This window comes from Chenopodium album, chromosome 6, assembly GCF_948465745.1.
Source record: "Chenopodium album chromosome 6, dcCheAlbu1.1, whole genome shotgun sequence".
NCBI lineage: Eukaryota > Viridiplantae > Streptophyta > Magnoliopsida > Caryophyllales > Amaranthaceae > Chenopodium > Chenopodium album.
In genome coordinates this window covers 34,943,328-35,015,416 of record NC_137839.1, presented here as the reverse complement: position 1 = coordinate 35,015,416, position 72,089 = coordinate 34,943,328, and the positions used below count along the sequence as shown (strand labels likewise).

The 72,089-nt window shown below is 38.6% G+C and overlaps 1 protein-coding gene across 1 annotated transcript; it reads left to right on the top strand.

Moving 5' to 3' along the window:
- Positions 1-26,381: 26,381 nt before the first annotated feature.
- LOC145636021 (vacuolar sorting protein 3-like) lies at positions 26,382-68,503 on the top strand. Its single transcript, XM_081687460.1, has 14 exons — positions 26,382-27,819; positions 31,002-31,277; positions 38,578-38,774; positions 42,682-42,823; positions 45,777-46,049; positions 46,122-46,194; positions 47,889-47,937; positions 48,971-49,256; positions 49,825-49,880; positions 52,003-52,071; positions 52,183-52,294; positions 53,410-53,499; positions 55,302-55,472; positions 68,112-68,503. The coding sequence occupies exons 1-14, from the start codon at positions 26,590-26,592 to the stop codon at positions 68,202-68,204; spliced, it is 3,117 nt and encodes a 1,038-aa protein (XP_081543586.1). The 5' UTR covers positions 26,382-26,589; the 3' UTR covers positions 68,205-68,503.
- The last annotated feature ends 3,586 nt before the right edge of the window (positions 68,504-72,089 follow it).

Sequence of the window (72,089 nt, the reverse complement as noted above, 5' to 3'; positions counted from 1 at the left end):
ATATGCAAACCCCAATTATTTTGGGTAGACCATTCCTTAACACTACAGGAGCAGTCATAGATGTAAGAAGTGGTAAGTTAACATTATCAGTAGGGGATGATAAAGTTGTTTTTAATCTGAATAATGCCCCTAAAAGCTCCATGACTGAGGAGAAATGTTTCAGTGTTAATGTGGTTGTAAATTATTCTAACAAGCCCCAAGCTCTTGAAAAAGATCCCTTGGAGGCAGTATCTTGTGTTGCATCCTTTTCAGATGAGATAGACAAATGGCAGAAGGAAGTCGATGCAATAGAAAGAGCACTCTACAATGTTGGTCTTGGTTTCGAGGATGAACAAGGGGAACCGATCGAGCAAGCTGTGCGAATCGAACCTACGGTAAGTGTTTCGCCAGATCGAGTTGCAAGTGTTGAACACAATGACAATTTGGAGCAACCTTCGATCGAAGGAGGATTTTTAGTGCGTAGCATTGAAGATCCCCCAGTCCAAGTCAAGGAGGATCCGCCAGATAAGGAGATTTGGCGTCCCACAGGGTATGTCACGAAGCCGTATCGCAGCCTAAACACCGCTAGACCGGGTGAGAAACCACCCAATCAAGCGTTAGGCCAAGGGTCCTAGAAATTGTACTTGGTAAGAAGGTCGTGCGGGACCTAGATAAACCAGCGCTTTGCGGGAGGCAACCCGTATTTTTAATGCTTTTTAGTCTAGTTTTTCTTTTCTTTTTCTTATGAGAGGAGAGATGAGGGAATTTAATGAGTTTTATGAGTGTTTGTACAGGTTTGAAGGAAAAGAGTTAGCCAAATTTTGGAGAAAAGAAGAAAATTAATATGTCGTCGATTTAGTCTCGGGCCCGACCGGGCGAAGCTTGCCCGATCGGGCGCGAGAGCAATGATTTGAAAATAAGTAATTTCGCCCGACCGGGCGAGAGGTGCCCGACCGGGCATGAAATTCGTCGTATACGGACTAATTTATCTGCCCGATCGGGCAAGCCTCGCCCGACCGGGCGCGAGAAGGGCGAAATTTTGAACCTCAAGATCGCCCGATCGGGCGAAAAGGCGCCCGACCGGGCGCGAGACCAAGGGAAAATTGGTAATAAAGATTGCCCGACCGGGCGCGTGAATTGGTCAAAATCGGGTACCTTAGATCGCCCGACCGGGCGCGAGAGCTTAGCAATTTTAAAAAACAAGATCGCCCGACCGGGCGCGAGCGTATCCGCCCCTTTCTTCTTCTTTCTTTTCTTCTTTCTTTCTCCATTTCTTCTTTCCTCCATTACTTTCTCTCTCTAAAACTCACATTCTCTCTACCTTCTCTCTACGATTTCTCCTCCATTTCTTACCCAAATTCAAAACTCTTTACATATTTGTGATCCTCTCTTCATCCTCTTCACTTTCATATAAAAATTTTTCAGTTTTAATTCAATAAATTTTCAAACCCATTTCTTGAACATAGCTTCAAAGAGGGCTAGGTCCATTTTTGGTAGGAGCTCCAGTTTGAGGGAGGAATACGACCCGGACTTGTAACTCCCGTACTGGCCAACGATCCGGATTGTGAGCCGAGAACAAAAGGAACGGCTAGAGCATTTGATCGGTCGTGAGGTAATTCCTTCTCGGTGGTTACACCGCTCTACCCTAGAATCATTTGGTTTGTATGATTTTGTAAAACGATTTTTGAATGACATTGGCATGAGAAAATTTGTTGATATGCACTATCCTACATACCGAGAACTTACTTGTGAATTCTTGTCCACTTTTCATGTTGTTAGTAGTAGAAATGGGCCAAATTTATTTTTCAGGTTAAATAATAGAAATATTAGTTTAACTTTTGTAGAATTTTGTAAAATTTTTGAATTAAATTCTGAATTATCTCACCAGTGGCATGCGGACTATAAAATGGGTGACTTATATTATGCTTTGACTGGTTTGCCTACCCCCGACCCCCAACATGCTAGTACCAAACCTATTCACCACCCTGTCCCAAAAATCTGGCAAAGATTTGCGGGTTTGTGTTTTTTAGGTAGGGCCGAGCCTCATAACGCTCAATCTAACGAACTAGCTGTCATAGGACACTATGTGTATGGGTACGGGAAATTGAACATAGGTAGGTTTATAGTTCACCATTTGAGTAGGCATGCCACAGCCAGCACCACTTCCAAGACCCCTATCCGTTTAGGTGGCCTTATCACTCGAATAGCGGTGAAAAAGGCCAGTGTTGTAGTAGACGGACCCCACCAGCTGACCAACTGTGGACCAGATACCTACATGACTGCTAGGTATTTTGAGGATGTGGGGTGGGTTAGACCGATAGCGAGCAGACACCCTTTTGGTGTATTCGAACTGGGAACGAGCAACCTTTGCCCATTTTTCTCCTACCCAGTCCTGATTTGACCGCCTTTCCCCCAGGGCAACCTTCTTACACTTATGATGTTTTAGTTGCCAACGCTAGGGGGCAGGCACCACCACCACCACTTCCACCACCCCAGCCTCAGCCCGAGGTGGCTTTCTCTCCACCTCGTATGTCCCACTCCGTCCCTCATGTTGACTCTGACCCTGTTTGGGATCTTCAGAGTATAGGTCAGGCCCTAGGACGTATCGAGCACTCATATACTGACCTTAGGAGGATGGTAGGCTCCATAGACCAGAGGTTAGGGTACCTAGAGAGGAACCAGGCCGGGTAGAGCTCTCTACCCTATGTACGATGATTATGCTCGTCGGGGCAACATTCCCGACGACGCTATTGTTGATGTTTAAAGGTTTTGATGATGAGGAACTTAAGTTACAGCAAACTCATCTCATAAAGACTTTTCAAGTGTTTGTGCAGCCTAGGTGAAATTGATCTTGGAGATGGAAGAAGTAACTAAAGCTGAGAAGACTTGAAGGAGTTCTTTATCAAGAAAGTTATTCAATATAAAAGAAGAGTTCTCTAACAGGAACTGAGTTCCCTCACAGGAACTTGAAGATTGCTAGCTAAGATCTTCGGAGGAACTTAGTAAGCATGGAGTCCAAGTAAACCTACCAGAACAAGAGTACAGCGCAACAATGTTTTAGTTAAGATTTTATCTTCTAGATTCATTGTTAAATATGTTAAGTAGGATATGCATGAAACTTATTAGAAGCGTGACAGTTAGCTTGGCAAATAAATTAAAATCGGAAAAGATAAAAGATAGAAATCGGAAAAAGATTTTCTTTAAATATTTATCTTTTAAAATTAGTTTGTTAAAAAGATATTATGTTCAATATTTCTATCTTATTTTCTGAAAAGATTTTCTTCAAAGGATTTAATTAAAAAACCGTGTTTTAAGATAAGTTAATTTTTACTTATTTATCTTTATGTAAACCTACTGTTTATACAGGTAATACTCGTATAAATAGTAGAGAATAATATGAGCCTAGGTTTTTGTGAGTTTTATGCGTGAAGAATTTACAGAGCTATAGTTGCGTAAGTTTGCCAAGCTTATCATACTGTCATATTAGTTTCGAGTTTCATGCATAGCTTGCCGATCATATACTAGGTGTTAATTCTTGTATTTGGTTTCGGGTTTATTAGGGTGAGAGTATTTTTATCATTGCATACAGAGAGAGCTTCTGGTGAGAAGGGGGAAGATCTGTACTTAGGGAGTACGAGTGAGTTTGAGTGTGGGACTCAAACTGGGTAGAACAAGGTGTTGTTCTGTAGCAAGTTCATTCTGGAACTTGAGAGTAGTGGCTGAATTATAATAGGTTGTAACTTGGTGTTTGCCCTATTATAGTGGAATTATTTGTGTTTGAAATCCCTAAGGTAGGGTCGATGTTTTACTTCTAGTTGGGCACTAGAAGGTTTCCTCGTAAAATCTTATGCATCGCAAGTTCCTATTTTGTTCTGTTTTATATTTGCAAAATTATTATTTAGGAACTCAACTACAATTCACCCCCCCTCTTGTAGTGTTCATCTCAATTAACAATTGGTATCAGAGCACGGTTCTCACGTGCAAGCAGATAATTTTGCTGAGTAAGTTCCTGAAGAGACTAATTACAAGGAGAAACTTGAAGAAGGGTACTCTACCCAACGTCCACCTATGTTCAACGGTAAGTTTTATACCTACTGGAAGAACAGGATGGAGATATTCATCAAGGCCGAAAATTACCAGGTTTGGCGTGTAATTGAAACTGGTGATTTTGAAATAACTCAAACCAATGACAAGCATGAGGTAGTTTCTAAATCTATTTCTGATTATGATAAAGAAGATTATCAGAAACTTGAAATGAACGCTTTAGCTATAAAGTATCTGCACTGTGGACTTGGACCCCATGAACATAATCATATCATGGGATGCAAGTCTGCTAAACAGATTTGGGATTTATTACAGGTAACTCATGAAGGTACTAACGAGGTAAAACGTTCTAAAATAGATTTATTGATGTCTAGGTATGAAAGGTTTGAAATGCAATCCAAAGAAACCATAGAAGAGATGTTTACTAGATTCAATGATATTATTAATGAACTGAACTCCCTTGGCAGGCAAATTCCTATTGATGAACAGGCAAGGAAGATCTTAAGAAGCCTACCACAAGATGAACGCTGGAGATCCAAGGTTACTGCCATGCAGGAAGCTAAGGACTTTACTAAGTTCAATATGGAACAACTAGCTAGATCATTGATGACTCATGAACTTCATCTGAGTTCCAACACTGAAAGTTCCAGAAATAAAGGTTTGGCACTCAAGGCTGAAGACTCAGAAGGATCAGATGTTGATGAAGAAGAGAGGGCTATGCTAGTGAGGAAATTTAAGAAGATGATGAACAATAGGAAGTTTGACAGGAACAAGAAGTATACAAGTTCCAGAAACACAACGTGTTTCAAGTGTGGATCAAAGGATCATTTTATCAAAGATTGTCCTGTTCAGGATGGAGAGAAAGGAAAGACTAAAGGCAAGGAGCAATCCAAGGAGTCAAGAGTCTACAAGCCTTACTTCACCAAGGACAATGTTAAGAAAGCCATGCTTGCTGCTTGGGGAGATACAGATTCAGAAGAAGAAGAGGAGGATCAACCATCAGAAGAAACTGCTCATTTATGTTTAATGGCAAAAACTGATGAAGCTGCCAAGCTAAAGGAGCTTGAGTCTGAGGTATGGTTCTCTTACAACCAATTAAAACATCTGTCTAAAGAGAATCTAATAAATACTGTTTTGGAAATTCAAGAAGATTTAAAGGAATTTCATAGATCCAAACAGCAAAGTGATAAAACTTTAGTAACTTTCAAAGAGAACAGTGAATGGGTTGATAACATGAAGTTTGATATTCAATACAGGTTCTTCAGTCTGTTTGATGATAATAAAATTTTAAAAGACACCATTGAGAACCTCAAACAAAATAACATACTCTTGAATGTGGAATTGTCTTTGTTAAAACTTACTGTTGATACTCCTAACTCTGAAGTTCCTCCACCCACTGATTATCCGAATTTTGAAAAATTAAAACATGAGTTGGAAGAGTTAAAAACGGATAAGGCACGTCTTGAGGGGGAACTTGAGAGGGCTAGGAAAGGTAAGCAACCAATGGAGTATAGAGTTCCTGAAGGGATCACTAAGGCTCAAACTAAGAATACTGAAGGTTTAGGTTTTAAAAAGAAGTTCCAGAAAGAAAAGAAGTATGTCAACTTGCCCAGTAGCATTGTTTGTTATTTCTGTGGCAATACAGGGCATAAGCAAGCTAAGTGTCCTAAGAAAGAACAAAGTACTCAGAAGAATATCAAACATGTAAAACAAATCTGGGTAAAGAAAAATGAATCAACCCATGTTACACAGGAACCCAAGGAAACCTGGGTTCCTGACTCTAACGTTTAATTCTCCTTGCAGGTTCCAGTGAGGGGGAACAACACTTGGTACCTCGACAGTGGTTGTTCTAAGCACATGACTGGAGATAAAACTAGATTTCTCTCACTGGATGCCTACTATGGTGGAACTGTGACCTTTGGTGATAATATGAAAGGTGATATAATTGTTATTGGCAAGATAGGAAGGTCATGTTCCCATGCTATTGATAATGTATTTTTGGTCGAGGGCCTCAAGCACAATTTGTTAAGTATTTCACAGTTTTGTGACAAAGGTAACTCTGTTAGCTTTACTTCAAACAAGTATAGAATCATCCACAATGACACTGGGAACATAATTTTAGAAGGAACTCGTAAAGGGAACACATATGTTGTGGATCTTAACGAGGTTCCTAACAGCAGTTTAACATGTCTTAGTGTTATTGAGGATGATCCTCTGTTGTGGCACAAAAGATTTGGCCATGCAAGCTTTTCTTTACTTGATAAACTAAGATCTAAGAACTTAGTGGAAGGACTTCCTTGCATTAAGTTTCTGTATGATAAAGTGTGTGAAGCTTGTGCTAAAGGTAAATAGACCCAAATTTCCTTCAAGTCCAAAAAGATGGTAAGTACCAAAAGACCTTTGGAACTCATTCATATGGATCTTTGTGGTCCAATGAGAATCCAAAGCAGAAGTGGTAAGAAATATGTAATGGTTATTGTTGATGATTTTTCAAGGTTCACTTGGGTTTTCTTTCTTGTAAGCAAGGATGAAACGTTTGATGAGTTTATTGCTTTTGTTAAGAAAGAACAGAGAAGAACAGGTAATCATTTGATACATCTTAGATCTGACCATGGAACAGAATTTGAGAATTCAAAATTTGATGAATTTTGTGCTGAGTATGGTATGGATCACAATTTCTCTGCCCCAAGAACTCCACAACAAAATGGAGTAGTGGAACGCAAGAATAGGAGTCTTGAAGACATGGTAAGGACAATGCTGATATCAAGCAAGCTGCCTAGGAACTTCTGGGCTGAGGCAGTGAACACTGCATGTTATATACTCAACAGAGTATCTGTTAGGGCCATCACTAACAAAACTCCTTATGAACTTATGAAAGGGAGAAAACCTAATATTTCTTACTTTAGATCTTTTGGTTGTAAATGTTTTGTTCACAATAATGGTAAAAGGAACTTGGGAAAGTTTGATGAACGTAGTGATGAGGCAGTTTTCCTAGGATATGCCTCAAATAGTAAAGCTTATAGAGTTTATAATAAAAGAACAATGTGTGTTGAGGAGTCTGTACATATTATATTTGATGAGACTGAAAATTTGGTTGATGTACAGGATTGTGATGATGATTTCGAGATTGGACTTGTGCGTAAGCAAAATCCAGATGAGGAATCAGTATCACTGCAGAAGCAGCAAGTTGAAATTGCAGAAGTAACAAATCCTGAAGCAAATGTTGAACCAGAGTTGGAGAATGCACCAGGAACTCAACTTCAAGAACAGATTGAAAATCATAATGAAGGCCAAAATGTGGAAACTCCTGAAGAAGTTCAACCTGAGTTCCAGAATCAAGTTCCTACAGAAGAACCAGTCAACAATAATGAAGAGAGGATGTATCCAATCAAAGATTTCACTCCAAGGCCTTGGAAATATCAGAAATCTCATCCAGTTGACACAATCATGAGTGACATCACAAAAGGAACTCAAACCAGATCTCAGCTTAGGAACTTCTGTGCATTCAATGCATTCCTTTCTTCCATGGAACCTAAAAATTATGTTGAGGCTTTAACTGACGCAGACTGGATTAATGCTATGCAAGCTGAAATAAATGAATTTGAAAGAAATAAAGTTTGGCATCTGGAACCTAGACCTAAAGACAAGAAGTCCATTGGACTAAAATGGGTATTCAGAAACAAACTAGATGAACATGGTATTATTGTCAGGAACAAAGCTAGACTAGTTGTACAAGGTTTCAACCAGCAAGAAGGAATTGACTATGAAGAAACATTTGCACCTGTAGCCAGGTTAGAAGCTATTCGTTTACTTATTGCTTTTGCTGCTTATATGGGTTTTAGGCTGTACCAGATGGATGTCAAATGTGCATTCTTAAATGGATACTTAAATGAGGAAGTCTATGTGGAACAGCCTCCTGGATTTGAAAATCCAGAGTTCCCAAACCATGTCTATAAGCTTGACAAGGCTCTTTATGGGTTAAAGCAAGCTCCTAGAGCATGGTATGAAAGATTATCTAAGTTCCTTTTGGCTAATGGTTTTAAACGTGGCAAAATTGATAAAACATTGTTTTTAAAGTCAAATGGAACTGATATCTTAGTTGTACAAATTTATGTTGATGATATTTTGTTTGGTGCAACTAACGAATCTCTGTGCAAGTATTTTGCTGACCTTATGAGTGGAGAATTTGAAATGAGCATGACTGGAGAATTAAATTTCTTTCTTGGTTTGCAAATTAAGTAAACTGAAGAGGGAATTATGATTCATCAGCAAAAATATATTAAGGAACTGATCAAGAAATACAAGTTGGAAAATGCCAAAACCAACAATACTCCTATGGGAATTGCTACTAGATTGGATGAAGATCCATCTGAAACTAGCATTGATCAATCTATGTATCGAGGTATGATAGGCTCACTACTTTATCTAACAGCTAGTAGACCTGACATATCTTTTAGTGTAGGTCTGTGTGCCAGGTTCCAAGCAAATCCAAAGGAGTCTCACTTGACAGCAGTAAAAAGAATCCTTAGATACCTGAAAGGAACTAACGATTTGAGTCTCTTCTATCCTAGAAGTGATTCTTTTAATTTGAATAGTTTTACAAATGCTGACTATGCAGGTGACTTGGTAAACAGGAAAAGCACTTCAGGTATGGTACAGTTTTTAGGACCTTGTTTAGTTTCTTGGGGTTCCAAGAAGCAAAACACAGTTGCTTTATCTACAGCAGAAGCTGAGTATGTAGCTGCAGCAGCATGTTGCTCACAAGTCTTATGGATAAAACAACAGGTCAGAGATTTTGGTATTATTTTTTATTGTGTGCCTATTTATTGTGATAATACAAGTGCTATATGTATTTCTAAAGATCCAGTTCAACACTCAAAGGTAAAACATATCCACATTAGGCATCACTTTCTTAAAGATAATGTGGAGCAAGGGAATATTAAGTTAGAATTTTGCCAAACTGAAAATCAAATTGCTGATATTCTAACCAAGCCCTTGAATAGAGAAAGATTTGAGAAATTGAGACTGGAACATGGAATGATCAAGCTGAAGTACTAGCCTCTGAAGTTCCAAGATATGGCAAAGTCAAAAATATTGTAAATAGAGCAAAAAGAACTTCTACCACAAACTTGGTGTGATAAACATAGCTAAAGTGTCACCGTTGTTAACTGCCAAAGGTAAGTTCATTAAATTTCTCAACGGCTTAAGTTATTAAATTTGTACACTGCATACATGTTGAAAGCGTGTTCCAATTGTGTTTTTATAGAAACTTCATTCAAGATTAATTGAATTTGGAAATTTAAAATTTTTGAAAGATTCGTCCAGTGTTTAAATTTTGAAAAATTAATTGAATTTGTTCAATTAATAACTAAACAGTGAAAACTTCCTAAATTCCCTCACACCGCTTCATTTATTATAAAAGCAAATTTTCACCCACTTCTTTCACTTCACTGTCACATCAAATTTACTCCCTCTCAGTAAAACTTTGAAAACCCCTTTAAAACCCTTCCTTAAGCTTCAATGGTGATCATTGCTGAGTATGTCTCCTCTGAAGAATCCCAAAGTCCAGAAAACTCAATTCAGGAAGAATCATCTCCTTTAGCCATGGTAAACTACAAAGCATCTTCTACCTCTCAAACACCCTCTGAAAACCCTAAGCAATCTCCTCCAAAACCAAAAGAAGTAGAGAGTAAAATCGATCAAGGGGATTCCTCTGTCTCGAATGTTCTTCAAAAATTAAAGGAGTGGAAGGAAAGAAAACAAAGTGTGAAGTCTCTGGAAGAGCAAATTGAGGAAGTTGATGAATTTGCGAAAGAGAAGAACCCAGAAGAGACAACAGAGGAGAACAGAGAAGAAGAAGAAATAAGCGAGGGAGAAGAGGAAGAAAAAGAAGAGGAGAACAACTCAGAAAAGGAAGAATCGGAAAATGAAGATGAAGAAGAGGAGGTAACTAATCAAGAGAAACTTGAATCAATGGCAGGAAGATATGTAGTAGGTCATCGTCTTGACGCTGTGTGGTGTAGAAAAGCAAGATTTTTAGAGTTTCTTGATTTAATTAAATTTCAAGGTTGGGAATTTCTGTTGACTAGGGTTTCATCAAATTACTTGTATCCTGCTGCTATGAATGAATTTTGCCAGAATTTTCAGGCAAAATTGGGAATAATAACGAGCATGGTGAATGATGTAAAGATTGAATTGGACCTAGAAACTCTAGGTAAAATTCTAAAAGCTCCTACTGAAGGTTTTGATACTTACTTGAAGGGAAAGGGTAGTATCAATGTAGGAAATTTCATGGCTGGGGATATAGTAGAGGAATTAGGAGGACAGAGGGGTAAGAAGGTCATGAGTCATAATGATCTAAGCCCTCTAAATAAGCTGCTGTTTAATTTGGTGAAAAAGACTATTCTGCCTAGGACTGCTAAGAAGGGGGAGGCATGTTTACTGGATATGGTTGTAATCTTCTGCATTTCAAAGAAGATTAAGGTGAACTTTCCTTCTTTGATGTATCAGCATTTAGCTCATTGTGTTCCAAGTAGGACAAAAGTGGGGTATGGAGCCATTTTGTCTACTGTTTTTTAAAATGCAGGAGTGATTTTAAAAGGAAAATATGGGGCTTTGAATGAGAAGCCAGAAAATGTGATCAATGAGGAAACCCTTGCTGGGTTAAGTTTGGAAGTTGTAAAAGGAAAAATTCAGAAGTTAGAAAAAGGAGAGAAAAAGAAAGAAAAAGTGACAGGGAAGAGGAAGGAAAAGGCTATGTCAGAGCAGCCTGTAAGGAAGAGTAGGAGGATTTCTGCCAGTGGTGTTCCTCAAACTAGCATGGAACAACCATTGGAATTGGATGTCGAGGAGAATATCCTTGAAGGGCAAGTTGCTGAGTTGGCTGACAGAATGGAGAGGGTAGAGAGTCAAATGAAGGACTCTGCTGGTAAACTTCATGTGCTGACACTTGAAAAATTGGTCCAGGAGAAGGGGAAGGAGTTGAAGGAACTCAAGAGAATGATGCTCAAACAGACCAAGGACCTTCAAGAACAGAAGGAGTTCCAGGAGAAAGAACTTCACAAGGCTCTACAGGAACAGAAGGAGGAGTTCCTAGTGAAGCTCAAGGGGGTTGAAGAAAATTTGGAGGCCTCTGCAAAGCAAACAAAGGAGGACTTCAACAAGATTCTGGAGTTTCTTGAAACCTAGCCTACCCCATCTCAAATTCAGCCTACCCCATCTCAAAATCAGCCTAACTTTTTCTTTCACTGTCTTAGTTATGAACATATTTAATTTTCGTTTTTAAGTATTTGAACAATTGATTTTGATTGTAAATTTTTAAAATTGTTCATCCGGATGTTAAATATTTTTAATGAAAAGTTGGAACTCTTGCTTATACTTGTGTGTTGTGTATATTTCGAACACTTATGCTGAAGAGTAGATCTTACTTGAGGTTGTTTAGCAGCGCTGCCTTTAGTTTCCCACACTCGATGAATTGCTTGTGGGGCTGTTGGTGGATGTTTAATAAACTTGAAAATACAGGACTTTTTGATAATGCCAAAAGGGGGAAAAGAAGAAGCAAACATGGAGGTTGAAGTTGTTCTGGGTTCCAGTTGAGAAAGTATCATAACTTTCTCAGTTTAGTTTACTTTTAGTCTACTTAGCTTACTTTTTGTTTTTGTTTTATTTCTGTTGTGTGTTTATTTTCTGTCAATAAAATTAAAATACAAAAATACGACCTTTTATTTTGTTTTAACTTTCTCAAGAGTTTGCTTAAGTTTGTCATCATCAAAAAGGGGGAAATTGTTGATGTTTAAAGGTTTTGATGATGAGGAACTTAAGTTACAGCAAACTCGTCTCATAAAGACTTTTCAAGTGTTTGTGCAGCCTAGGTGAAATTGATCTTGGAGATGGAAGAAGTAACTAAATCTGAGAAGACTTGAAGGAGTTCTTTATCAAGAAAGTTATTCAATATAAAAGAAGAGTTCCGTAACAGGAACTGAGTTCCCTCACAGGAACTTGAAGATTGCTAGCTAAGATCTTTGGAGGAACTTAGTAAGCATGGAGTCCAAGTAAACCTACCAGAACAAGAGTACAGCGCAGCAATGTTTTAGTTAAGATTTTATCTTCTAGATTCATTGTTAAATATGTTAAGTAGGATATGCATGAAACTTATTAGAAGCGTGACAGTTAGCTTGGCAAATAAATTAAAATCGGAAAAGATAAAAGATAGAAATCGGAAAAAGATTTTCTTTAAATATTTATCTTTTAAAATTAGTTTGTTAAAAAGATATTATGTTCAATATTTCTATCTTATTTTCTGAAAAGATTTTCTTCAAAGGATTTAATTAAAAAACCGTGTTTTAAGATAAGTTAAGTTTTACTTATTTATCTTTATGTAAACCTACTGTTTATACAGGTAATACTCGTATAAATAGTAGAGAATAATATGAGCCTAGGTTTTTGTGAGTTTTATGCGTGAAGAATTTACAGAGCTATAGTTGCGTAAGTTTGCCAAGCTTATCATACTGTCATATTAGTTTCGAGTTTCATGCATAGCTTGCCGATCATATACTAGGTGTTAATTCTTGTATTTGGTTTCGGGTTTATTAGGGTGAGAGTATTTTTATCATTGCATACAGAGAGAGCTTCTGGTGAGAAGGGGGAAGATCTGTACTTAGGGAGTACGAGTGAGTTTGAGTGTGGGACTCAAACTGGGTAGAACAAGGTGTTGTTCTGTAGCAAGTTCATTCTGGAACTTGAGAGTAGTGGCTGAATTATAATAGGTTGTAACTTGGTGTTTGCCCTATTATAGTGGAATTATTTGTGTTTGAAATCCCTAAGGTAGGGTCGAGGTTTTACTTCTAGTTGGGCACTAGAAGGTTTCCTCGTAAAATCTGTATGCATCGCAAGTTCCTATTTTGTTCTGTTTTATATTTGCAAAATTATTATTTAGGAACTCAACTACAATTCACCCCCCTCTTGTAGTGTTCATCTCAATTAACAGCTATTCACCCTGACTGGTTTCAGCCTCCACCCCAGGGATACGATAGGGATCCCACTGCCCGTGGTATTTACACCGACTATTCTTCTTTCTTCGGGTACGGCCAGGACATTCCTTTCGGAGGACCGGCGGGGGGGAGTTTTCACGCTGATTATTTTGGTGGTAGCTCTTCTGGTGCAGGTGGTGCAGGTGGCAGTGGAGGTGCGGGTTTCGGCTCGATGGATGAGGATGATGAGGACTAGCTGCTGGGTTATTTCCGAGCCAATGAGGACATTATCTGATTTTGGCTTGGGGGAGATTGTGATTTGGTATATTTCTTTTTCTTTTTTTCTTTTATTTCTTTTGGTGTGTTTTCTTAGGTTAGATTTCCTGCTTTCTAGGGTAGTTTTTATTGCTTTCTTATTTATAAAATACAAAAAAAATTGAAAAATTAAAAAATCCAAAAATACGTTCCAATGAATTATAAATTATGCTTCCCTGTGCTCCTTACTTAAGTAAATTGTTTTGATTCTTGGTATTTGATGATAAGCATTGTGGATTAGTTGACCATGATTTGATGTTTGGTTGCCTTGAAACCTTAACATGCGTCAATTTTGTCCAACTACTTGTGAATATAGTGCTTGACTAGTTGATTTGGTAAGGAATGTGTGATAGTTCCATAGTTCCTGGTATGTCAATGAATTGAGTATTGGTTTGCAACTATTAGTAATATTTATATGATTCATTATTATGCACTTTGTGGAGGACGAAGGCATTTGTTCTTTTAGGTAGCCTCCGGATATTGTAGATACATTTGTTCCTTTCTTGCTACCCATGTTGTTGTCTTGACCTTTTGTTGTTTATTAGCCACATTACAAGCCTATTTTGCCCCATTGGTTACTAGTCCCAAGCTTGGCTTGGGGGAGCTATTAGTGAGTGAGGTGAGGGAGTTTGTAGTGTGCTTATTATTTGCACAATTTGGGTGGGATTTGAGAAGTTGTTTTGTTGTTATTCATGTTTATTTAGAATGAGTTTGAGAGTTATATTTTCTTGAAAAAATAAAGCATGGTATTATGAAGAAAAAAAAAAAAGAGAAGTTCAAGAAAAAAAATGTGGAAAAAAATAAGTGAACTTCGAAAAGAAAAAAAATGTTCAAATGTTCTAGTTGGAGGTTGATCAAAAGGAAAATAATAGAGCTTCAATGAAAAATATTCAAGTTTGGAAAATAAGTCTGTTTATTCATTCTACTTCTTCATTATTATATTTTATGAGTGAAATTGTAAGAATTGGGTTTATTTATTATGATTGGAGTATATTTTGGTTGATGTTAGAGTTGGTTATGTAGGAGATGTAGGATCATTATTTATTTTGATCATGGGTTTTATTAGGATATGGCTCCTTTAAGCATAGCTTTCCTCTCACTTATTCCCAAATTTATCCTACCCTTTACCCTAGCCTTACATTACAAGCTTTAAAGACCTTCCGACCTTTGTGCATAGAATTGTATGAATGTGAAAGTGTTGTTTATCAATGCAAGTTATGATTTGGCATATTTCGAGTCGACTAGTAGGAATGAGCGTTCATTGTTTTATACACACGAGAGTGTGAGTTGGGAGGGCATTGTTCACATAAAGGGGTTGGAGGGAGAGCGATCGAGTACATCTTTTACTCGCCACATAAATGAGAGTTGAGTGTGTGAGCACTAGTCTTGAATTCTATATGCTCTTGTGGTTTGCTCTATTTGACAATTGTTAGGGAAGAAAGGTAATTGGATGGATTTGATTGGTTGACTTTGAAGCATGTTTATTTGATTTACCCTGGATCGTTTGTGCTTGATTTTTATGGATTGGGGTGAAGCATATTTATTGATTCATTGATGAGATCTTTGCTTAGGGACAAGCAAAGTTTTGGCTTGGGGGAGTTTGATGTGTCTATTTTATATAGTATTTTACCCCCGTCCCTTGGTCATAATTAGTAGTGTTTTTGGCTCTTTAGAGCCACTTTTATTACTAATTGGTGTTTTCTAGTGTTTTTGTAGATTTGGTTGACTTTTGCAGGGATTTATGCTTTTGGAGTATTTTCCCGAGATATTTTGGAGCAATCACGAACATTGTAGAAGCACGACCAGATTTTATAGCCCAGGACCGGTTAGAGCCATCGAACCGGTGATTAAGGGCTCGGTATAGGTGATACCGGGGCATTTGGACCGAGTATTCAAGACCGGAAGAGGAAATCCTGATTGGCCCGAAGAATTGGAGCCCAATCGTAGTCCAAATATTGGCCCAAATGAGCCGCCCGGCCAAAGAGGCTGGCGCCCGGAGGCGCGCCCGGCCGGGCGGGAGAAGCTTAGGCTAGCGCCCGGTGACGCGCCCGGCCGGGCGCGAGTTTAGTATTAGGAGAAAAAAAAGGCGCGCCCGATCGTGCGCGTGTATTTATTAGTTGACGCTTAACGTCGTTTTAATTTGTTTTAGTTTAGGATTTTTGTACGGAGTATAAATACTCCTCCGTAATACGATTTTAGGATCTTCTTCTTCTTCTCCTTTTTACACTTTCTTTACTCTCTTAATTGTTCTCTTAGATTTCTTTCTCTCAACTTTTGTTCTTAATTCTTCCATTAACTCCAGATTACTCATTGGTAACAATTTCTTCCCCTTTAATTTCAGTTATTTTATTTGCTTCCTTGATTATGCTTTTATTTATTTATTTGATTAGTTTAGTCATGATGATTTGTGAGTAGTTTAATTTCTAGGGTTTATGGGGATCTAATAAATAATATGAAGGGGTAATTTGTTGTTGTTAATTATCAATGCTAGATTAATTTCCTATTGATTGGATTAATGCTCTGTGACTAGATTAGGCCTGATCTTTTATGCATGAGTTTGGCAATATTAATTCGAGATTCGACAGATGAGAATTAATATTTGGGTCTAGTTTCAATAGGCAGGTTAATTTATACATGGTTAAGTCGAGATTCGAAAGATGAGATTTAATACCGGTAAATTAATTGTGTGATTATAATACGTAGCGAAAGCCCTTTATAATCTGATTGATGTATGATTGATGAATGATTATTATATTTTACCCTGGAATATTATTTATTGGTGAACCTATACCCTAGATCCTTTCATATATTATTTTCTCTCTATTCTCAATCTTAGTAGTTTAGTTACTTATTTGAATATAAATATTGGTTACTTAGATAATTTAGATTATATTAATTAATTAGGAGTAAAAAGACTTGTTTCCCTGTGGAGATCGACTCTACTTCCCTATCTACTTTAGTTAGAGGATTTAGGTATTATTTTTTATTAGGGGATACGACTTTACCTTGTCACACCACAGCCGTTTACAGTGGAGCTCCCATCCACATACACTTTCCAAACCTGGTCTGTATTGTCCGGTACAACCGGCTTTGTCATTTCGACAATAAAGTCGGCGAATGCTTGCCCCTTTATTGCCTTCCTTAGTTTGTAAGTGATTTCTAATCCTTGCATTTCAATAGCCCATTTAAGCATTCGTCCAGAAGACTCCAAGGTTGTGAGTGGCCGCTTGATCGGTTGGTCAGTATAGACCTCTACCGCATGCGCCAAGAAGTAGGGTTTTAGCTTCTTGATGGCCATGTAAAGGGCAAGGCCAAATTTCTCAACCATGGGGTATCGAAGCTCTGCGTTCCTCAGAACATGGCTAATGAAATACACCGGGAGCTGGATGTCGTCTCTTTCAGCTAAGAGAACGGCACTGAGGGAGTGATCAGAGACGGCTAAGTACATGAAGAGCTTCTCTTTGGGCAAAGGGCTGACAAGCCTTGGCAAAGAGTGCAAATGAGTTTTCAGCTTTTGAAAGGCCGCCTCTGCATCATCCCCCCATTCAAACTTGGTCTTTTTTTGATTGCCTGGAAGAAGTAGAGACACTTGTCGCCTAACCGACTGAGGAATCTCCCCAAAGCCGCCAGGCAACCTGTTAATTTTTACACTTCTTTCACAGTACGGGGCGACTGCATATCGATTACCACCTGTATTTTCTCAGGGTTGGCCTCTATTCCCCTTTGGTCAATCAAAAATCCGAGAAACTTCCCAGACTCAAAGCCAAAGACACACTTTTTTGGGTTTAGCATGACCTTGTGCCGCCTGAGTGTGGCGAATGTTTCTCGGAGATCAGCAAGATGATCCGCCTGTTGTTTGGATTTGACTATCATATCATCAATATACGCCTCTACATTCCTTCCAATTTGATTAATGAAGACCGTATTAATCATTCGTTGGAAAGTAGCAGGCGCATTCTTCAAACCAAACGACATCACCATATAACAGAACAACCCCTGATCAGTGACGAATGCCGTCTTTTCTTGATCTTTTTTCCACAGGGGGATCTGATGGAAACCTGAATAAGCGTCCATAAAACTCATCAGGGCATGTCCGGTTGTTGAGTCGACCAGACTGTCGATCTTAGGCAATGGATAACTGTCCTTTGGACATGCCTTGTTGAGGTCTGTGTAGTCAACACACATCCGCCAGGTTCCATTTGGCTTTTTTACTAACACAACGTTAGCTACCCACTCAGGGAAATTGCACGGCCGAATGAACTTGGCATCCAGCAGCTTTTTTACTTCGGCGGCTGCCGCCTGACTTCTTTCCTCGTCGTGGTTTCTTTTCTTTTGCCGGATGTGCTTCTTTTTAGGATCCACGGCGAGTTTGTGGACAGCGAGATCCGGGCTGATGCCTGGCATCTCCTCCACTTCAAAGGCAAATATGTCTTTGAATTCTCTAAGCAGCTGGTGAAGGCTTTCACCCAGCTTTTCAAACGCAACCGTCTCCACCTTAACCGTTCGCTCTGGACGGTTGTCGTCTAGAGGGATATCGATGTGTTCACCCGCAGGCTGGGGACGGAGATCATCCGACCGTTCCCCGGTCAGTGATTGCTATTACTTTTCTTTTTTGACCACCACCAGCTGATCAGTCTTTCTTTTCTTTCCGGCTGGTGGGGCCAACTGTTCTTCCTCGACATCGTCGAGGTCGATCATTTGCTTGCCCCGACTGGATGCTACGGCCGCGGGCTTGACGTCCGAGAGGTAACACTCTCGAGCCGTCTTTTGGTCCCCACTAAGGGAACCGACTGTTCCATCATCCTTCTCATACTTGAGTGGCATGAGAGCAGGGATGATGACGGCCTTACACTCATTAAGAGTTGGGCGGCCAAAGATGAGGTTGTAAGCTGTGAGCTCTTCAACCACTAGGAAACGGATGGTTATGTGCCAACCGTCTCCCCTGCTTCCCAGGCGGACTGGTAAGTCAATGCGTCCGACTGGGTGCACAAGTCCTCCCCCAAACCCAACAAGGGTGTGGGAGACCTCCATCATGCTATCCGGTTTGTACTTGAGATTGGATAAGCATTTGAGGCTGATGAGGTCAGAGGAGCTTCCTATGTCAATCAGAATTCGACCAACCAGCTGGTTGGCCACCTTGCATTCAATGACCACAGGGTCATCATGCAACCGACGGACTTTGCCTCTGTCCTGCTCGGTGATGACAACTTTAGGGAAGGCGGATGTGCCTGCCGCATCCCCTTCCTCAATAGAGTTGACCATCTTCCTCATATGGTCCTTGGTGCCCCGAATGGTCGGGCCACCACCGGCAAAGCCGCCTGCTATGGTGTATACCGGTTCTTCATCAGTTTCAGCACTCACAGCAGGCTGGGGAGTCTTTTTCATGGACTGCCCTGGATTTGCCTTTGAAGTCACTTTGAACTTCACATAGGACTTCAGCTGTCCTTTGTCGGCCAGACGGTCGAGCTCCCGCTTGAGACTGAAGAAGTCGTTCGTGTCATGGCCAACATCCTCATGGAAATGGCAATGCTTGTTCTTGTTCTGATTTTCAGCGGAACCTTTCATATGAGTCGCCTTCTCAAGAGTCAGCCGATCCTTAATTTCCAAGAGGATGGAGCAGCAGTCCTTGTGGAATTTGTACCTTGGGACGTACGGTTTCCACTCTTTTTTCTTCTTCTGGGCCGGTTGATCAGAGTTATCAATGGCCCAGACTTGTTTTTTCTTTTTGCTCTCTTTTGGCTTCACAGCCGGCTGAGCAGGCCAACTCTCTTTCTGTCGATCGGTCTTCTTATGGTCTGACTGCTTATTGGAGGAGCAGAGTTCGGTCGCCTGTATATAGGCTTCCGCCTCTCGCAAGGCCCCTTGCAGAGTAAAGATTTGTTTGCGGACGAGTTCGTACTTAAAAGTAGACCCGTCCTTCAGATCCTTACAGAAGTCTGTGAAGACGACCTCATCAGACAGCCCATGAATCTGGATTCGGACCAGATTGAACCACCTGACATAGGAACGCAAGCCTTCTCTATCTCCCTGCTGTACATTGCCCAAGTCAAGACTTGTCTTTTTGGCAGGGATGTTCAAGCAAACAAGAACACAAGCGTCTTGAAGCTATTTATGCAACCAGCCGGCAGATTGCCAAACCACTGCTGGGCTATGCCCTTCAGGGTGGCTGGAAAGCAACGACACCATGCGGCATCATCCAACCCCTGTAAATACATGAGGTGGGTGTATGCTAGCAGGTGGTCTTCTGGGTTGGAGGTCCCGTCATAGGCTCCAACCAGAACATTTTTAACTTTAGCCGGCTGTACGGCTTCAGTTATTTCCCTGGAGAAAGCAGAGGGTTGATCTCCAATGTGCTGCTGCCTAAGCTGCCAGTCCATCGGCTGATAGCCGTATGCCACCTGTCCTCCAAAGAGGGCAGGCTGCATGTAAGGTAAAACCGGCGCCTGGTACAATGGTTGAGTCATGTACTGGGCCGACTGAATAATATGAGGGCCAGACTGAACCCGTGGGCTGCTTGCTGGGGTCTCATGTACAGACTGGGAACACCTCACAGAGGTATTCCGAAAGCTATCATGGTAAGTCGACGTTGAAGCCGACTCTGATAGCTGGGTCCTCTTCCGCTCAATGTATTGCTGAGCATCAGAGAATGTTTTCTTGCTACCATCCGGCTGTATGTGCCGGATGGCTTTTCTTGTGCCCGTTTCTGGGAAACGGAGCCTGGTAAGGTCAAATTGGGGTCGAGCCTTCTCCGTAGGGGCATGATGAGGAGTCGGTTGACGCTCCCTGACCGACTTCTGTTTGCCAGCTTGGGCTGGCTTCTTGGCCTACTGCTCCTTTCTAGGAGTAGGCGACTTCTTTGAGGCGAGTTGTTTGATTTCACCCCTGAGATTGCTCAGGAGTCTCATTAGTTCATCTCGAGTGACGGGAGTCGATCCTGCCGCCTGGGAAGGATCACCCGGCCGCCCCGAGGGCTTCTTTGGCTGACCAGCAGTTTTGCTTGGCCCTGCCTGGTCAGGGTGACGCTCCCACTTTTCCTTACTGCGGATGCGTCTAGAGATGAGGGATCCGTTTGGATCCACATAGGTTTCGACGTCAGCTTCGTCACCTGAGTCATGGTCCGTCTGGACCACTATGTCTTCTGGAGGCCGATTGGCCTCTGGATTCGGTATAGGTACTTGTGAAGCCATTTCAGAGGTACTCTCCCCACAGACGGCGCCAAATGTTTCGGGGGTTTTGGTCCCTTGGGAGAGTTACAACACTGAGACTGGGTTCAGCAAAGGTCGCCTGTACCTGCAAAGCAAACGGACCGCTGGATGGTCGGTGGTCCGCCTCCGAAGATTAAGTTAGTAAGCGTTCGGTAATAAAACGTGCAGAAGTAAAGTTATCTGCTCGGATTCCAAGCTCAGGGTTAGTGCTGTCTGTTCTGTGAAAATGACAGCTCTGTAGTAAGTGACGTATTGTCTCGTATTGCGTGTATATTCTGTCTTGTCATAAATGTAAGAATGTCCCTATTTATAGGGTCTTTTTGGAAGGTGTGCCCTCCCTAGGATCTGGTGACCTAGGGATTAGGTCACGCCGCAAAACGGCGCCTCAAGGTTTGGGCCCTTGAAGGCCGCCATTCCAGAGGCAATGCCTGAGTGACACGTGTCACTGAGCCCAAAAGGCCTTTGGGCATCTTTTTGGATGACACGCGTCGCCCTCTGATTGGTCCATGCTGGATCATCAGTCTGTTTAGGGCAGAGGAATGTCTGCCCTCCACGTGTCATCATCTCATAGGTCCAAATGGCACCTTTACTGAGGACACGTGGCGTTTTCTGATTGGGCCACCTGGCCGGGTAAAAATACTCAAATCATCAAGTATGATTAAAAGTATGATGTTTCCTATATTCTTCCTAATATTTATGTTTGTTAGTATCATGTTAGGGATAAAGCTTTGATTTTTATTGTTTAGTGACATGCTAGGATTTGTTATTATCATGCCTTGGATCTTGCTATTATGCTTTAACATGAATATTATTATCTTGATGATTTTTATTTATCGTGTTGCTTGATAAATATTATTATTTATTGCTTGATCACGCCTTTTATGCATGCTTAAAGGGAATTTGTACTTGTAATCACGCTTAATAAGATAATTAATAATCTTGTTTAGGGTTAATATGATTATAATTCAAGTGATCGCCAATAAAAGTTTTGTTTGTGCATTAAATTAAACCAACATAGATTAAACAGGTTTAGGGTAAACCTAATGATTGCATGTTAGTCAGAAAGCGCACATGAATACGATCAGAATAAAGTAGAGGCCTATTATTAGGACAGGTTCAATCTCTTCTAGGTTGGATTTGTACCTTCATCCCCGAACCCTATTTGGTTCAAGACCTTATGGAGTTGACGATCTCTTGGATCGTTAAGGGGTGTAACTTTCACCTCGTGAACGGTTTACAAGTTCCTAAAACTTGTTGGCGACTCTTTTTCTCTATCTTCTTTCCCTTTGGACGCCACCGTACTTTAGTGTATGATCACAGTGGGGTTTAAGCTAGGGGTTAATGCTTGAAATATTCCCTACAACTTCATCAAATGATTAGGTTGAACTATCAAGGGCTTCCTATGACTATACATGCTTCTCCACTTAAAATAGCAATAAATGATCAATCACTCTTAGAAATAAACCATGATAATGATGAAGAGGACATGTGGGGATTTGTCGTGGAGCCAATCTTCACAATCGAAATGGAAGAAGACTTGAAAGTACCATTCAAGCTTAATCCATATTCCACTCGGATAGTAAACAACATCTTGCTCAAGAGTAGTTACTTTCTTGGGATGCCTTTGGGAATAAGAATGAAGAAATCTCTCTTACTTCCTATCCCAAAGAAAAGCTTCTCCTTTGGATTGGGATATAAACCAACCAAAGAAGAATTGGAGTCTCACGATGCCAAAAACAAAGCACGTAGAGACAATAATAAGAAAGGGATAATCACTTTACTCTCATCCTATCAACAAACCCTTAATGGACAATTCATCAGGGAGGGAGAAGATTACCCATGCTACGACTTTTCGGAACCCTTAGTTTTGGAAGGAATCAAGAAGCCTGGATTTGAGATATTTCTTGATTGCTACTTCTTGGATGACAATCTTAGTATCGTTAAATCAAAACACCTAACTCTAGGGTGCTATGATGGGCAAGCATTTAACTTGCTATTTGGACTAGAGCAAAATCATGTCGCAACAATGACCAATCAAAACGCCATTCAAGATGAAGCCTTTGACCCAACCTCGTTGATCACCCCTTCAAACGAAACTTTTGAGTATGGATGGAGGAAATCTTTCAAATGGATCAATCACAAAGGCGATAAGCTGGAGATCGTCACAGGCGAAGGGAAGATGTTTGAAGAATCGGACGATGAATCTATTGTAGACTCTAGGGAAGCTGAAAATCTAGGCCTTGTGGCCATTACTGAGTCTTTATTTTTTAGTTCTAAGGACGAAGATCTCAAAAAGGATTCTTCTCTTGATGTACTCTCTTTTGATTTTAATAATATGAGCTCTATTTCCGAGTATATGCCTTCTCTTGAATCTTTCGAATGCTCTAACAATCAATCTAATGAAGATGATAACATTAATAAATTGGTTAAATTAATGAATGAACGAGAACAAAAGAACCCTATTGTTGAATAAAGTGAAATAGTTAATATAGGAACTAACGAAAATAAGAGAGAAGTCAAAATTGGCTTAACTCTAAATCAAGAAGAGCGATCGACCCTCATATCGACGCTAAAAGAATTCGAAGACGTGTTCTCTTGGTCATACAATGACATGCCGGGAATAGATAGGGAAATCGCGGAACATATCATTCCCTTGAACCCTACTTCTAAACCAGTAAAACAAAAACTTCGACGAATGAAATCTGATGTCGCATTAAAAATAAAAGTAAAAGTACAAAAACAGTTGGACGCCGGTTTTATTCGCGTATGTAATTACCCAGAATGGGTAGCGAACATAGTTCCAGTCCCTTAAAAGGATGGACGAGTTCGTATGTGTGTCGACTTTAGGGATCTTAATAAAGATAGCCCTAAAGACGATTTTCCTCTACCACATATTGATATATTGGTAGATAACACGACTGAACATGCGATGTTATCCTTTATGGATGGATACGCAGGTTACAACCAAATTTTACCACAAATGTGTTGTTTTTTGTATATGTATGAAATTCATAATAATGAATGTTAAGAACTCTATAAAAGCCTAGGTCATTGTAATTTGACTGTATTCATTATTTCAATTCCTGAAAAAAATTTAGGTTTATAATTTCTTATTTCTCTGTATACTAACCTACTTGAAGGTTTGTTCAATTTTAGAATGTCAAACAGCATTGACAAGTCATCTTCATCATCTAAAATGCCTACAAATGTTCCTTTTGCACATTTGGACACCTGGATGCAGATACCTTTGTCACGTCGTCGTTTAAAAAATTTGTGATCTCGGAAGAGTGAATTAGAGGAAGAAATGGCTACATTGCAAATATCGATGCTACAGGTGGATTAAGATATTCTGCAAACAGGTAGAAGGATGGAAGAACTTCAAGCTATTTGATGTGTCTATTTTATATAGTATTTTACCCCCGTCCCTTGGTCATAATTAGTAGTGTTTTTGGCTCTTTAGAGCCACTTTTATTACTAATATGTGTTTTCTAGTGTTTTCGTAGTTTTGGTTGAGTTTTGCAGGGAATTGCACCTTTGGAGCATTTTCCCGGGATTTTTATGAAGCAACTACGAGCATTGGAGGAGCACGACTGTCGTTGAAGCCCAATGCCGGCTAGAGCCATCGAGCCGGTGATTAAGGGCTCGGTATTTGGAATACCAAGGTTTGGACCGAGTATTCAAGACCCGAAGAGGAGATCCGGATTGGGCCGAGGAGTCGAGCCCAATCGGAAGTCCAAAGCCTCGAGGAGCCACAAGGGCCCGATCGGGCAAGCTTAGCTTGATCGGGCAAGATGCACAGCAAGCCAAGGATGTGTGGCCCAAGGCGCGCCCGATCGTGCGAGGCTTAGCACGATCGGGCGGTGCTGATGAGAAGAGTGTGCTAGCAAAAAGGCGCGCCCGATCGGGCGGCCTCTAGCCCGATCGGGCGCGTGTTTCTGGAAAGGCTCTTTTGACGAGCAATTAATTTCTAATTAGGAGTTGTTTTAGTTAGGTTTTAAGTGCGGTTTGGAGGTCGAGGAAGGGGATGGATCTTCTCTCTTAGACTTTCTCTCTCTACTTAGTTTTCTCTCTCTTAATCGCTCTCTAAACTTTTGTTCTTAATTCTTTCATTAATTCCAGATTTATTTTGGTAACGATTTCTCTTCCCTTAATCTTAGTTATTTATTTTATTCCTTTCATCATGATTTATTTTATTACTTTGATTAGTTTAGTTTTTAATATGTGTGAGTAGTTTAATTTCTAGGGTTTATGGGAATCTAATAAATAATATGAAGGGGTAAATTATTGTTGTTGATTATCAATGCTAGATTAATTTCCTATTGATTGATTTAATGCTCTGTGACTAGATTAGGCCTATCTTTTATGCATGAGTTTGACAATATTGATTCAAGAATCGAGAGATGAGAATTAATGTTTAGGTCTAGTTTCAATAGGCAAGTTAATTTATAAATGGTTAAGTCAAGATTCGAGAGATGAGATTTAATACCGATAAATTAATTGTGTGATTGTAATAAGTAGCGAGAGCCCTTTACAATCTGGTTAATTGATGCATTGATGATTGACTATTATTGATTGTTGGTATTGCATAGTAATTTCTTATCGGATTGTTTTAATGTTTTACAATTGCGGCTTGTAAAAGTATAGCAATATTAAATTGATGAATCGAGCAGATGTTAATTTGATATTAAAGGCTATTTTCAATAAGAACTTAGATCTAGTCAATTGCGAGAGCCTATTAGATCTACGTTGATTAATAAATTGCGAGAGTCTGTTAATCATGTTATTTATGCAATGTCAATGATTGATTACTATGTTTTACCCTGGAGTATTATTTATTGGTGAACCTATACCCTAAATCCCTTTATATATCGTTTTCTCTCTACTCTTATTCTTCGTAGTTTAGTTTCATACTTAATTATAAATATTGGTTACTTAGATAATTTAGATTATAATAATTAATTAGGAATAAAAAGACTTGTTTCCCTGTGGAGATCGACCATACTTCCCTATCTACCTTAGTTAGTGATTTAGGTAATTATTTTTGATTAGGGGATACGACTTTACCCTGTCACTATTGTTGATGCTGCTAAGATGGATGGCCAACATCGTCGTGAACAAGCTAAGCAATCCGAGTCAGAACAAAGTTCAGAAACAGTAAATGGTCCTCCGCAGGGGATTCAGAGTAAAAAAAATTAATTGAAAGATAGATTACGAGTAAATGTTGATCTAACCTTGTTCCTTTATAGTTGGAATTGAAATTGAGTTTATGTGGTATTCTGTTGGCATGAGAGCTAATAATGTAAAACGTTTTAGATTGCTGTTGTTGTATAAGTGCAGTTGTTATTAGTAATATGATAACTAGAGAAGAGGTTTGATTTTTCAGTTTAGCCTCTGTAATTGCTTCATATGTATTCCTATAACTCGAAAATTTATCGTTTAAGGTATAATAAAGTTCTTTGATTTAGCATTCTCATGTCTGGTTTATTTATTTGCAGCTTAATGTATTTTGTGTAAACATTCAAGCGTTGAGAATGCATGATCTATAAGTTAATAAACCAAAAGCTTAAAATAGCTTGAATGATTTCTAACAATAATTTACTTTAATATATTCCTAACAATAAGTTAATAAATCCCTGTTTTGATATCAACACCCGATATCCAAATCATTCCAATTTTTTCCATATCCAAATCAAATTTACAAAAACTAAAATTTATCATTCGTTTCAAAAATATACAATATCGAAATAAAACTTTAATCAAGAAATCCAATAAACACTATCGACACCCGATATTTTCAGTATTGGCCAGGCGCGCGATGGGGCAACTAGTGTAATAGAAAAAATTGAAAACACTCCCGTCAATAATAAGAAAAAAAAAAATAAATAAATAAATAAAAAAAATTGAAAACACAGTGTTTCCCTTTCCTTTTTTGTGTTCTTCCTTTGAGCATTTCACTTTCCGTCTCTCTCCTCAATTGAACCGTACTCTGATGTCTAAATCCTCCATTGAAGCGACTTCTAAGCTTCCAACCCTCCATTGAAATACCTTCCAAGGTAAGATTTAGCACTACCACTTCTATGTTAGGAAGGAACAATGAAAACGGACCTCTTCTCTCTGGGTCAAGGGTCTCCGTCCCTTCTGCCCTGGCTCAGGGACGGAACTTGCCCTCAAATTGTAGGACAGTCCTAGAATCTTTGGCACACTTTGACCTCTCATCGACTTCATCGTCTTCCTCTTCTCTACATTCCTTCAACTGCGTCGCCATTGCTGTTATCGATGATTCTCAGCTTTTAATTTACTGTGGTACCAATTCCGGTGATCTTCTTTTGTTGACCATATACCCTAATTTTGATCGATCATCGTCATCGGCGACAATCGATGATGATGGTAAGTTGAAGGTTGTAAGATGTGTTAGTATCAGTCATTCTGGTATTAATTCAATTCATGTTGTTAATCAAATTGGTAGAATTTTGGTTCTATCTGATGGGTTTTTGTATCTAGTTGATCTGCAATTGTTACAGCCTGTGAAAAAGTTAGGGATTCTGAAGGGTGTTAATGTTGTTGCTAGAAGGGTTTGTAGTACTGAATCTGGAAATTCTAATTGGATTAATGAAGAGGGAGTTAGTAGTAGTGGTAGTAGTGTAGGTGGGAGGCTTATGAAAAAGTTAGGTGGCGGGGTTAGATCGAATGGGGCGAGGGTTAAGGAATTCAGTTCTAGGGAAGTGGATAATGATGGTGCCTGCCTTTTTGTGGTGGCAATGGGGAAGAAAGTGGTGTTCATTGAGCTGAATTCAGGCAGTAGTAAGCATGATCGAGAGGTGGATGGGCAACGTGGGTTGTTCGTGGTTTTGAAGGAAATGTCTTGTATTGATGGTGTGAAGAGTATGGCTTGGCTTGATGATTCATTGATTTTAGGGACTGATAATGCTTATAGTTTGATGTCCTGTATTACAGGGCATGTTGATTTGATATTTTCTCTGCCTGATACGGCTGCTATTCCTTGTCTCAAATTGTTGTCAAAAGATAAGAAGGTGCTTCTACTAGTTGATAATGCGGGCATTGTAGTGGATAGTCATGGACAGCCCGTTGGTGGTACCCTGGTATTTGTTTGTGCTCCTCGTTCGATTGCTGAGTTATTTTCGTATGTGGTGGTTGCTAGTAATGGAAAGATGGAATTATATCATAAAACATCAGGAAGTTGTGTTCAAGCTCTTTCTTTCAAGGGTGATGTTGGAACAAGTAATTGTTTTGTTTCTGACGAGGAGGATGTGAATGGAAGATTTGTTGTAGTTGCTACATCATCTAAGGTAAAGTGCTTTATTTTGTTTGCCCCCTATTATTTGCTTCTTAACTTGCTGTCTCGGAAATTCGGAATAGTTACTAGATCAGACATTCATTCTGCTTTTCCTGTTTTACTTCAGAGGTATCCACTATTTATTGAATCATTTAATTCAGTCCAGAGAATTGATGGGTAACTTCATTGCTGGATATGACATTCTGGCCAAGAAATATTCTGATAATTTAGTTGCGAGAATTTGATGCTAGTGTAAAAGACATATGGAGATATTCTCCTTTGAAAGATTATCCATTTGTTCTTTCTTTTGATATTGCAGCTTTGGCATGCATCAATAATAACCTCAACATAGTTTTACAAATCATCTTGTGTTTCCTATTGTTTGGGAAATTTTGGGTATAGAGAAAAAGTAGAAAGCTGACAAAAGGAAATAAGAAGTACATAAAATAAACTGGACTACTTTGAGCTATCTTCTCTCATATACGAAAATACATGATCTGTTAGTATCATCATCTGGGGGATACTAACTAGAATTATTATCTGTCCTCCATACCATGGATTTAGTGGCCTTACTTAATTTATTCCTAGTAAATCCATCAACTTGACACGGTCAAGGCATACCTGAGAAAACGAAGGGAGGATTTAGGAGTTTTTGGAGTCAAGTAAGTCAAAACAGTTGCTACTGTACATGGAAACAATGGACTCTATGTCACTATCTTTTTTAATGCCCTTAACCTTTTCCAAGTTTGGAATGTTAACTGTTTGATCCTTGACCTTAGGAATCACTTTTTCTAAAGACTTGTGTGCATCATTTTAATTACCAACTGTAGTAACACAACCCTTCAAACATGTAAATATGGGAGATTGATCTATGCAATTTCCTCTCTTAGCGGCAGTTTAAATTTGATCAATTTACAAAGAAGAGTTTTATTTTTTTTATTTTTTATTTAAAAAAGGAAAATTTATTTTTATTTCATTTTGTTTGGAAAACTGTATGTAAATAATCCCACCTTTGCTCCATTTTCCCAAAATAATCCTACATTTCAATTATACTAAAATAATCCAACCTTTGACAAGAGTCTTCTTTTAACGATCCCTTAGCAACTGGTTATCGTTTTTCTTAGGTTATTTCCACGTGTCGGCTTTTAATAGGTATATTTTATTTTTTAACAATTAAAAAAACAAAAATAGTTTTAAAAAACCTACAACCCCACCAAGGCATGAATGATCACCTTGGTGTGGCCGGAGGGTTTACGGGTAGTTAGGGGGTTCTCCGGCGTGGCTATGGTGGGGTTTAGGAGTGGGTGAGGATTTTCAGGGTGGGAGTTCGGTTTTCGAAGTAGTTATAGGGTTTTCTTGGCATGGCTAGGGGATTTTCACTTTTTAGGGTTTTTTTTTGGGGTTGGGGTGGGATTTTCGGGGGTGGAGGTTGAGTTTTCGGGTTGTTTAATGGGTTTTTAGGACTGGGGTGGGGTTTTTTATGTTGGAATGGGGGTTTTATTGTGGCAAGGGTTTGGTTTCGGGGTGGTAAGGGGATTTTGGGTTGAGTTTTGGGGGTGTGTAGAGGGTTTTTCGGTGTGCTTGGGGGGTTCATGGTGGGTTGGGGTGGCCATGGCAGGGTTGAACTTCAGAGGGCAAGTGAATTTTCAGGGTGGTGTTATGGTGGTGGACTAGTGGCCATGTTAGGAGGAGATAGACTTCGAAAAAAAAAAAGATTTTAACCTGTTTAGCAGATTATAGGTCAAAGAGATTGTTGAAAGAAGATCCCAGTAAAAGGGGTTGTTTTGGGAAGATGGAGCAAAGTTGCGATTATTTATTTCTGTTGTCCTTTTATTTTTTTATTTTTTTATTATTATTTTTTTTTAATATAATGTTTTATCATTAAACTCAAGGTGGCCTTCCACTACTTGTATTAGCATTTATGATTAAACATGCATAAACAACGTTTGGTGTTTTCATTTGTGGTCAATCCAAATGGTACAATCAGTTTCCATGAATACCTGATTGTATTGACAACCTAGTCTAATCTTGTTGTCAAATGACTCTGATCTTTGTTGTCAAACGACTCTGATCTTTGTTGTCAAACGACTCTGATCTTATCCTTGATCCACTTGTTGCGAAGTCGACTCATTCGGATGCTTAACAGAACCTTCATGGTTAACAGAATATATTAGTTTAAGGAAGGTCTTTCCTTTCTAGAGCTATAATTTAACAAGCTCTCTACATTCTGCAAATCTCTTAATACATCTTGATTTGTAGGTTAATCTTCAGCAGCTGTAACAAGTTCTTTTTTTGACTGAAATTAGAATATTAGATTACACAATTCCTTTAAAGCTAAGCCACTAAGTCTCCCTTATATTAGCCCTTAGCATTCTCAGGATAGTCTAGCACCAATGAACACATCTTGATCACAACTTGTGAAGTTACGAAGAACAAGGAATAATATTGAGGTTTAAGAAAAACACTATACTGTGAAACAAGGCTTATAACTTCAAACTCATTGGCTTGCTAAAAAAGAGCATGTTACTACCTTTATCACAATTGGAATAATTTAAAATCAAACTTATCATTCTTAAGAACTGAATTATCTTATTCTTTCTAGGTTTTATATCAAAAAGGACCTCCTCAGGGCTGACTGGCTGAGGGCTGATCTAACATGCTTGGTAACTGGAGTCCCCTCATCAATCAATTCATCTTCTAAATGAGATGAGAGGAAGACACAATACACAGTATTTTAATTCATTCTCAAAACTAAAACCAACATAACCAGCAAAACTATATATGCGTAAGCTCTTGAGCAAATTTTTAATTAATTAAGCAGCAGTCAATGAGTCAAAAAGAGGAAAAAAAGAACTATACACAGCACTAAATATCAGAAGAAAGCAAGTCTTACCAGTGATCTATAGTGCTGCTAGCCCTACCAATATACTTAAGGAGGAAAGGGGAGAAAACACTGTTACATGGAGATGTCTGAATTAATAAGAAAAGACATTCTTATGTAATTAAATAATAGGTTTAAAATGAAATTTTAATTTTTTAAGATCTTGGAGAATTTCTTAATTTTTTGGAGGGACTTTTATTTCACTATCTATAGTTTTATTGTCATATTGGCAAGGTCTGCTTAGTTATCTAAGTATAATTTATTGGATGCTTAATGATAATCGTTCGCTGTTCTTTTTGATACTCATTTGGCAGGTGTTTTGTTACCGTAAAATATCATCTGAAGAACAAATTAAAGATTTGTTACGGAAGAAGAATTATAAGGAAGCGATCTCCTTAGTGAAGGAGCTTGAGGTTGATGGTGACCTTTCTAGAGAAATGGTGTCTTTTGTCCATGCTCAAGTGGGGTATCTTTTGCTGTTTGACTTGCGTTTTGAGGAAGCGATTGAACATTTCTTATTGTCAGAAACCATGGAGCCATCAGAAATATTTCCATTTGTTATACGAGACCCTAATCGATGGTCTTTGCTGGTAATTCCCCCCCCCCCCCCCCCCCCCCCCTTCTTTTTAATTAGTGATGAATTGTGTTGCTCCATTCATCTTAAGCAATTAGTATAGATTATTGCCTTGTTTGATTACTAGTTGACTCTCTTACAAAAAAATTGTTAATTTGACTAGTTGGTTATATTAATCTGTACTGATATGATTGGTAAAATTAGTTAATAACTTATAGTTTTTTGTTATTGACCGTGTAAAACGACAAATCAGTACTAGAAGACATAAGCAGTAAGGCTGGTAGGGATGTAAATTATAGTAACTTTTGGAGATCATTGCTATGTGGTTACAGCTAACCTAACTTCATTTGTCAATTTTAAGAAGTTAGAGGCTTGAGTACAACAAGCTCATTCAATAAGCGCTTTATCATGCGATAAAAATTGCGGTTTTATGAAGTGAACCCTTCAAATTGGTCTCCTCATTTTTGGTTAAAACTCTTTTTACCAATCAAGTCTATTGTATCTTTGAAGTCACCTTTTTGTTTTTTTGTTTCCTCAAGGGGAAAAAACAGCTTCAAGTGTTGTTCTTTTATTGATCCCTGTGAAATTCATTTCTTTCACATCTTTTATTTAATGCAAGTCCAAATATCCTTTCACGTCTCCCCTTCTCACCAATTCATTGTTTCTTAAATTGTAAAGCATGCCTATTTGTTTTTGCTTTATTTCTTTGTTTTGTAGGTATATATATTTGTGGTTTGGGCAAAAAGACCGCGGGGGAGGGGGGGGGGGTTGGGGTGTGGAGGAGGAAGGTTTTTGCTAGGAATTAGCTCCCAAACAGTAAGTAAGCAAGCTAATTAGATAGAAAAGGATAGCTAAGAGGGATAAGTTGTATTATCAAACTGATTGTTCAACAATACAATGCCTTCTTTTGAGAGGAAGGTGCTCTCCAACAAGTCAATTACAAACTTCTCAACAATATTCAACATGATGATTATTCCTCCTAATGAGGCCTATTTATAGAAAAACTCTCATATTAAACTCTAACTTACTCCCCAAGCTACTACTAATAGGCTATGACTAATGTACCCTTCCCCCAAATATTGATTCCTTGCAGATTTGTGAAGGGTTTTGTTTGTCAGTCGGTAATTTAACTGCTATTGATTGTGGAAATTAAGCTAAACCTTTGTGCTTACATTTTGTTATGATTTTTAAAGTTGATTATGTGTGTGGACGATAGTGATAAACGGAGATGTTGAGGGGCGGGGGAAAATGAGAGAAGTATACACTATTTTGAATGTGCACACTGTAGAAATGGAAAGAGAAATATAAATATATAAATGAAATCTAGTTCTAGTCCCTGAAATACTTGATCACTTAGCATCATTTTCTTTTGTGTGGTACTATGTTACTCGGACTCGGGTACCCATGTCCGACACGGGTATGTGTCCAAGTATCCGACTCGGCTATTTTGTGAAAAAATTCTATGATTTTGAACTAAAATAAAGTGCCCAAGTGTCATACCCATGTCCGAGTGTCGAGGGTCCGACACTGGTACTTGAGGTAAAACGAAGAGTCCGAGTAACATAGGTGTGGTATTGGAGTGTTACAGTATTACCTAGGTAAGTATTTTACTCACTCACATACCTTAAGCTACTAAGGCAATCTACAATACACAAGAGAAAAAAGACAAAGTGGTTAGTAGATAATTTATTGGCTGTTATAAAATAAGTGACATCAACAAATTTACCTAGCAATAGAAATGTTACCTTCTACCTCATATTGAGTTTTGTGACAGATATGAGGCACTATACTACATTTTTTTATTTTCATTATTTTATTTATAACTAGATGAATCTTGTGCGATGCACGGCTTGTTTGTATTTTTTAAAACAAATATTTTGTATATTTATTTGATAATTTTTATGATTTTATTCATTTGTTTTTTACTTGATTTTTTATTATAAAATAATAAATCGTAAATATCTTGTCTCATATTTAGATAATTCCTAATACTACCTTCGGTCCACACTAGTTGCAACTTTTTCCATTTTGGGCTGGTCCACGTTAGTTGCAACTTTCCCATTTCTTTCCTTTTGTAGTAAATTTTTAGTGGTAAAATTACAATTTTACCCTTACTTTTTTTTTAAAACACCCTAATTACAAAACTGATTTTATCTAATTAGCTTAAACCCTAACATTAATTAAGTTACCTATTTTCACCAAAATCAACCCATTAGCCACCGAAACCAATTGCAGCCACCTTCATTCTCCTTCATCTTCCTCCTCATCACCATTATTCATCAAATTTCTACATCTTCCTCATCCCCATTTTTTTTTCTCTCTCCTCCTTCAATCATTCCTATTATTTTTCTAGATCTGTGGGTTTGTGGGTTCGTGGATCTTTGGGTTCGTGGGTTTGGTGGTAGGTGGGTGTTTATTGCGGCTCGTCGGTGGGTTCCTGTGTTGGTTGTTTCGGGGGTTGGTGGGTTCGACTGTGGTGGTTTCGGTGTTGGTTGTTTCGGGGTTGGTGTTTCGGTGTTGGTGGTTCGGGGGTCGTTGGGTGTCTGGGGTCGGTAGTTTGGTGGTCGTGGCCGGTGGATTCGGTGGGTTAGGGTTTCAAATCTGTGGGTTTGGTGTGATTCATCGGTGCTGGGTAATTAATATAAATTGGTGGTTGATGGGTTCGTGGGGGTTCGTGGGTTTGGTGGTAGGTGGTTTCTAGGCTCGTCGGGGTGGTTGGTGGGTTTGGGGGTCGTTGGTGCTGGGTTTGCAGGGTTCGGTGGTAGGTGGTGGTGGCGGTGGTGGCCGGTGGGTGGTTTCTCTACAGTCCGGTGGTGGTGGGTAATTAATATAAATTGAGTTGAATTGTTTTTTTATTTTTATTTTATTTTATTTTATTTTTTTATTTTTTTTAAGGTTGGATTAAAACTTAAGCATATACCCTTATCTTTCAATAATCATGCTTATGATCTTTTGCCTCGGCCTCCGCAATCACCCCCAAAGTTGCAACTAATGTGGACCGGAGGTAGTATAAATATATAATATTTTTCATTATAATTAATTTAAACTATCAATTTTTTTTATACTTACGTAGTTATGTGATACTTGAATTTAAAATCTTAATTCTAATTCGTTTATTTTGCTTATGTGACAATTGAATTTTTTTAATTCTAAAAGACATTGCAATTCTCTTTTTGCATGGGCTTAAATATATCATTTTCTTATCCGGCGTTTTAAAATCTCCGTACCTCTCAAAGACGAAAAGTATTAGGTTATGCGGTCTAGAAAAGGGATTCTTGTAAAACTACTTACCTCTTCCCTGAATTTAGCTGTAACACCCCAATGATTCTCTCTTAAAACCTTTAAATACCCTGAACAAAATCCAAGAGAATTAATGGCGTGCTACCGCCACGTGTTCAAACGTTAAGGCTATATCAAACATTAGCAGCGGAAAAACTAAAATCAGTTATAAATAAGTTTCAAAACCAACAAATAAAATCAAATTAAATAAATAATATCAGAGTTTAAATAACTTCAAATTTATAAAAAGAAATATATGCGAACAATAACCAACTCTCCACTCAAAATCCCACCACCTTGATGCAAGTCCAAAGTATGTAAACACTTGTGATGAGTCCGCTCCCCAATATTACAAGTGTAAAGATTGGATTATTACTGGATCATTGAAAGGCGAAGACCATGACCAAAGAAAGACACACAAAGCACGCAATCAGCAAAGCTGAGTACATACAAGCTGCGAAACATGAAAAGAAATCCCTAGCATGCTACTAATAATCAGTCATGACACATTATCAAATTATAGACTCAACACACGACTCAATTGTCAGTTTACTAAGACTTCACTAATTTAGTTAACTCATCATTATTTTAATCATTGGATTAAGCAATAGACAAGGTTGTCCAACGCATGCTCCATTTAGAACATCAATAAAAGAAAAACCCCATGCCTCCTTTCGGAAACATCAATAAAACATCCAAGGGCGCGACTCCGTGACCGTAGTTAGTATGAGATCTCATCTAACTCCTAGTTTTGAAAAGTATTTGAAATAAGAGACTCGTAGATCAGACGGCCTCGAGAAAAGTGAACGGCTAATACGCCGTGTACCCCAACCCCTGATTGTGTTGTCATTACTCCAGATGTGCACAAATTTAGAGTTTTATTGCTCATCCATCTTGCACTTTACGTGATTTACAAGTTTAGACTTGGTGATGACTCATTTGCAAACAACACAATCAATCCATTATTAGTTCAATCACGTAAAACAAACTTTCAAATTTCAATTCTTGATTTATTATTGACAAGCAACATTTATTATTAAATCTAATAACTACCTCGGTGTATAAACACCTTGAGTGCATAAGGCACCCCACAAACTTAACCTCGTCATATAAGACTTAAATTCTTCCTAAACTCATTCTGTTTCCATAATCATGAATGAGTAACTTAGTTTAAAAAAGCGCGCAGTTGAGGCGCAGGCCAAAACGCCTCGGCCTTCCTAGGCGTCGCGGATTCCAGAAGGCGCGCGCCTCAGACCGCCTCCACCAAGGCGTAAGGCGCAACGCCTGAGCCGCCTTACGTTTAGAGGCGTGAGAAAAAGGGGATTGGATTAATTTTTGTAATAAAAACACATTTTTTTCCAAATTAAAGCTTACCCAGTCTTTAGAGAGAGAATTCGAGCAAAAGCCCCTTGTTTATTGAATAAAATCACCTCAATTTGACCCCCAATTTAAAAGCCCTAATTTTTGAAAAACCCTAATTTACGGGTTGCTTTGCAATTGAAAAATTGGTGGGTTTTGCTATGGCAGACCGGAGATCAATCCCCGGTGGTTTCCGGCTGCAGATATATCGGCGGCCTGCACCGGTGAAGCAACCCAGGTATTTTTTTTTTCCATCTATTCTCTTTCTTCGATCCACACTCTTCTCCATTCTTTCTTTTTCTGCTGCCTCTTATTCTCTCTCCTCTGCAGTCTCTGATTCTCTAGTCTCTACCCACCTACAATAAAGTAAATTTTTTTTTTTCTTTATTACTTTTTATTTTATTATATTATTATTATTATTATTACCAAAAAGCCTGCTCCTTTTTTTTTACTGTTAAGCAAGTGACCTGACCACCTTCCCTTTTCTTTACCCAAAAAAAAAATAGTTTAAATTATTTATTATGCTTAAATTTAAGTATTTTAAGAAAAATAATAACAAAAAAACTGTAAAATTTCTTCAAAACAGCACTACGTAAAATAAATTGAAAAAATTATCACTTTAATTTGATTTTTAAATAAATTTTTAATGTCAAAAAAGAAGTTAAATAAAAATAAATTCACATTAAAAAATTTGCGCCTCATATTCAAGAGGCGTGCGCTTTTGCTTTGCGCTTTGCGTCTAGGCTCTAGGGACCCTCGGTGCGCCTCGCGCTTTTTAAAACTATGATGAGTAATAAATTAATTATTTCACCAACCACATACCTTTGCCTCTAAGCGCACCTTTCATATTTAGAGCATAAACAATACTTGCAATATAGAATAGTGCACGTCATACAAAAATCCACAATGTATAACCAAACAATTTAACCCAGTCATCCCTATACATGATACTAAGTTCTCGATCCGTCCTTAAACATGCACCTAAAAGCAAGGTTTCGTAACTCGTACGTACCTTGAATAAACGAATTGGTATGCCACTTTACTATCTAGAAATCACCTTCAATAAACACCTCTCCTAAACCAAACAATAACATCTCAATCAATACCCAATCAATCAAATTTACAGCAATACTAACTTACTTTAAAACCTTCAAAATCCAAATCGAACAACACTTTAAAACCTTCCCTTAAGTTAAAATTAAAGGCTTATATATAGTTCTTTAAATTTTCTTCATAAAAAAACCTTAAAATACACTCTTATACATGAAATTACAGTAAGTTTAAAGTTTAATAAAAATCTGAAAATTATTTAAAAACCCCTAATAGTCTCCCTTTTTAATGGGTGATTAAACCCTCTTTATAAAACATCAAAAGTAGTACTTAGAAACTATTTCCAGCACTTTAGATTAAATAAAAACCCTTCAAAACTTTATCAACACATCACTTTAATACTCAATCAAAAGTCTCCTAGGAAATAATCACTTCCTAAAAAACAACCAACAATTAATATTACCAACCCAAGTAATTTCCAACAATATATCATGATGAAAAACCTCTTAAAACTTCAATAAAAACATATATTTATGCTTAATTAACTTTAAACATAATTAATTTTATTAATCAAACTTCGTTAAAAATAAAAAACTGCCCGAAAATCATATTTAGAGGTTGAATTTGGCCACGAGAGGGTGGTTCTCATCACCGAAGGTGATGAATCTTTCGTAAAACGTTGTTTCCACATGGAAAACACTACTTTTTTTTTGTTTTTTTTTTATTTTTTTTAATTTTTTTTTTATCAAAATCGGATGAGTTTAGAACCTGATCGGGATTAAAACGGGATTAATATTAACGAACGGAAATCTAAAAATTAAAACTCGAATTTACGTGTTCGAAATAATCTAGAATTAAGTTAAACTAATCGGTAGTTATAATCACCAAAATATCAAAACATCATTACTATAAATGCCTTAAATCAATTGTTCATAAAAACCCTAAAATCATGATTTTCAATAATTAAAAACCCTAGGTTATAAAATTTACAAAATCTGAAAATAATGACATTTTTAAAATCTGAAATTAAAAAGTTTAATCATCAAAATACAATTTGATACTAATTAAATTAATTTCAAACAATAAAATCAAAACCCATAAATCAATAATTATAATTATACAAATTAATAAAACAAAGGAGAAAATAAGACTAACCTTTTTATGTGGGAAAATTTTGGGGTTTAATGAGGTATTTATAGGGGAGAATGTTGTAGGGTAAATAGAAAGATTGGGCCTCATAAAATTAATGGGCCAAATGAATGAAATGGACTAAGCTTTAGTTGTATCCAAATAAATTATAGAATGAAGGTTCATAAAATAATTTGTACCAAAATAATTTTTGAGCCAAATTAATAATTTGAATATTTTGAAATTAAATTACAGAAAAATACAAATCAATATTATAAATAAAATTAAATTTCATTTATAACATATTTAAAAATACGGGGGGATTACATTAGCACTGATGGGCACCATTTGGCTAGGCACTAAGTTCATGCCTAACATCACAAGAACCTTGATAACAAGCCAAGTCCATGTTATTCTTTCAATATTTAAGTCAATTTATACATATTCTGTCTTATAGTATGTATGTCTTTAGGGTGCATTAACCATTTGGTTTTCTGCAGGTTCCCAGGAATAGGTATTGGGGTCTGCATCCACCCCCCGTACATGTTGAGGATGTTGTAGAAGATGGCCTGTTGGCTATCCAAAGAGCATCTTTTTTGAAGAAAGCTGGAGTAGAAAGTGCTGTCGACAATGAGTTTCTTTTGAATCCACCAACTAGGGCTGATCTTTTGGATTCAGCATTTAGGAATTTAATTAGGTGAGATGCTTTTTGTACAATTTATATGTAAATTGCTAGCAGCATCTTGGTGATATCAGCTGTGTGTTTGTGAGTTCACTAAAGACGTTACCCTGTAAGATCTTATCAAGTAACACAAAACTGTGGAAAAAGTACAGACATGCAAATTATGTACAGTATTTGTTAGTTGTTACCATCCACCTTATTTGGACAATTTCATGTAGCTTTTCCCTATATATGTCACCACCTTAAGGAGCACACACAAGAAAATATGTCTTCTTCACTAGCTATACACTATAGACAATAGAGGCAAAAGCACCTAATTTAGCCTTTGAACTTGCAGTCTTTCACTAGTGTTAAGCTTCTTTTAAGGTAACTGCTTATTCAAATGATTCATTAGCTCATTTGGACTCTCACAAAGAACGAAGAACTAGTAGAAGGCTTAGCATTAGGTCCCCTCCCCCCCCCCCCCCCCCCCGCCCTTCCCTTTTTTTTTTTGCTTTATGATGGCAGCATTAAGAATGGCAGACGAAAAAACCCGAAGAAAGGAAGAATGTAGACTCTAGGTAAATTGGCAAGGTTATAAACATATTAAATTGCAACTCTTGAGAAACGGAGTTCCGTAAAGAATTAATCTTATTATTCTTCTTAGAAATTGGAGTATGAATTATGATATGGATCAATATAGAAAGTGCTTGGTTATCCCCTCCTTTTCTAGAACTATGAATTAAGAGTTTATCATTGAATCCTCTTGGTTAGCCCCTCCTTTTCTACAACTATGTTGATCTTTTTAAATAATCTATAGGCCAATGAAAAAATTAAGCTCCATTCATTGGTTTAGTTCTTGGTCTGTTAGCAAGAGAGATTAGCTCTATACTGCCACGAGGTCTAGTTGGAGGGTAAAAGGGTGACAAATGAAAAGATATTAGAGGGTAGGAAAGGGATAAACAATGGCTAGCAATGCGAGGAGTGCAAATGTACTAAAAGGGGAGGGAGCGTGGGGTAGTAAAAGTGATCATGATTGGGAACAAAGAATTTCATACTCTTATTGCCCTGTATTGGTGATGTTTATTTCCTTGCTATTTGTTGCCTTAAGACCAACATGCATGTGTGCACCCAACATAAACTTGCATTCAGAATTTCAGATAGGGATTGGTGTACTTGCATATATGTTACATACTCCTCTGCTCCCCAATAGTTGTACCATTGCAATTTGGAACATTTATTAAAAGGTAAAATACTTTTATACCTGATCCTCACATTTTGGAATCACCAAACCATCACCACCCACCCTCAAATGAGTTTGACTACCCAATGACGAACACCCTGTTCCTGAATATGGAATCCACCACCATCACCATTCCATCTGTTGACTTAGCCGCATCATCATCTTTCCACCTGCCTATAGATTTAGATGCTCAATGCCAACTGCTTGGACCCTCACTGCCACAGTGCTACTGATACCATTTGCATGGACCCTCACTGCCATCAATACCATTTGCTTAGACCCTCACCTAATATTTTCACAAACAGATTTTGTAACCAAACTCAATTACATCACAAACACTCATCGTACACCACCAGCGCCAACCCTCACCCACTACTTCATCCTTCACCACAAACAAAGCACTTCGAAGACGGTAATGAAGACCCTTAATTTTGGGACTAAAGCTTTGTTGTTTTTGTTATTGTAGTTGTAATTGTAGTTGTAATTGTAGTTGTAGTTGTTGGAATTGTCCATTAAGGTTTTCCATTTGAGGTTGCCGCAGCTAGGTTGGATGGGGATTTCAAATAATTGCAGTGCTGATGGCTAAGGGAATTAATGATTTTGTAACTGGTGTTGACAGGGTAGAATAGATGATGGTGGACTGGAGGTGTAGCAGGGTTGGGCTGGGTAGTTGTGACTCATTGAGTCATTGGAGTCATGGTTGGATTTTTCTGGGGAAGAATTGAGAGGGTTAGAAGATAGACTGAGAGATTAAAGATGGGAAGGGTGATGTAATCAGGAAGTGGCACTGGCTATTTTGACATCAGAACAGACCAATTTGGGATGCTTTGAAAAATTAAATGTGGTGCAATGTGGAACAGAGAATTTGTAGTTCAGCTCCTGTATGGTTTAATTGGCTTTGATGCTTGGATTTGTTAAATAACTGTGCCGTTTGACACAATCAAACCTGGATGGGTGAGGACATAGATTATAGGGTAAGGTGAGAAAGTGGACCCGCCGAGAAAGATAATGGAGCATAGGAGGAAGGAAGGTTGAGAGTTATCCTGCCTTGCTTCTTAAGTCTTTTTCCTCCTTTGTACAGCAACTTCCCATCCACACCCTCTCTTTTTCGTTTGTTTGTATTTATTCTTACTTCTTTTCTTTTTAGTTGCATCAATATAAAAATTGCGGACTCCTAGGCAATTTTGGAGATGAGAGGGTAGAGAAAGAAAAAAGTAGACCCATGTATTAGGAGAGTGATAGAGACAGTTTATTACTTCCTCCGTTTCGAATTAGTTGCAACTTTGTGCTCCACATGGATTTTAAGACAAAATTTCATAATGGCTGATTAATGAATTAAAGAATAGTAAATTAAGGGTAAGAGAGAGAAAGTGAAGGTAATTAATCAATTAGTAACCACCACCACCAACAGCACCGAGCCCACCCGTCCACCACCGTAGCCCAATTGCAGTCACCTTGAAACCACCCACCTCACACCCTGAAACCACCCCATTTCTACCTAAACTGCCTTGAAATCACCCGATTTCTACTCGAACCACCCTGAAACCACCCACGAACAACCACGAAACCACCCTCTCTCAACCTAATCCACCCAGCTGCCTTGAGCCACCCCAAACTAGCCCATCCACCTCGAAATCCATCAGATTTAAACGATTGAGAGGGGGAGAGAGAGGAACAACGGAGGAGGAGGAGGCGACGGCGACTTTGACACTGGTGATGAGCATTGACGTGTTGAAGATGGTGATGGGTAGATGAAGTGACGGTGACGGTAAAGGTGGTGGTCTGATTATTTTGTGGGAGATGAAGATGGAAGTTGAATATTTTTTATGATTGTTGCTTTAATTGGGTGGTATTATTATGTTAAATAAGTTAGATTAGGAATTTAATGAAATCCGATTTGAGCAACTAATTGTGTATACAAAATCTCTAGTAAGGGTATTTTTGTACTTTTATTGAAAAAAACTTACTAAAAAAGGAAAAAATGGAAAGTTGCAACTAATGTGTAGCAACCCGTTTTGGCAAAAATTGCAATTAATATGTAACGGAGGTAGTAATTAAAAAGGAAAGTGATGCATCTAAAAAAAAGACGGAGGAAGTATGTTTTGTTATGTGATGTGTGGCTGTAACCCTTTAAATACATAGCTAGTCTTACAATGGAAACAATGAATGTCTGGTAAGTTCTATGATGCATGTATAGTTGTAATGTCAGCTCTTAGAGCATCAACTCATTCTAATTTATGAACTTCATTTACATTATTTCTTATTCCCAAAAGATTGTCAGTGTCCCCCTGTTCAAGTCCAATTTCCAGATCCTTTTATAATGTGTCTAGGTACTCTGATCTGTACTTGTATTCGTGTTCTTGCATCATAGATGGGTTATACTCTATTAGCTGCTCTAAAGCAATTAAATAAACTGTGTTTAGAAGTCCAAATATTGAATCCTGTGAGAGAATATGAAACAATGGTCTCTTCACTTGACGTTTTCTTATTTTCAACCTTGTTCATAAACATTTTCTTTCTCCAGCAATATTTAATAACCAGTATTTTTATGTAACTCATTCCCTCATAAAAACAAGATATACCATGAAGTTGAGGGAATAAATTATACATGTTTATCCTAGCTAAAATAAGTTCATTTTTCACATATTATTTCTCTGTATCACACTCTTTGTATTTATGTATGTTTAATGTCTCTCTTAGGTATCTCCTGGTAATGCGACATAAAGATCTTAATCAGCCAGTGAAGGAAGGAGTTGACACACTTCTAATGTACCTATACAGAATACTTAATTGCGCTGAAGATATGGAGAAACTTGCATCTTCTGAAAATAGCTGTGTTGTAGTACGCATTCTTTTTCCTTGAACCTCTTCTTTTTTCCCTTAATGACTGTATTGGAGTTCTCTTCTGTTTTTATGTAGGTATTTCTTTTACATTGGTGGTTCTTATTAGAATATATTGATGACTGGGACAATTGGCCACTAAAACACTGTACATATGACCTTTTTTTTTGTATATTTTCCATGTAGAGGTCAATTCATGTGCAATGCTGCTGTTGAATTTTGGTGATTACCAAACATCGTTGAGCTGTAAATGCAAATTAACAGCCTTTGTGGAACCTCTGAAGCCTTTTGTTAGCGAACCTATTTAATTATCAGCTATACCCAACTCATCTATATTTCCATAGAGCTTTAGAATATTTTCTTGCATCACCTTGCAATGTAGTATTGGCCATGAGCTTATGTTAAAGCTTGGCTTCTAATATTCTGTGCTGCTTATTTTATAAATATTTTGTAATATAATTGCTGTGAAAAAGGTCATGCCAATTAGCTTTATTCTTATTCTTGCTCATCATAAATCTATCAGGTGATTTTCTTTGTGATAAGAGCCTTACTTCATGAGGAGTAAGGAATGTATTATGCTGAAATTTATCGAGCACCATTTCATATAATTTTGTACTAGAATTTGACGTCAAAGAGTCTTCTTCCAAGACCTTATTCTCATAACTATTTGTAAAGAACTGGTCAAAAAGTATTGTAGAAAAATTGGTGACCTCTTGCTTTAAATCTTACATTATGAATATTGCAAGGTATTGGCTTCCAGTGTTTGATTAGAAAGTTGAATTCTAATTATTATAAACTTAGTATACCAGTTACCCAGATTGATACATAAAAAATAATATTAAATATAGTACTATTATATAGAATTCCTGAGAACTGAAAGCTTTATTGCTTTGAGCTCTTTAATTTATGTGTCTCATCCACTGGAGAGGATTTTATTGATCTGTACTTAATTGATTTTCTTGTCTACAATGTAATTTCTTTTGTAATGTATACAAAGGAAGAATACATGACAAGTGTAAGTTAATGCTCCTTTATGTGTTGATACGATATTGCCCTAGAATCAATTATAGTTAAACTGAGTACATACCCTCTCCTATCAGTGTTATCTTAACCAATCATATTGATAGGAAGCTGCAAGGAACCAGCCCAATCAGCCCAAGCCTGTGATCACATGTGCTCAAAGGAAGGCCAAAATGGGTGCAACAGCTACCTGAGTGCTGAAGTGGAAAATCAGTTATTAGTTTGTTAGTGTTTTTGGGCAATAAAGTAATTTGTGCTTAAGTTGTTATTCGCTATTAGCTGGATAGACTTTGTTAGTTTGTTACGCAAGATGCTTATAATAAATAGAAGGAATGTAGGAGGGAAGAGGTCAACGTTACAAGGTTCGCGGTATGGAGCCACGAATCGCGATCTGATTCGTGCGAACCGGAACACGGAACAAACGCGACCTGGGTCGCTGGTGGTAGCGAACCATAACGCTGAAGGTGGCGACTCCTAGTTGTGGCTGAGCAAACACGGTTGTTCTTCCTCTGCAACCTTTAATGTTTTTTTTCCCGACATTTTTAATGTAGTTTTCTCTCTCTTTCTTCTTTAACGTGTATTTTCTTTTTTAATTTATGAAGTTTTTGACTTTTTTCTCCCTCCTCTCTCCTGATTTACCTAGCAGTAACATATTTTTTTATTTTATTTTATTTGTGCACACTAAGGGTGGCGGCTAGGGTTTTGTTTTACTTGGTAAAAAGCTTAAAGGCCTTAAACCTATATATGTCTCTCAACAACTTGGTCTTTTTTTAAAAAAACAACTTGGGCTTTTTATTTTATTTACTTTTTTTAGCAATCCACTCACCTAGATATAAAAATCTTTCAATAAAAATCACCTATATAATTTTTTTATTAATTTAATTATTTCGTACCCAATTGTACCGGATTCACCACGGGTAGCGTTCCGCGTATTCGTTTTCGTACCACGTTTCGAATCGAATCCCGTCCCATGTAACGTTGGAAGAGGTATCCAGAAAATTGAGAAGTAAACACTAGGGAGAGAATCCTTCCTCTTGAAAGGAGTTATATTGTTGATTTCTCTGGTCATCAATACAAACACTATTGCGGGCTTTGGGCCTATTTGATTACTCAACTTTGTTGTTTGGAATTCTCTGTTTAAATACCAGTTCCTAGCAGAAGCTATCTACAGCTTCTCTTTCCTAAGCATTTTCTCCCTTTCTTTCCCCTAAATTTTCAATTCTTGACCTATAGTATCTCCTATAGTCCTAGTTTCTCAACCCTTCTTTGTTAATCTGTCTTTTAATGTGCAATTTCGCTGCAGTTTTAGTTTACAGCAGAAATTATAAGTTGGAGAAGATAGAAGAGTTATTGTTTTATTCTGACAAGCATTGCTGTTTTCCAAAATATCATATTTTTGGGAACAAAAGCAATAACCTAATGTGAATAAAATTGGTAAGAGTTGGTTTTTGAACCTGGTTATTACTTGAAGAATTAGATAGCACATGCTAAATGTAGGAACCCATATAGAGGTGGCTTAAATAAATTGAATTCTTCTCTGCACCTGATCATTTCTGTATTCAATGTTCTGCTTTGCCTATTGTCACTGGAATTAGAAGGAACCTCGACTAAGATAAACCGCATCCAATTCTTGCTACGGAGTAGTATTTTTTTAATTTTACTTTTTTTTTTAAAAAAAAAAAAAAATTAAATTGAGAGGCTTCTGCCCCTTCCCTACCTGTGCGGCCATGGCATTGTAATACACTTGTCAGCAGGTCTGAATTTTTATGAGAGGATTTTTGTTGGTCTAATATTTTTGTTGGCTTGATTAATATTTGGGCTCCAAGAAAGTTTACATTATGCAGTCTTTGTGTTTGTCAGAAACTCAGAATCTTGAAGGCTTTCTTTAAAAGCCTGTTTGATGTATGACTATAAACGTTGCATGTTCAGTGCAGGAGGAATTGGAATCTTTACTAGAAGAATCTGGGCATTTGAGGACCCTAGCTTTTCTATATGCGAATAAAGGAATGAGCACTAATGCATTAGCTATTTGGCGTGTTTTAGCTAGAAATTATCCGCTTGGCGTTCACCAAGATGTTGCTGATTCATACAACGCGAGTGATTCAAATTCAATACCAGTTTTCAGCAAGGAAACTGCAGCCATTGAAGCGTCTAAAATACTTGAGGAGTCCGCTGACGTTGAGTCGATTCTGCAGCATCTTGGATGGGTATTTATTCGTGTAAAGTTCAATTGATGATTATATATTTGGTGTCCAACAGTGTATTTTATCCATGTCTAGATTGCAGAAGTTAATGAGGAACTTGCCGTTCGCGTTTTAACATCTCAAAAACGTACCAGCCAACTTCCACCTGGTAGGATTTCTGCTTCATATAGGCAACTTGTATTTGTTTTGGTCATGTAGTTTACGACTTTAAGTTGCATTTTTTGCCCACTCTTGCATGAAGTCATGATTTGTATACATGGAGAAGATCATTGATTTGAGTTCTTTTAGGGTAAAGATACCGATTGTAGATTTCATGGGTAAGTTGTAATTTTGCTTCCTTGTTTTTTGCATTTTATATTCACTTCATGCATCTGCATATTGTCCTTTAAACTTTGGAATGAATGTGTGTATATTTTGGTATATCTCCTTTACATTTTATTATTCCCTTTGTCTTTGTCTATTAAGTTGACACACCTTGGTCGGCATAAATTTTTCGTCTTATTTTATTGTGTGATAGTTGATAGTGGGGTAATAGTGGGTAAAAAGTAAGGTGAGAGAAATATTTAAAAAATGAGTGGGTCCTTGCCATTTATGGAGAGAAAGGTTGTGTCAACTAAATAGGATACCTTTTATATGGAAAATATTTCAACTAAACAGGGATAGGGAAGTACTTGACAATTGTTTGTTGTCGAAGTCTCTCAAAAAGTCAAAAGCATGTCAATACTTTTTGCAATAACCTAGACACCTCAAGCACCCTAGAAGAACATCTAGTACGGAATATTTGACTTAAATTTTGACTATAATCTCATTATTTAGGTAATATTCCAATGTGGTTGGACACACAATCACTAAGTAGACTTGATTATTTCATAATAATATACATATTAATGTGGAAACTACCCATAGTAATATAGGATTACCAAATTCACTAAATGCATTTCATATACTCGTAGTTGCACCATTTCCCTAAAATGAAAAATATCTGCATCATTTCCTTATTATATATATATATATATATATATATATATATATATATATATATATATATATATATATATATATATATATATATATATATATTGTTTTTACTCGATATTCTCTCTATAGGATAGGATGACCTATTACCCCCACTTTTCGTGTGGGGGGCTAATATTCCATTAATTCATGTAACCTTCCATGCTTACAAGACTTTTACAGGCAACTTCTTTTTCTTCTAAATTATTTTTGAAAATAAAAGAGATATAAAATTAATTATAGCTTAATAAATTCAAGCGCCGCATTAAAAAAAAAAATAAAAAAAAACCTTAGAAGTGTGATAGAGAAGTTATACAAATTAAATACATATATTATCATTTGATATTTTGGGAGTTTTATCCAAGTGTATACTATTTCCTCTGTCCCATAATATAGTGCTTAGGCGTCATAATTTATAAACTTTGACAAAAAATTCTCACTAATATATACAAAAGATGTAGTCATGTAAGATATCATAAGATTCATGTCAATATGTTGTACTCCCTTCGTCCCTTAATACAAAGCCTCTTTCTAGCATTTATTACTCACAATATAAAGAGAAAGAGGTTTTTAATTTAGGGACGGAAGGAGTATTATAATATCAACTTTTTATAATTTTTTGTTAATATACAATTAATGATATTGATGATCAAAAGTATGTCTTGAAGATTGTGGAAAATGAAATTGGTATATTTGTGATAATTTCTCATAACTTTGTTGAGTGTTCACTATGGAGTGTGGTTTCATGCATTTGCTGTAAAATAGATTACTGTCCTTGGAAGGAAATTTTTGGTTACTCATTATTTCTACATGTGTTTATTAATGCAGATGATGTAATTGCTGCTATTGATCCAAGAAAAATAGAGATCCTTCAAAGGTATGAAGCTATTGTAATTAGTGATGCATGTTTGTTATTGCTCAGAAAAAAAAAAAAAAAAAAAAAAGTGATGCATTTTTTTGTCCAGTTATCTTGGACATAGCAGTAATTATTCCTGTTTTGTAGCACTAGTACATGTTGGTGCATAAAAATGTAAGAAAAAGAGGGTTTAATGTTCAAAGAAACACTTTAGATAAATGGAATATAGAGTTTTGTTTAAGATAGACTATTACCTTTATTTTGATCAAAGTAAATCTAACTTTTGTGTGTATGAATATGTAAGTTCCATATAAGTTAGCTATGTACATGGGGTAATCCTAAAATAATTTATTTTGGTTTATGTGTGATACATTCAGGTTAGATAAATAGGCTTGAAGACTTCATATCTAGTCTTGGATAGAAATTTTTTGTAGAGAAATTTTGGTGTCCTTTCCTTCATGCTATGCACTTCTTTTTGGGAAGTGCAAAATAATTGCAAAATTGTTTAATTTGACTGATGGTTCTCTCTCTCTCCTTGTCAAATGGCTCCATTTTATCTGTCTCCTCTAAAATTCATAAATATGTTGCTGTTTCACACAAAAAGTCTGCTACACCCACTCTTTCTTCAAAGGCTTACAGGTCCTTTTTTCAAAAAAAATTATATTTCTTATATAAATTACTTCCTCCGTTCTATTAATATTGCAACAATGGACTTTTTGCACTATTCATCACTCTTGTTTGACCATATAATATGAGTTATACGTTAAGCAAAATATAGTCAAGTGAGATCTTGTTGGATTCGTCTCATAAAATACTTTCACAATATCAACTTTTTATAATTTTTACTCTTACACAATTATAGATATTTAGCATATAAAATGTGTTTTGGGATGCGTAATTTCCTCCTTGTTGCAATATTAACAGAACGGAGGAAGTATTATTTATTCATTTTTCAATTAAAATTTTAAAACGTAAGGTGTGCTTTATATTAGTTATTCTTTTACCTTGGGATGTTATTACCATAATTTGAACTTCCAGGCCTCTTATGGCGCAGATATCTGCAGTGGTTGATTGAAGATCAAGACTTTAGTGATACTCATTTTCATACATTATATGCTCTTTCCCTTGCCAAAACTGCTCTTGAAAGTCTGGAAACAGATGCTACTCAGAATGCTACTAACAAAAGCATGAGGCAACCAAATACATGTATACCTGGAAGAAATTTGTCATCTGAAAATCCTGTTAGGGAAAGACTACAAATCTTTCTTCATTCTTCCGATCTGTATAATGCAGAAGAAGTTCTTGAGTTAATTGAAGGCTCAGACTTATGGCTAGAGAAGGTGACACATAATGTTTTTAGTATTGGATTTATGTGGAAAAATTCTTTGGTTAATAAGTTAATGTACTCATTATGATTGATATATATATTTTTTTGTTTAGTTTGGTGGGAATATTTCCGATTTGGGATAGTTTTTGGATGGTGGGAGTTTGTGTGTTTGTTTGGTGTTTTTTTTTTTTTTTTTGGGGGGGGGGGGGGGGTCACTTCTCACACTAATAATGCTCTGATATCTATAATGGTTCAGCTGATAAGTATTTATGCCTTTTCTTATGAATCAATGATAGGCTTTGTTCTCATATATCTTATTTGCTGGACTAGGTTTTTTTGTTTATTTTTTTTTGTGATTAAGATAATTATTTTTTAGATTTCCTAAAAAAAAAGATAATTATTTTTTAGTAGTTTTCCCTCATACAGTTAAAGATTAAAACTGAAGTTGACTGATGAGACTCAATTTTAATTTCACTTAATAAAGCTGATATTCACTGAAGATTAGCTTTTTTAAGTTGTAGAAAATGTGCCCAGTCTTCTACTTTCAGTATGATGATCAAGTATCTATTCCTCTGTGACAGGCTATTTTATACAGGAAGTTAGGACAGGAAACATTGGTTCTTCAAATATTGGCACTGTGAGTATATTTAAAACAGTTATCTTTTCCCTCAAAGTCTACTAATAATGTATTGATTGTATATTATCAAGGCCTGGGTATATCTTAGATGTCTGTTTTGCATTTGGTGGTTAAGTATTTTCTACTATATTATTGGAGGGGTGTGTTTAAAGTGATGGAGAATAATATAAGGAATTTTCAAAACAATAACTGCATATGGCTTGAAATGCATCTGAGAAACCAAGAATTGTTGTAGTATTGGTTATGGTGGAGCATGCATAGCATAAGTTGTGGTGATTTCTTTCTGCTGGATAAGTGGCTGGCATGGGTGGTCAATGAATTAAAAAGCCTATATATATATATATATACACACACACAATCATTCTTGCATGCGTACATAAGTCTGCACCTGCCTTCATTCACGTGCTTGTGTTTATTTTGTAGTGTTTAAAATGGTGATATTTGCTTCTCGAATGTAGTATTGTAGTGGAAGAATTAAACTTAGCTTTGTGCAAGATAACAAGAATTATTCCAATGTAAAGCATTTGAAAGGATTTTGAGTAGACTTCTTGGAGAGAAGAATAGGAAAACTAGCTGCATTAAAATCCAAATAGAAATGCTGTTGGGTACAAAATTCAATTAGTAATCTATAATAAAGTATTCAAAGAATGCATTGTAGTCAATTAAATCTATGTTAATAAAGTATTTAAAGAAAGCTTAACCAACTTAAAACATTAAAATTTCAATCTCAAAATCAACTATGCTAGACATCAATTAATAATAAGATTAAGCATTAATGAAGATTATCACTAATTACTAAAGCAATAAATCATTAAGTAATCACACAAAATTACCAAGGAAAGCAAGTAAATCGAGGAAAAGTGCAAGAAATTACTGAAAATTGGAGAACTTGTGATGTGGATTAAACCACGGAAAGGGATATTAGCAATTAGGGTTAAACCTAATTCAAAATATTTTGATCTTTTCGACTAAAACAAGAAGAAAACTCACACGAGTCTATCTCACAATTAATTTTCTTAAACTCAAAACATCTCTAAGTTTTCATTAATAAAAACAAATATTTATAGGCATACAATCTCACGCTTGATAAGATAAATAAACTTAAAAGATAAAATTAAATGCTAACACTCTAATAATATTTTATAAAAAGATAAATATTCCTAATCTTTATCCTAAGTAAATCATAGTAATATGGAAAAATAAATGCTAAAGAAATAAATCTAGACTCTTGAATTCTTGATGCTCAATCCGCATCAACTTGTATTGAAAGCTTGATTGTATAACAATGGTGATCCACTTTTCTCTCTACTTAGTCTAGCATCAAACCTAAAAATATTAATATAGATATCCTCTAATTACATGAGATTTTCATGTATACCCCCTAAAATTTCCCAAATATAAAGCTAGAAACAAAGATTAAAGTCTAGATCAATACGACATGCACTCTGCTGGTCAGGAGCAGCCGCTCCTCTTCTGAAGCACAAATTCCTTCAAAACCCGGAGCAGGCTCTCCATAGGCCAGAGCGTTGCTCCAGGCCTTCTTCTCAAAGGGGTCTTCACCAATATGGAGCAGGTGCTCCACTCCTTAGCGCGTTTGTTCTTCGCCTGTTTTACTCCTTGCTTTGGTCTTCCTTGCTAAGGGCCTTCGGGGGGTTCCCATCATCATGATACCTTGCAGTAAAAAGTTCCAAAAGCAACCTACAATAAGTTCTTGTGCAACAATATAAGCTAAAAGGGTATATAAAGGAAATGGAAGAAAAAAAAGGGTAAGAATTTCTAAAAATCAGTATGAATTTCTGAAAATCATGTAAAATAGAGCATGCTAAGAGCATGATAAGGAAACTGAAGAAGAAATACTAAAAATGCCTTGAATGGGGTATAAATATAAGAGAAAGGGACCAAATTTAGGGGATATCCCGGTAGAAAAGTGGTCCAATAGACCACTTATTATAGAATAAAATAAAAGGAAGCATACAAAGTAGTGTCCTATTTTGTTGGATGACATTATCTGGGACTTAACTTATGTTGCTAAATTTTAGTTTCATATGCATGCTCACAAAGTTCCTTGAAGTGTTTTTGGCAAATATTTCTGATCACTGATAATTTGTTGTTAATCTATCAGGAAGCTAGAAGATAGTGAGGCTGCTGAACAATATTGTGTAGAACTTGGCAGACCAGATGCCTACATGCAGTTAGTTTTCCATACACTGTCTCCTATGTCTATAGCTAATTATCTTATAGATTGTGTCTATTGTGTTTTGTAATTTTCTTCTAATTGATTTTTAAATATCATGAATATCAGGTTGCTTGATATGTATTTAGATCCACAGAACGGCAAGGAGCCAATGTTTAACGCTGCAGTTCGTCTTCTTCATAATCATGGAGAATCACTTGATCCTCTGCAAGTCCTAGAGGTATTTGATCAAGACCTCCTGTTCCAAATCAAAACTAAACACCGAAAATATGAACATCCTTATAGGGAAGTCAATTAGTATTTTTTTTATTTTAATAATGGAAAGGTACACGGATACTAGCTATCCCCCTATTGTAGGGAAGACTGCTAGAATCTAAAAGTCTCACTATATCAGGGAAAGACTGATAGACATAAAATATACTCCCTCCGTCCCCAAAACTTCGACTCTTTTGGCCTAATTTTAGTCCCAAAATGATCGACCCATTTGCATTAAAATACCCACCAATTTACAACAATATTTGTACAAATTTAGATTCCCCATATAAAATTTTGTTTTTTCATGTATTTTTAATACTTTATATCTCTACTTTTTTACAAAGCCCATGTAAATTTATCTTTCCAATATGTTTTTATTTCTTTTTATTTAACTTTCTTAATAACAACAAAATCAACCCAAAAGGGTTGAGGTTTTGGGGACGGAGGGAGTAGAAAATACTGAGAATAAAAATTACGTAGAAGAAAATAATATAACACCTAAAGTAAAAAACATAGCTTCTTTAAGAAGCTTAATGCTAGGCATTAGCATGGTTTCCAGCAGTAATAATGTCAGAAAATTAAGAAGAAAAAGACTGATTATAGGATTAAGATGAGAATTACAACTAATAGAACGATAATTCCACTTTCGAGAGGTGGATTCTCTCCTAATATGAGCTTTCGAGAGGCTCACGCTCTCCCAATAAGAATCCTCACAATATTCAACATGATCATTATTCCTCCTAATGAGGCCTATTTATCGAAAAACTCTCATAACAAACTCTTAACTTATTTCCCAAGCTACTACTAATAAGCTATGACTAACACACCCTTCCCCTAATATAGATTCCTTGCATTTAAACTAAGCTTTTCTAAGAAGATATCCAATTATTAATATGTTATGATAGTCATTTTTTTATCTTTGGGATTAGGAGGGGGGACTGTTTGGCCATTGGGAGCCTGTATAGTGAATGTGTTGGGGTGGACACAATTTTGTAGATGTTTAGATGAAGGATAGGAATGCATATCTTATTTTTACTTCAGGAGTATTTATTCAGCTTTGATTTTTTGTCTCCTCCGCAGAGATTATCACCAGATATGCCACTCCAGCTTGCATCAGAAACTATATTGAGAATGCTGAGAGCTCGACTTCATCATTATCATCAAGGAAAAGTATGCTGACCTCTTCCCTTTATATATGCATGCTGTATATATGATACTACAGATTTGAGTGGTTTTAAAAATGTTACGCAAATACTCATCTACATATATTTATTTTAAGTTCTGTGTTTTGGTAGTTTCTAATCTTTGCTGATTATGCTTTTTTAGCAATCAGCTGTTGCTATAAGCTTGTTTAATTAGCTGATTATATTAGCTGGTGACTAGTAGATGATTGTATTAGTTATATGTGTGTTTGGCAAGTAGCTAATAGTTAAGAGTTAATTGTAAAATCACTCCTAAAAAACGGAATACAAGATTATCATTTGTGGACAGAGAGAGTACAATCTAGCTTTATGTAATAAACCTGTAGTACCACTTTGATCACCAAAAATAAATTAAAAAAAAAAAAAAGTTTATGATGTTTAGATTAGGCAGTTAGGCTCATTTGTGGCAATTTTCCAAGAACTTCATCTCACCAAACAAACAGAAATTAATGAAGGATGTTAACATTTTCCATCTCTTATAAATAGTAACCTACCATATTTCCTCTTGTTGTCTTGACCCTTCTCCTTTTTTCTTTCTTTAAATGATCTTACTGAGTTTGATATACTCCCAACCATGTTGAGATGTAATTTGATAAAAAAATTTACTACCAGTTGCAAATCTTGCAATGTTTCTTGACAATTCATTACCATGTCTGGAATCTCTCAAGTCTCAACTTGATGCATGCATACATATTTAGATCTGGAATTATGATGAAGCTAGAGGGATTTTCCTCTTTTTGGGGGCTTTGGGTGATGAGGTTACCAAAATCATCAATAACCAAAAATGGAAGTTGAATTGCAGTTGCATATGGACTTTATGGGGTTGAGTACTGAGTAGAGGAGGCAGGTAGGATGCATGTGGAATATAGCTTGGGGCAAACTTGTCTTTTTATGTCTTATATCTTGAACTGCTAATTAAAAATGCTGCTCTTTCATGCTTTTAGAAATTAGATATTTGGGACCAAACTGCTCTTTGAATCTAGCCTCTACTAAACACATAAATTAGTGGTTTGGAGTGGTCGAACCTCTAAAAGGTCTCCAGTCTGCTGTTTACTAAAGTGCCTCAATGAATCTTAAATGGCTTGCATGATCTGTACACTACCACAAAGACAAGTAGGAGCAGCAGTACTGCAGCAATACTATATTTTGTTTTTGTTTTGTTAAATAGCTTGTTGCTCTGAGCTCGAATACAAAATCCACTAACAACATTCATGCCAATTTCAAGATGGCTTGATCCAGCTCAAACTTTGTGAAACTAAGTTCAACTGAGTCGAGCCATGATCAAGAGCTGTGTATCTTGACACGATCAAGGCTCCTTTATGGGTTTCCAAAAACTGCTTTTGTAACATGCCACTTTTAAGAAAGTTATAGTAATCCTCTTCACTTCTGTTTTTATCTGACTGATTCAACTGAGTCGAGCCATGATCAAGAGCTATGTATCTTGACACAATCAAGGCTCCTTATGGGTTTCCAAAACCTGCTTTTGTAACATGCCACTTTTAAGAAAGTTATAGTAATCCTCTTCACTTAGGTTTTTATTGGACTGATTCAAAAGCCAACATATTGCATACGGGGGATCTAAAACAAAAAAGACTCCTTGTAATTATTGAGATCACCCTTAATCTTCACATTTGACTAAAGTACTCTCGGCTCAAACATAACCTGCTTATGTTGTATTGTATATTCTATTTCCAGAATCCAGATGTCTTTGTTAATGCATAGAACTCTATTAAGTTCCCTGCAGATCTGACATAACGCGTTTTTTCCCAGATTGTGCATAGTCTTTCGCGTGCAGTAAATGTTGATGCTAGGCTTGCTAGACTTGAAGAGAGAGCACGGAATGTGCAGCTTAATGATGAGAGCTTATGTGATTCTTGCCATGCCCGTCTTGGAACCAAGCTCTTTGCAATGTACCCTGATGATTCTATCGTCTGTTATAAGGTTGGTAATTTTGTGTGTGATAAATTCAGCAGTAGGTAAATGGTGGATTTTGTAGTCTTGTCATCTCTTTTGGTGTTGCAGTGGCATTGTGTACTTCATTCTGGCAGATATTTAGCTAGATTCTGAGAATAAACTCTGCTCTAGAAAATTCTATAAGTTGGTAATAGACCTACAAGCTCCCTCTGTTTCACTGTAGAGATGGATGACTAATAGTAAATTAGTAACCAAATTCCTGCCCTATGTTTATATTAGTATGCATCTCTTTCATTTTTTACCTCTTTGCCAATCTAACTGTCCTATTTATAAAGGATTTTAAAACAAGAATCACTTTATCAACCTTATTCCATCAAATCATACCCTTTCTTTAGTCAGTATTGTCAAACCTTAAGGTTAATTAAATTCTAAAATGTTTCTTATTTTACCCTGTTCATTGGTTCAATTCTCAATTAAGTTTCCAATCAATCTTTAACTTAATTGGAAAAGAAATAATAAATAAAAAAATCCCCCCCCCTCTTTTTCTCTCTTCCATAGCTTCCAGCAACACTGAAACCTTCCTAGAACTCTTTCTTTTTACGATCATTATAGCTTTCTCTTTGTTCCTCTTTAACTCGGCTGTTTAGGGTAATTTTGCCCTGCCGCGTGGTCCAATCAGAGGATGACACGTGTCAGTCTCAGAATGGCGGCCCAGAGTGGACCAATCACTGCTTGACACGTGTCACTCCAAAAATTAAGGGAAAAAGGCGGCCTTCAAGCCCAAATCCCGAGAACGCCGCAAAACGGCGCAACCCACCAATGATTAGGGTTCAGTGACCTAATCAGGGGCACAATTCCCAAAGATCCTATAAATAGGGAGATGTCCCTCATTTTGAGGGCACATTTTACCATTTATTACACTTGCATTCTCTTACATCAGAGAAACACCTGAGCTTGGAATCCGAGCAGATACCCACCTAAATTTCCGTTCTCTTTAGTCCTTTTCAAGTTACTAACTTGACCGTCGGAGGCGGAGCTCCAACCACCCGGAGTCTCCGTTATTTTGCAGGTACAGCTCGGCCGGATCAGACTTCGTGCTGTAACTCTCCCAAGGGACAAAAACACCCAAAACATTTGGCGCCGTCTGTGGGGAGAGTACCTCGAAGATGGTTCTAGAGTCTGTATCACCCCCTAATCGTCTGGGCGAAGACTCAGAAGTCTTTACAGACCATGAGGATGAAGATCCTCAGGTCGAAACCTTTACAGCCGAAGACGGCTCTCTCAGAACCAAGCGCATCCGGCCCAGAGACACTCTGGAGCAGGGTGCCTCCCAGGCGGGTACTAACCGACCCTCTGAGCAGCCGGAAGGGGAAACCCAAACGGCCGCTGGGTCAGCACCTGTCACCCGAGACGAACTCATGAGATTCATGACCAGTTTCAAGGGTGAAATTAAAGAGCTGATCACCCAAAGCCGAGCTGGCCCAAGTAAAGGTCAGTCGGCCAAGAAGACTCCTCAGGAGAAGGGGAAGTCAGTCAGAGACCGGCAGCCCACTCCTCATCCAAAGGAGAAGGCAGCCGAGACCATTGATTGGTCAAAGATTCTCCTTCCCAAGAGGAACAACAATACCCGCCGGACTCAGCAGCCGGTGGGAAGTAAAAAATCAATTCCTGATGCCCGGGAAATCATCAACCAGAAGAGGAATCAGCAGCTGTTTGCGTCGGCCTCAACGTCGAACTTTCCAGACAGCTTCAACAACTCTACTGCATGGAACTCTCTCTCTCTCTGCATGGGAGCCAGACAGCCGGTAATACCGTCCATTCTGGCCCTCATATGATTGGAACTGTACCGTATGTGCCTACTCAGGCTTACGGACAGTATCCCCCTCACTTCATGCAGCCGGCTCTCTTTGGAGGTCAGGCGGCATATCAAAATGTCCAGCCATTGGACTGGCAGCTCCGGCTGCTGCGCCTGGGTGAACAACCTTCTGCGTTCACCCGGGAGATAACCGAAGCGGCTCAGCCAGCCAAGGTTAAGAATGTGTTGGTTGGTACCTATGATGGTACCACCAATCCGGAAGACCACCTCATGGCTTACACCAACCTCATGTATCTGCAGGGGTTGGATGATGTCACTTGGTGTCGGTGCTTCCCGGCTACATTGAAGGGCATTGCCCAACAATGGTTTGGCAATTTGCCAGCCGGGTCCATTGACTCCTGTTTGCTTCCAACTTCTCAATGAACATCCTTGCTAAGAAAACAAGCCTTGATTTAAGCACTGTTAGGCAGGGAGAGAGAAGGGCTGCGCTCATATGTCAGGCGGTTCAATCTGATAAGAATTCAGATTCAAGGACTGTCTGACGAGGTAGCTTTTACAGACTTTTTCAAGGGTCTGAGAGACGGGTCGACCTTTAAGTTCGACCTAGTCAGAAAAGGTGCTTTCACCTTACAGGCGGCCCTGAGGGAGGCAGAAAGCTACATTCAAGCTACCGACCTCTGCTCGCCTGGTAGCCAGTCGGACTCCAAGAAGTCCGACAAACAGAAAGACAGCCGGTCAGCTCAGCCGGCCAAAAACAAAGAAGAGAGCAAGAAAATAAAAGAAGTCTGGGCGGTTACTGACTCTGACCGGCCGTCCCAGAAGAAAAAGAAAGAATTTAAACCGTACGTTCCCAAGTACGAGTTTAATAAAGACTGCAACTTCATCCTCATGGAAGTAAAGGACCGGCTGTCCATTGAAATGCCGAATCCAATGAAGAGTTCTATCCAGTCACGGAACAAAAATAAATTCTGTCAATTCCATGAGGAGGTTGGCCATGACACTAACGACTGCTTTAGTCTTCAGCGGACGTTGGACCGTCTGGCTGACAAAGGGCTGTTGAAGTCCTACATTTCTAAGTCCCCAGCCGGGGCAAAAAAGAAAAACAAGGGCCAGTCCTCCAAGACTACCTCCAGCCTGCTAGTAGTTCGGATACCGACAAGGAGCCGGTCTACACTATAGCAGGCGGGTTCTCATGTAGTGGCCCTACCATCCGAGGCACCAAGAGCCATCTTCGAAAGATAGACAAAGATGATGATGAGCAGACGTCTACCAGCTCCTCCTTCCCAGACGTCTTGATCAATGAGAAGGATAGAGGCAACGTCCGCCGTCCGCATGACGACCCGGTGGTCATTGAATGTAAGGTGGCCAACCAGTTGGTTGGACGGATCCTTATTGACACCGGAAGCTCCTCAGACATCATCAGCCTCCGGTGCCTGCAAAAGCTGAAATACAATGTCAGCAGCATGCATCCGGTCACCCACCCCTTGGTTGGTTTTGGGGGTGGGATGGTCTACCCAGCCGGTAGAATTGACCTACCCATCCGGCTGGGGGAAAAAGGCCAGGGACGACATATTGTCGTCACATTCTTGGTCGTTGAGGAGTTGACCGCCTACAACATCATCCTTGGCCGGCCAACTCTCAACGAAGCCAAGGCAGTAATCATGCCGTCTCTCATGCTCATCAAGTATGAGAGGGATGACGGCTCTGTTGGTTCCCTGAATGGGGATCAGAAGACGGCCCGAGAGTGCTATCTCTCAGCCGTCAGAGATACCGTGGCCCCAGGCAGTCAGGAACCAATAGACCTTGACAATGTCAAGGACGCCGACCTAGCACCTGCCCCACCAGCAGCCGGGAAGAAAAGAAAGGCACCTCTGCTGGTGGAGGTGAAGAAGGAGAAAAAATAGCAATCACTGGCCGCAGATGAGCTCCGTCCCCAACCGGATGGTGAAAGCATTGATCTCGTTCTGGATGACAGCCGTCCGGAACGTACTGTAAAGGTTGGGACGGTTGCTCATGCTACTTTGGGTGCAGACTTGCACCTTCGCTGAAGGAATTCAAAGACATTTTTGCCTTTGAAGTGGAAGAGATGCCAGGCGTCAGCCCAGATCTCGCTGTCCACAAACTCGCCGTGGACCCCAAAAAGAAGCCCATGCGGCAGAAGAAAAGAAACCACGGCGAGGAAAGAAGTCAGGCGGCAGTTGCCGAAGTCAAAAAGCTGCTAGACGCCAGGTTCATTTGGCCTTGTAATTTCCCCGACTGGGTGGCCAATGTGGTCCTTGTTAAGAAACCGAATGGGACCTGGCGCATGTGTGTTGATTACACAGACCTTAACAAGGCGTGTCCAAAGGACAGTTACCCGCTTCCAAAGATCGACAGTCTGGTCGACTCTACAGCCGGTCACGCCTTGATGAGCTTTATGGATGCCTACTCCGGCTTCCATCAGATACCCCTGTGGAAAAAGGATCAAGAGAAGACGGCCTTCGTCACTGATCAGGGGTTATTCTGTTATTCTGTTACACTGTGATGCCGTTTGGCTTGAAAAATGCGTCTGCCACTTTGCAACGGATGATTAATACGGTCTTCATTAATCAAATTGGGAGGAATGTGGAGGCGTACATTGATGACATGATAGTCAAATCCAAGATACAGGCGGATCACCTTGCTGATCTCCGAGAAACCTTCACCACACTCAGGTGGCATAAGGTTATGTTAAATCCAAAGAAATGCGTCTTTGGTGTTGAGTCTGGGAAGTTTCTCGGATTCCTGATTGATCAAAGGGGGATAGAGGCTAACTCCGAAAAGATACAGGCGGTGATTGACATGAAGTCACTCCGTTCTGTCAAGGAAGTTCAGAGACTCGGTTGTCTGGCCGCCTTGGGGAGGTTCCTCAGCCGGTCAGGCGACAAATGCCTCTACTTTTTCCAAGCAATCAGGAAGAAGACCAGATTTGAATGGGGGGATGATGCTGAGGCGGCGTTCCAGATGTTGAAAGAGCATTTACATTCTCTACCTAGGTTGGTCAGTCCTTTGCCTAGGGAGACGTTGTACATGTACTTAGCCGTCTCAGATCATGCCCTCAGTGCCGTTCTCCTTGCTGAGCGAGACGGCGTGCAGCTCCCGGTTTACTTCATTAGCCATGTTCTTAAAAATGATGAACTCCGGTACCCCATGGTTGAAAAATTTGGCCTTGCTTTGTATATGGCGTTCAAAAAATTGAAGCCATACTTTTTGGCATATCCGGTGGTGATTTACACTGACCAGCCACTCAAGCGGCCAATGTCTACCTTGGATTCATCCGGGAGAATGTTGAAATGGGCTATTGAAATGCAAATTGACGCCTACTCTGATTCCCAATTGGTTGTTAGCCAGTATGAGGGAAGCTATGAGGGTACCCATCCGGCTATGATCAAATATCTTCAGGCAGTGTAAGAAGAGGCCGGGGCACTTGAGGAATTCCGACTGAATCAAGTGCCTAGGTCCGAAAACAACCAGGCGGATGCATTGTCAAAACCGGCGTCTTCCGCCTGCCATGATACGCCTCGGTCTGTCTTTTGGGAAGTTCTTGAAAAGAGAAGCATCTATGAAGATCCCATTGGAGTTCTGGATCGAAGCTCTACCTGGATGGATGGCATCCGGGCCTATCTTTCAGACGGCACACTTCCTGATTCGCCACAGGAAGCAGCTGTCCTGAAGAAGCAAGCTGCAAGCTTCGAGTTGAAAAATGGAGAACTCTTCAAGGCAGGGTTTCTTAAGCCCCTGTTGAAGTGTGTCACCCCTGAAAAGGGGAAGGAGGTTCTCGAAGACTTGCACTCGGGATTCTGCGCCTCCCACATAGGCGGCAGGTCCCTAGCCGTCAGAGTCAGACGACATTACTTTTGGCCCACTCTTGAGGCAGACGCCGGAGTTGGTGAAGAAATGTGACAAGTGCCAAAAGTTTGGCAAACTTATTCACCGTCCGGCTACTGATCTGACGGCCATCCACAGCCCAATCCCGTTTGCAAAATGGGGCATGGACATTCTAGGTCCTTACACGCCTGCTCCAGGTGGAAAGCGCTACATCTTGGTGGCTGTGGATTATTTCACCAAGTGGGTGGAGGCTGAGGCGGTTAAAAACATCAAGACCTCAGACGTAATTTCCTTCATTTGGAAGAACATTATCACCCGGTATGGGATACCTATGTCTATGGTGTTTGATAATGGTCCTCAGTTTGAGACGCCTCAGCTAAAAACTTGGTTGGGAGATCAGGGGATCTCAAGCTATTTTGCATCTGTTGGCCGGCCCCAAGCAAACGGCCAAGTTGAAGCCTTCAACAAACTCATCTCAGACGGCATTAAAAAGAAAATAGAAAGAGCCGGTGGCTTATGGGCAGAAGAGTTAATCCATGTCCTATGGGCCATCCGGACAACAGCGAAAGGGGCAACCGGTGAAACCCCATTTCTCATGGTTTATGGTGCTGAAGCCGTCTTGCCCATCGAACATTACGAGCCGACTCTCAGAGTCATATGAAGAGGCAAACTGGGAAGCAATGCGCCTGGCATTGGATTCACTCCCAGAACGCAGGGGCAATGCCGCCTTGCGTCATGAGATTTACCGTCTGAGAATGACTAGAGCCTACAACAAGAAAGTACACAAGCGTCCTTTGAAAGTTGACGACTTAGTGTTACGAAAAATGGAGGCAACCGGTAGGGCAAATGAGCTGGGAAAGCTAACTCCAAATTGGGAAGGCCCCTACCGGATCTATGAGGAAGTGAGAGACGGCACCTACCGCCTGGAAACTCCAGACGGCAGGCGCGTGCCTAGAACTTGGAATGTAGACAATTTGAAAAAGTACTACTTCTGAGAATGTAAGTTTTTTGTAAACAGTCAGTCAATTAATAAAGATTCAGGCTTTGTTTGCAAAATTGTTTTGTTGCTTTTTGGTTATCCGCCTGGGTAATACTCAGACGGATTTCTTCACTTACCTAACTAAGTTTGATACTTAGTAAAGGCTACATTTTTGTTTATTTACTTAAATTTAAAACGTGGTATGATTTAATAAATGCCCGTCCGTCTGGGTATTACCCAGACAGGTTTTTTGGTTTAACCGACTAAGTTCGACACTTAGTGTGAATTAATTGATTAAAAGCTAAGCACAAAAACGCTTGGCAGCTATACAACCGGTCCTAAACAAGACCAAAGGCTAAAATGGCCGGATGGTTGCTCATTTTATAAAATCGCCTGTCCCAACATGGACAAAGGCGTCCGGTGACACCCCTCCGGGTGCAATCGTCGCAGAGAACAGACTATTTGTCGGTTCTACGTACCCATGCAGACGACAAAAATTGAACGACCAAATTAGTCAACTCATAGCCGTCTGACCGAAATGACCTATGAAGAACGATAGTTTCCAGATACCGGATGCCCAGAGGCATCAGTCGGTCACCGGCTGAAATTCTCACTTAGGTTATTTATGCCAAAATTGCACTTCCCACCCCAATTGGGGCAAAAGAGTTGTTCAATGCTATGAAATCTTTATCAAGACGGACAAACGCCGTCTGGGTAGTGACTGGAACGCCTGTAGGTGTACGGCTGTGCACTTGGTTTGGGGCAATCACTACTGTGATTGATTGACTTACAAACATATCATGCTCTTTACAGCATCAGACGTTTTCAAGACAATCAACCAACTCCACTTGAAACCAATCACACAGCCGTCCAGGGGCAAGGACAGCCAGACTATAGATTAGTTAGATCGCCGCATGCTTTTGATAAGTTAGGCAAAGATGAAAAATTAAAATTTGCAAAAAATAAAATTCAGATGCAAAATGATCAAAATCGACTTAGTCGGTGCATTTCATAAAGTCCACCCAACCAAACGGTTGTAGTGGATTAAAATGTTAACCGGACCCCGTCCGGGAGAAAGAAATTGTTAATTAACACGGCTCCACAGCCGGTAAATACAAAGATACTCGGCACGCAGGCCGGAAAAACAAGTTTTGGCATACTGCCGCAGAACTAAAGAAAAAATAAAAAAGAGGGGTTGGCATACTGCCGCTGAAAAATCACTTCTGGCCTGCAGGCGGCTCCACCTGGTCCTCCTCCTCATCATCTGAGGGTATCTCTTGTTTCACCAGGACCTGAGGCACGGACGACTCGTTGTTGGAGTTGACCCAGGCTTCGAAAGAGGCAGGCTCTGGCTCACCTTGCTCTCTCAAGTACACCACGTACTCGGCATGTAATCCGCGTCTGGGTACAAGGCAGCCCAGGCGATCTTCATACGGGCGTCATTGTCAGCGTCACTCTCAGCAACAAGGCGGTTTTGCTCCGCCTCCAGGGTTGCTGCAAAATTTGTCTGAGCCTGAGCAGCCTCCTTCTCCAGCCTCTCAACCTTGGTCTTCAGTTTGGTGTTCTCTTTGAAAACACCTTGAAGTGTGCCAAGGTCCGCCTGGGCCTTCTTGAGCGCCTCATCAGTCTTTTTGGCGCTCTCATCCGCCTTCTTCTGGGCCTCCTCCGCCTCCTTCCAGGCCGTCTCAGCATCAGTCGCCCGCTGTTTGGCCGTCTCCAGATCTGACTCCAGCTGATCTGACTCCAGCTGCTGGATTCTAGACGCCTGTGTCATAATTATTGCTTTAGTTTCAAGTTCATTTACGATAGTCGAGTGTAAAGCAATATTATCAGCGTCTATGGCGGACTTCTTGGCCCTTTTTACCTCTTCCCGTTTGCGGGAATAAGGACGTTTGAGCCCGTCCACCCGCAGCATGGCCTGCAAAAAAGCAGGCGGTTTAAGTATTGCAGGCGGGATAAAACACTTGGAAAAAATAAAATTGAATTGACATTTTTCTTACCTCAGCCAGAAGGGATAGAATGCGTTCAAGATTGAACGTCTCTATCCCAGGGATACTGTCTTTATCCCTCTTCCGGACGGCTTCCAGCATGGCCTTGGCATGCTTCTGGACGTCTGGCAGCGTAGAGATTGATCTGCACCACAATCAATACGTGATGAGTGCGAAACTAAGGCAGCACCTATTTGTTGCCGACCGTCTGAAGATGACGTCTGTTGAGAGTGGGATTTCACCCGCAAAGGCCACCCCAGCTCAAGCGGGGATTCAAAAGGGTTCTTACCTTCAGAGCCAACCAAGCGGGAACCGTTTGCAGGCGTGGAGAACCCCCCGGTCGCGGTTACGGGGTTAACGAGGCTGAGGCCCAGGCTGCCGCCTACCTTCTCGTTCCGCCCCGCTATCCGCATCTGCTGATGCTCGGCTGAGGCACCAGGAGTTGACGCAGAGGTGGATTTTTTTATTTTGTTGAGAACGGCGGGGGTCTCCTCCCTAGCCCGTTTGAGTTGTTTCTCAAACGTCTTTCCAACCTCTCCCCCCTGCGAAAATAACCAAGTTAAAGTTAGCATCCGGGGAAAAATAATTGTTAAGATCAATTTACGAAAGGGTCAGGCGTTTATTACCTTGGCCTTGACCTCAGCCGCAGCTTTTTCCGCAAGCTGCTTGCGGATGAGTGCAGAGGATCGCTTGGGAGTTTTCTCCGTCTGCAACATGTTTAATGCTTCCTCTGCAAAAAGAAAGAAATTGGTCAATATCATAAATCAATTTTGATAAAAAAGTACTACAGACGGATATAAACTTAGGCGCATACGTTTGGTAAACATATGCCCTAGCCCGCAGGTGGCTAGGAAACACTCGTCCCTGAACCAGGCGCTCTTGGGGATCCAGTTCTTGGAAACTTTTATTGTTTCCCCGGTTGACAAGGTTGCGTCTGTGAGGCCGAAAAAGTCCGCCTCAATGATCTTGTCAAAATCTTCCTCTAGAGCGCACTTCCGGCCCATCAAGTCGGGCTTCTTATTATACAGACGGAATTCATAATTCTCCCGTCTGGTTGGAGCTGACATCAGATAGAACCTGTGATTCCAGCCGTCGAATTTCGAGACCTTGTCCAAGGTCATCATATATTGGGGCTGCGTGGTTAGAGTGTACCACGCCCTCCAGCCGCCGCCTGGGCTTCTGCTAAGATAATGCATACTAGCAAAAGCCTCCCAGCCGAAGCCCCTGGAACTCGCAGGCGGCAACATACCCCAGAATGTTTGTCCAAGAGTTGGGGGTAAGTTGCCAGACTCCAAGGCCGTAGCCTCTTAAAATTGCCTTCACCGCCTGGTGAAGGGGGAAGCGAAGGCCAGCCTTGAACGCCGCCTCATAACAGCCGAAATAGCTGTTGGCGTTCTGTTGATCGTCCCCCTAGGCGTTGGTGCCATTCTCAGGCGGCACCCGGATCCTATACCCGTCTCCTAGTGGGTGCATTTTAGTAAAATTATGTAAGTTTTCCTCCATTTGGATCCGGTCCTTGGAGGAGACGTGGATGTTGAAGGGATCGTCCTTCTCGTTCCATTTTTTCCTTTCCTCTTCCTCGCTATCCTGAAGCGGGGGTAAGTCATCATTGCTCTCAGAGGTATAGGCGAAGCTGTCGCTCTCCGTCTCTTCCTCATTTTGGGTCAAGGGGGCAGAGGCGGCCTCATCGCCGCCTTGGTCACATTCTTCCAAGAAGGAATCAGCGGGAGTTGAGGGGGCGCGCGGAGGGGATCTCTCCAGAGCCGTCTGCCGTCTGGTCCCCCTGACCAGACGGTTCTCCCTCAGGCGTTTGGCCGCCTGAGCCTTCGCTTTTGTAATTTGGATCAGTTGCCGTCTGCATTGTCCGAGCCATGGTGTCCTGCATAGACACATAACTGGTCGGAATCCAAGGCAAAGGGTGGTCCCAACACCCCGAGACGACACCTGGTGACCGGCTGGACTCTAACCTAGGTTGTGCCGTGTGTGTTGGTGATGCATCCATTTATTGCAAGAAATTTGTACAAGCGGTGAAAAAAAGAAAAAGAGCTGAGAGAGACAGAGACGGTGCCTTTGGATGTGATATCTGAAGGTAGGCGGGTCCGGCTGGGTCGATGGAGAACAAACTTTCTTACTCGCGTCTGACTCAAACGGATGACTTCTGCTCTCTCAAAGTTTTCTCTCTAGAAAATTTTTGTAACGTACAAAATTATGAGGGTAAAACGGCTATATATAGAGGGTAAATACGGGGGCATTTCCGTAATTTACTCGGAAGGTGAACGGTTACTTCTTTATGGTAAAATTACCGCCAACCGGAGCGTGACATGTGTCACAGATGCCACGTGGCGTGCCACGTCACATCTGTGAGGGGCAAATGTTTAGGGTAATTTTACCCTGCCGCGTGGTCCAATCAGAGGATGACACGTGTCAGTCTCAGAATGGCCCAGAGTGGACTACTTGACACGTGTCACTCCCAGAAATTAAGGGAAAAAGGCGGCGTTCAGGTCCAAATCCCGAGAACGCCGCAAAACGGCGCAGCCCACCAATGATTAGGGTTCAGTGACCTAATCAGGGGCACAATTCCCAAAGACCCTATAAATAGGGAGATGTCCCTCATTTTGAGGGCACGTTTTACCATTTATTACACTTGCATTCTCTTACATCAGAGAAACACCTGAGCTTGGAATCCGAGCAGATACCCACCTAAATTTCCGTTCTCTTTAGTCCTTTTCAAGTTACTAACTTGACCGTCGGAGGCGGAGCTCCAACCACCCGGAGTCTCCGTTATTTTGCAGGTACAGCTCGGCCGGATCAGACTTCGTGCTGTAATTTTCCCAAGGGACAAAAACACCCAAAACATCGGCCAAAACTTTTCTTTCTATCTCTTTACCATCAAGCTGGAAAGGCACCACCTAAATTTACCCCTGCTCACCCTCTCCCCCCTTGGTCAACACCTCATCTTCCTCCCTGCCTCCATCACCACTCCTTATTTAGGCAATTACTTTAAATGTGCAAAATGATAGGAGAACCAGCAGTGTCTTGGACTTGATTTTGTTGAGTTGATCAGCCTATTGTGGTATTTGTATATCCACTGTCAACCATAGCAGAGAAAACACTCCATCTGCCTTCTGTTGCTAATCTATTTTGCACAATTATCCAGGCCCCACCATTACAGCACATTGAGAGTCTATGGGAGGCTTCCTGGTTTAAAATAAACCATTGTGAAGTTTCTAGATTGCTTACCATTGCCTCACTTAAAACTGTTTAAGCTCAATTATCTAATTTTAGCTATGATGATGTTGAGTTCAGAAGAACTGGCCAGATTAAATCATATGTTCCCACCCAGCACAAGTACATCTGTACATGTAGGCTGGACCAGTGATGTAGGGGTATGCCGCAAGGGGTGGGTGGGGGGGGGGGGGGAAGAGAGAAGAGGAAAGGCTGGTTATATGGCAAAAAAAAAAAAAAAAAAAAAAAAAAAAAAAATTGGGGGTGGGGGGGGGGGGGGGGGGGGGGGGGTAGGACTAGGGGATTAAGTAATGGTTTGGCATGTTTACCATTCAGGGGCAGCTTTTTGAATTTTTGGAATATAAGTTCATATTTGTATAATTTTGTACCATTCAACACAGGTACATGAGTTTTTGTATCTTCCCAGCGTAAGTACATATAATTTTTGTACGAAGTATATTTTTCTAAGCTAGGGATGGTTTTGGGATTAACGAATAAAGATCCTTCTCAGGGGTTGTTTTATATCAGAAAAAAGAATATGTATGCTTCTAAGTTAGGGGGGTGACTGTTTCTGTATCTTCTAGTTTAGAATTTCAGATACACTTTCAGAATCTAAAGGATACTTAATAAATGTTGAATGGATCTTTTGGGCGTAGAGCTGAGTGCTTATTTTGTAGACTGATAATTGTTTTTGTTGTTTTGGTGGGAATTTTGTGGATTGATTTTTTCTGGTGTTAAGAAACTGTTTTATATGAAATTATTTGATACCATTACTTAGGTCTACTGTCTAATATCTCGCATCTTTCATACAGTGTTTCCGTCGCCTTGGGGAATCTACATCTGTAGGGCGCCGTAATTTCAAGAAGGATGCATTAATTAAACCCGGTTGGCTTGTTTCTAGGTAGTGTATTGAGAGACATTCTGGAAGCAAATGGCTGCACATAGTAGCTCTTGGTAAAAAAAAAAAAATAAAAAAAAAAATCTCTTTGGTTGCTTACTTTGTTTTGGGTCCTTGCTGTTTAGGTTGTTAATTGATACTGATTGTGTTGTGGATATATGATTAGTCAGTAAATTCTGAAATGTAATCATAGTGTGTATTCAAAATTTGAATATCATATTCACTCTCTTAGTCAGCCATATTTTATTTCCCAACAAGTTCATGAGCTCTTTTGATGAGATGCCTTTCAAAAAAGTTTAAATTGCCAAACTTAATGTACTTTTTGATCCGCAGAAAGACAAACTTTTTTAAAAAAAAAATGGATGCACAATATGTACAATAAAACATCCGTTATAAAGTTACTCTAAAATGAGCAAAAGTTATCCTTGAAATGAATAAAAGTTACTCTAATATGCATAAAAGTAACTCAATACAAATAAAAATTATCTAAGCTTTGTTAGTGAAGAATTACATTTTAAATGACTAAAAATCAATTTTTAGTGATTGAATGTAATTAAATTACCTTTATAAAATTTTTCTTGTTGTTTATTTATATAAAAATTGTATTATATTTAAAGTCATCCAAAAAAAGGCAAAAAGCTACCTTAAAATTAGCTAAAAGTTACCCTTATATTGCTTGATGTATTAGTGTAATCGGGTGTATATAAAAGTTTTTCCCACAGAATTTAGGAGGAAACAAAAGTAAGGAAAAAACTAATTTTTGTTGTTTGGTCCTAAAATATAAATTGGATATGCTAGGAAATGCACAAATTCTTGATTTAGGTGAACTTTCATTAACTTATTGTAAGACGGGTTAAATTTACCCTAAAAGTACCTCTCACATATTATAAAAGTTTACCATTTTTCTAACATAAATTTTATTTATTTTTTTTTTAAAAAAAAAAAAAAAAAGTTGTAATGAATAGATTAAATTAGCCTTCTAATCATGTATCCATTAGAAATCTATAACTATTACTAAAACAAAACACGTTGATATCATTAAGGGACACATGCAACACTTTACTAGTATGAAATTTTTTCCTGCCAAAATTATTTTTGACATCATCATAAGCTTTTTTCGTTATCTTTTCTTCATAAGTTTTTTTTTTTTTTTTTAATTTTTTTTTTGTGGGGAAGAATCCTTCCTAAGTTCTAATACTACATAAATACAATACTTCTTTCAAAATTAATTAATGGGATTATAATTACACTTTTTTGAATTAAAAATATTAACAACTAGTTTAACTAAAAAATATTTTTAATCCGTGAAATGCACGGGACTAAACTAGTTACACATTAAAATACAATAAGCTCAATGTAAATTAAAAGTCAATCTTAAAGGGATTAAAATTGCCATAAAAACAGTTATAATTTCCCTCAAATTGAACGTTTAATAATAAAAATAAGGAAACTTTAGATTTTAACACCTCACAAAAACCCGAAAATGGTTTTTAACACCCCCATAAAAAAAAAAAATTATTTTAACACAAGAAAAATTTCCAAAAAATGGATTTTACCACCACTTAACGGTTTCCGTCAAAAAATTATGTTAAGTGGGGTCCATAGTGACACATGTCACCATTTTATTTGTTTCTGAAATTTTTTTTTAAAAAAGGAAAAATTTAAAATTTAAAATTAAAATCCTAAATCTACCCAGCCACTGCAACCCCACCACCGCCCCACCCAGCCACCTTCACCCAATACAGCCGCCGGCCAAACGCCAGCGCATCATCTCCTCCTCCCTTACCAGACGCACCAAAACCCTCCCTATCCCCTTTCGCAGCCCTAATCTGCCCCAAAACCAATGGCTGAAACCCTAATCAACAACCCTCCTTCCCCAAAACGGCCACGAATTCGGCCATTAATGTAACACCCTAGAAATTCCTTTCCTTTAAATACCCACTTTACTCTTTAAAATACGATTTAGGAATATCTAAGACATTACCGCCACCGTGAAAACGGCTAAGGCAACTATCAAAGATACACAACAGAAGACTTAAAATTAAAAATCGTTTAAACAAGTCAACTCAAAAGTCCACCAAACGAAAGTAAAGTTTAAAACCGAAACAAACAAAGTCAAATAAAATCAAACTACAACTTGGAACCATTAAAGACCCTTATTCAAAATCATTCCAAAACCAAACATTTGCGTTAGTCCACACAGAATATGTCATAAATAAATAAAGCATAAAACACATCGTAAACTAATGGAAACTAACATGATTCACTCTTCACTCATGCCCCTTCATGAATATGCTTCAATACCTGAAAAGTTTATCTCTACTTGTCCCCACTACTCTCCATTAAAAATGGGTCATCATAGGGCCAAGATAAAGACATGGCCAAACACACAAACACACACAATCAACAAACCTGAGTACATAAGCGTAATTAAACACACTAACATGCTTTCACCTATCAGCATACACTTACCTCATTGCATCTGTTTACAAGCACACACAACAATCAACAAGACACATTTACTAGACACTAAATAATTCATTTAGCGTTGATTACGCATCAAATGGGTTTCCAACTATACCTCCCCCAAATAAATTGAGGTTAACTGACACGGGAGCTAACTGTGCCAGCGACAAAACCACTCAAAGGTGGCGGAATTCCTGCGCATAATAACAAATAAAAAGGAATGTACAACGTCCTGTACTCCATTAAAAGTTATGGTTAAATATAAAACCCCATAACTCCCCCCATTGTTCATACTCAAGGTATATACGTTCCAAGAGTTTTGGTGCGTAATCTCTTTCACTTTACGTTATTTACATGTTATTGGACTTGGTGATGACTCTCAAAGCATAATAAATTAATCGACAATAATTATTCAATCAACCAAACATACTAATTTAATTCTTGAATAATTAGTGACCACATATTATTTAATGTTGAACCCTTTTTAATTTTACCTCAGTGTCAAAGACACCTTAAACGCATAAAGCGCCAAAAATCTTATCCCTCGGTGTTAAAAACACCTTAAGTGCACAAAGACACCAACATACAATTTATCCCTTGTGTACATAGACACTTATATAGCTCCTTCCTCATGCTTAAAGCATCAATAAAAATTATTTGAACCATAATAAAATTCATTTTCAATATTCCAAACATAATTAAACATGTAGTTTAATTAATCATGCATTCTAACATGCCATAAATAAAAGTGTGGTTCAAACACAACATGCTCAAAATATAATTTTCCAATCCATAAACCATCACAAATATTTCATGCTTCACAATTCAATCACCAACACCATTAATTCACAATTCCATACATAAACCTTAGCATAACACTACTTGTAATTGATTGAAATCAAGTCTAAGCATGATTCTACATCATCAAAATATGCTAAGTACGCGAACGTACCTTGAGTACGATCTTAAAATCGCCACGACTAGTAGAAACTGCTTACTTCGAAGTCTCCTACACATTAAAATCATAATAGAGTATTAAAATCTACTCTAAACAAATTTCCAGAAATATATACTATTTTAAAACCCCTCATGATTTAATTAAAGTAAGCTGAAATTATTTTTAAAATACCATAATTAAGTCCCAATTAATGGGTAATTAAAATTCCTTCAAGAAACATAATATTAAGTGTTCTACATAAAATTCCAGCGCTTTATTTTAATTAAAACTTGCTGTAATTAAGCCTTACAACACTTGAAACAAAGATCTAAACCAATATATATACATCATAATCCTTCAATAACTCATAAATCAAGAACCTAGGGTTTCAAAAATTGGGGTTTTTTTTTTTTTAATTAAAATCAAATCTAAAAATTTATTGACATAATAATTATAATCAAACATCAAAAATCAAATCACAAAACTCAT

What these genes read in the sequence shown, in the direction of transcription:
- LOC145636021 (XM_081687460.1), top strand. Translation starts at nt 26,590, where the DNA reads ATGTTAGGAAGGAACAATGAAAACGGACCTCTTCTCTCTGGGTCAAGG. An exon ending in CTAATCGATGGTCTTTGCTG is followed by an intron (nt 31,278 to 38,577) that starts GTAATTCCCCCC and finishes GGTTTTCTGCAG; the next exon opens with GTTCCCAGGAATAGGTATTG. An exon ending in GTTCTTCAAATATTGGCACT is followed by an intron (nt 49,881 to 52,002) that starts GTGAGTATATTT and finishes TTAATCTATCAG; the next exon opens with GAAGCTAGAAGATAGTGAGG.